The sequence below is a fragment of the Delphinus delphis genome, chromosome 4 (genome assembly GCF_949987515.2).
Source record: "Delphinus delphis chromosome 4, mDelDel1.2, whole genome shotgun sequence".
Lineage (NCBI taxonomy): Eukaryota > Metazoa > Chordata > Mammalia > Artiodactyla > Delphinidae > Delphinus > Delphinus delphis.
In genome coordinates this window covers 9,798,608-9,870,696 of record NC_082686.1, presented here as the reverse complement: position 1 = coordinate 9,870,696, position 72,089 = coordinate 9,798,608, and the positions used below count along the sequence as shown (strand labels likewise).

The 72,089-nt window shown below is 40.4% G+C and overlaps 1 pseudogene; it reads left to right on the top strand.

Moving 5' to 3' along the window:
- The first annotated feature begins 37,388 nt into the window (after positions 1-37,388).
- LOC132424193 (DCN1-like protein 2 pseudogene) lies at positions 37,389-42,574 on the top strand (annotated as a pseudogene).
- Positions 42,575-72,089: the final 29,515 nt, after the last annotated feature.

Sequence of the window (72,089 nt, the reverse complement as noted above, 5' to 3'; positions counted from 1 at the left end):
CGGAAAATGTTTGAAAGTGTCATGAAGACCTTTTAATAAATTAAAAAGAATAGGGGCTTCCCTGGTGGCGCAGTGGTTGAGAGTCTGCCTGCCAATGCAGGGGACATGGGTTCGAGCCCTGGTCTGGGAAGATCCCACATGCCGCAGAGCAGCTAGGCCCGTGAGCCACAACTACTGAGCCTGCATGTCTGGAGCCTGTGCCCCGCAACAAGAGAGGCCGCGACAGTGAGAGGCCCGCACACCGCGATGAAGAGTGGCTCCCGCTCGCCGCAGCTGGAGAAAGCCCTTGCACAGAAACGAAGACCCAACACAGGAAACATAAATAAATAAATAAATAAATTTAAAAGTCATCTTCTTAATAAATAAATAAACAAATAAAAAAGAATCACTTTCAGACTAAATTATTCAGGGGAATATGAAAATTATTAATCAGAAAACAATCAGAATAATCCAATTAAACTGTGGTTTTTTCTGAGTCAGAAATGAATTTCAGCTACTGCCCCAAGGGCTAGCAGGTTATCATGGGATTAAGATTGAAGTAACAGGCACCTCGGAAAAGGCTTTCTCAGGAAAGGTGGAAAGTTTATTTCTGGTTAAAGCTTCTCTTTACCTAAGCCTCTAGAGCCTTCTATGTCATCTGTTGTGATTAGGACTAGAAATGAGAAAGAAAAGAGTTGGTCAGAGAGTCAAAAAGCTGAACACTTTTGAACTATATTCTTATCTGCAGCTAACGTCTTTTATATTCTGGGCTGCTCGGAGAATGTAGGTACAAGACACCCATTTTATCCAGGGGTCCCAATTCCATTCCACCTACATTGTGGTAGAGAAGTAACACAGCGTGCACATTTGGATTTCTTTTCATTTTCTTTTCATTCATTTCTTTTCATTTCATTTTCCTTTCCCTCTGAACAAGGCAGGGAACTCACGGCTAAAGCAGGAGGGAGAGAAGGGTGAGTAATGCAGAGCATGGGCAGGGAGACACCAATTTATACCAAGAGGATTTCTAGACCCGGGTCAGAGCATGGGCACTTCTTTTCCCAGCTTATCAGCTTCTCTGTTTCACCATGGCAAGCGTTTTTCCATGCAGATAAGCCCATAACAGAGGGGATAACCCATTCCAGCCTCTGGACCCCTCACCTCAAAGGCAGTGTTTCTGAGCATCTCAGAGGCAGAAGAGCTGGGCCCTTTCCTTTTAATCTCATCCATCTTTCGGGCTCTCCATCCCTTGATTTCAAAGCCTTTCTCAAACAAATGTGAAGTTGAAAGGATAGACTTCAATTATTTCATTTTGTGAAGGTTAAAAAGGTTCTTGTAAATGACTGATGCAAATCCTGGAAACCCGGTTAAAACAACTGGATACCAGATGGGGAAGGAAAGTGGTTTACTGTAAAGTGCTGCAGAGAGTAGGAGCTCATTTACAAGAAGCAATTACACAAACAGCCCTGAGAATCCAAGATCCCATGAAAGGATGGCTGGGGTGGAAGCACACAAGAAGCTGTGCTTGTGTGAGTTCTACCCTCACACAAAAAATGCTAACAGTGCAATCGGTCACCTTCCCTGTTCCCTGGCACCTTTTACCTTCCTTGTGATACTAAGTCTAGGCTGACCTGCCAATAAGCAAAGAGCTACCGCCCCACATAGAGACTTCCACTTTCTCCATTACTCAGCTACCTGGGGGAGTCTCCCAATAAGAGAAATTGAACAATATAAGGAAGTATTCAGCTGTCATCATCGATGTTTAAGTCTGGGGAACTTGGTTTGTGTATCAAGTCAAAGAAACGGGAGAAAATTCCTTTACAATCCAGATGCCTTTTTACCCCCAATCTCTCTTTAGATTGAAAGTGAGCATAATACACTTTATTACTTATGTTCATATATAGGTATATTCTTGCATGTTGATTGATATAGTAAGCAGGTTATAAATGTGCAAATGTGGGTTATAAAGTTATAGGTGAGAACGGGACATTGTGTTGAAGTTTCTTGCTCTGCACTCCTGGCCAGTCTGAGCTGACCTGTCTGCCTTCCTCTACACAGAGCCTCCTGTGCCCAATTCCGTTGCCCTGAGACTGAGTCTCTGCCTCCATGTGTCATACCTTTCCCAAGATCAATTCTCTGTCTGATCCCACTTTGGCCAGACTGGCCAGGCCTTCCCACATGGTCATCAACTTGACTGTAATCTGTGCTGGGGAGAGACCAGGAGCCCATCCAGCACTCAGTCCTTTTGCAAATGAGAACATACATTTTCATGGAGGCCTTCTGTAAACCCATATACATCTCAGGCGTTACTCTCCATCAGAACCTTCCTCTGGAGTTAATACAGCCAGGCAAGAATGTAGGTGGTACCTTGCCAAGGCAGTGAGAGAAATGCTTTTGTGCAAGTGGACATATCCAGGGCCCTGTAATCTCAGTATCCATCCTCACAGTTATGCAGCATGTGTGCCTGTGAACTGTGAACCTTCATCCTGGATTAGAAACCAGTCCGCCATGCTGGTACTTGTACCCCACGATCTCCTACAGATGGAGCTTGACAGAGGGGGCTTCCAGAGTCCCCAAGACACAGTGAAATGGACCTGGCATGTCAGAGCCATATGGAATATGCCTGATAAAATCATCTGATTTCCAAATGTCCGTCAGTTAATGAATGGATAACAAAATGTAGTTGCTTACGTTTGTTAGAGCTACTATAGCAAAATTCCACAAACTGAGTGGCTTAAACAGAAATTGATTTTCTTCCAGTTTTGGAGGCCAGAAGTCCAAGATGAAGGTGTTGGTAGGTTTAGTTTCTTCACAGGCCTCTCTCCTTGACTTGCAGACAGCCGCCTTCTCCCTGTGTCCTAAACATGGTCTCTCCTTTGTACGTGTACATGTCTGTGTCCAAATTTCCTCCTCTTATAAGGACACAAGTCATATGGAATTACAGCCCAAAATAAAGATCTCCTTTTAACTTCATTACCTCTTTAAAGACCTTATCTCCAAATACAATGACATTCAAAGGTACTGGGAGTTAGAACTTCAACATATGAATTTGGGGGAAACAACCAGTCCATAGCGGTGTACATCTATTTCATGGCATATTATTTGACAATGAAAAGGAATGGAGTACCGATGTATGCTACAACATGGATAAAACTTGGAAATATTAAGCCAAATGAAATAAGCCAGGCAAAAAGACCACATATTGTATGATACCATTTACGTGACATGTCCAGAATAAGCAAATCTATAGACACAGAAAATAAATGAAAGGATTCCAGGGGCTTGGGGGAGGGGAGAATGGGGTGTGACTACTGACTGGTATGGGTTGCTTTCTGGAACAAAAATATTCTAGAATTAGATGTGATGGTAGCCCAACTTTGAATATATACTAAAAACTGCTGAATTGGATCCTTTAAAAGAGTGAACTTATGCAGTGTGAAATACATCTTAAACCAAAAAATATGTGATGCGGCTTCCCTGGTGGTGCAGTGGTTGAGAGTCCGCCTGCCAATGCAGGGGACACGGGTTCGTGCCCCGGTCCGGGAAGATCCCACATGCGGCCAAGCGGCTGGGCCCGTGAGCCATGGCCGCTGAGCCTGCGCATCCGGAGCCTGTGCTCCACAGCAGGAGAGGCCACAACAGTGAGAGGCCTGTGTACTGCAAAAAACAACAACAACAACAACAAAAATGTGATGTTTCTGCTTCACAGGGTTAGTGGTCCCTATACCCATTTGGGGGCTATCACAGTGGAACACTGTGTTTACGTTTCACAAGAAAACTTCTTAAGCATTTTTATAACAGATTTAGCACTCAAATTAAAGCAGTTTTACACGAATATCTTTTTCCTGAGGGTGAACCACTTGGGTATTGCAAAGCCGGATTCAAATTCCTGCTCTGCTTTCATTGGGGTTTGGGGAGGTTGGAGAGACACCAGGGACTGTCATCCGAAGACAGTCACAGTTTACTTATGCTCTTGAGCTTCATCAGAACTGAGACCTACAGTCTAACTCCAGGTGGGTCACTGTATGATCCTTGATCACTGTATGATCACCATATGATCCTTCTCAAACTTCCCAGTCCGCTTCCATCCTCTCTGAACTCCAGTCTTTTAAGACCTCTGGACTCATGAAAGTCATTGCTGCTTCCTTACTTTGCCCCCACCCTGCCCTCCACAGTTCACTCCATCCACAAGAGTAGCCGTTACTTAGGATCTGCCTCTCCTCCCTGCTATGTGCACATCTCCCAGGCCTGTAAAGTTGCTCACCTCCTTAGACTGAGATCCATCCATTCCTTCACCCCACCAGTGTTTACTGAGCACTTACTACATGCCAAGCACTGTTCCAGAAGCAGGGAGTACAGTGCTGAACAAGATAGTCAAGGTAAAGTGTGGACAGTACAAATAAACAAACACCAGTAGAGCCCCAAGTCAGAATTTCCACCACTCAGTCCTCAGTGGGCTCAACCTGCCAGCTCCCCCTCCTCTACTCTCTCCCCCCCTGCATTCTTCTTTCTCAGTGCATGTCTGCCATCTCTTCTTTGAGGCCACACACAGTGCTGTATATACCTTTCCCTTTTCTATTTCATAATATTATCCTCTGTCCTTTGCACACAATAAGTACTGAAGAAGTGTTTATTGTATAAATCTAAAAACATGGCACACACTCCGTGTTTTGGGAAGTCTGCTTGTATTGTTTTATATCTCAAGTGGTTCTCAGCATGGTGCCTCTTTGTAATGTGATAGTGTATCAAGTGTTTGATTGGGCCACTCCACGCTCAGAGCCTCCACATAAACCCCATGGGTTCTCTGCTGTGAATAAAAGAAGGTCTCCCTAAAGCCACAAAGAAATTAAAGACCATAATTCCACTGCACATTAGTATGTATTTTGTGGTGTGTTAATATATTGAAATATTTGGATGAGTGTGTTGGTTTTCATTTATGTATGTGTGTACACTTTATACACACACACACTCATACCTAGGTGAAGTGATCATGACTCTTGGGATGAACCTACCCCATAATATCCACCAAGCATGATTGCATTATCTGTGGATGTGTTTGTTTCATTCTTGGTCCCTGGGTGTGGTTGCTGTGTCTTGCTCATCTCCATGTGGCTCGTGCCTAAGGTGCTTAGAGCATGGCAGGTGCTCGGGGGATGCCTGCAAGTTTGTCTAATGAATAAGTGACATCACCAGCACCTCTTAAAGTTTATGTTTTAGGTGTATGGGAATTCTGCTTTTGTGGGACCCAATGTCTGTAATTTTTTATTTATAAATCTTAAAATATATGAGGGATGAAAATAAATTGCTTAAGAAATGGAAAAACTTAAACCACAAAGAGTCTGCCTACAATGAGACACCTAAGTTCACAACCTTGAACTTAAGGTTAAGGGTTCTCAAACTTAACACTATGGACATTGTGAGCTGGATTATTCTGTGTTGGTCGAGCTGTCCTGTGACTTGTCAGTGATGCCAGTAACACCCCGCTCCCAGTTATGACAGTGAAAAATGTCCCCAGACATTACCACAGCTTTCCTGAGAAAATTGTCCTCAGTTTTAGAATTATATGGGAGAGGCTTCTTGGATATTTTTTTCCTCTACCTATATAAATTTGGTTTCTCATTGAAAGAGTTCTAGTTTTGAATATCTTTGCAAACCTCATACTCAATCAATGAACAAAAACAGTAAGAATATAAACATCTAAATCGGCTACTTTCTGTGTTCTAGTTACACTACTCACACATCCTCATGGTCAACCTTTACGCATTACCCAGACACAAGACCACTTAAAATTCATTTTCAGATCAGAAGAATACCTACCACCGTCACACTGCCCTCTTTATACAATTCATCTCTCTCAAACTCTCTCTCTCTCTCTTTCTCTCTCTGTCTCACAATCACACACATGCACACACACAGACACACACACAAATACTCACAACTTCCTATCTAAAGGTGAATAATTAGATTGTTTCCTTTTCCCCACTGTGGTAAGACTTCTAGGGATCCATCTTCATTCTGCTTTCCTGTCCTTCCAGCCACATGGCACTTCTCCTTTCCTGACATATCCAAGTTTCTGGACCAATGTGGACTAGTCCTGCTCAATGGATTACAAGACAAGTGCTGTGTCCCTCTAACCACCCATTGTAGCAGCTATGGAAGAGGCCTTGTGTTGACATGGTCAGGCCTCAGGATGGAAGCAATCTGGGTTGTCAGGTTGCTGCATGGGGGACAGTTGCCTTGAGGAGTTTCCCAAAGCCATGGTGGATTTTGCCTGACTGAGAAATAAACCTTGGTGGTATCAAGCCACTGAGACTGTGGGATTGTTTGTTACACAGCCTAACCAGGCTTATGGTGCACTAGTAACTGACTGGTACACCCACAAATGAACAAGGTCAAAAGCTGCATGTGAGCTCTCTGGAACATTTTCTGGACACTTCTGACAGAAGAGCAGATCACAGACTACAGTAGGGTCTGCCCGACTGAGAAATAAAAGAGAACAGACTGATTATATTTCATATTCAATTGTACTTAAATTATATGAGCTATCAGTTACATTAAAAAATCACAATTACAAATAGTTTTGATAATCAAAATTGATGGTGCAGAGCATTCAAATGTGCTCCTGTTTCTTTAAGTACTAGAGGGAAACCTGATGGATTCAGGGAGCTACTTGGAGTGGCTTCTCATCCCAAAGATATATTTGTATCTATATTTTGGGCCTCCAGCCATTCACATTCGATATAAACAACCCAAGAATAGCTTCTGATACTGATAAATGGTGTGACCTTGGGCTGACAATTTATTTAGATATCAGTGAGGCCAGGCTGTCCTGTGTCTTTTTAAGCCACTCTCTGCATTGATTCCGGTCAATAGCCTGTTTTAAGAAAAGCTTAGGCCAGATTAAAAAAAAAGAAAATCTGCCTTCCCTTGAGTAAACATGGTAACCTGACAGCTCCAGTGGGTAAATAATGCACTTTTTAAAAGCCTTTCCAAGTAAGTCTTTATCCAGCAAGCTGCTTTTATAAGTGACCACTCTTCCTAATATCCACTTATTCAAAACGCCTTAAAAAATATCATGGGTCAAAAATGATAGACATCCTACTAGATCTTCGTTTTCTGGATTTTTTTTTTTTTAAGAAAAAATTTATTTTTTCCCTTTGGTTAGGAAAAGAGCCTTTCTTGAAATATGATCCTCTCAGATAAATAATGGCAATAAAAGTAAATGGAAAGTGGGAAAGAACATGGTTTCTTAGTGCAGTGTGCAGCACTTTCTAATTGGAAAATGCTAAAAGGGAGTTTTCCTTGGAGGCCTACCATTTGACTTGAGACCAAACAAAACAGTGATTTGCTTATGAGCATTGAGGTCTCTGTTTTCCTTGTTAAAGGAGAAGCTAAGAATGGAAGAAAAGAACAAAGTTATAAAACTGTATTATAGTCATGATTTGGTTTGATATTTCATACATTAGGGTGGAATGGAGCAATTCCAGAACATATGGAGCAGAAAAGAGCTTTGGGGTCATCTGGTCAACCCCAAGAGGAAACAAAGATTGTCACCATGAAGAGTGTTGATGAAGAGCTCCATACATTTTTTATTCTTGCTAGCATAGTGCTTCTGCTCATATGGAAGTATTCCATTTTTGCACATAAAAGAAATCTACCTATTTAGCTGAGTTTTTCTGGAATTTGGTGAGGCATTTATTCATTTGTCTCAGAATAGGCCTTTGGTTTGCTGGTGGCTGAAAGCCAGAACTTTTTTTAGTTCAGGACCTCTTGCCTCCTCTGGTCCTGCTACCTAATTGACTGTCAAAAATGGATAATGTCAGTCTTTTTCAAAGTCTCCTCATTTCCTTAACTAAAAATAGTAGATTTGTAATGTTTGCATAATTAGTATTAAAATATTGTAGAGTAGAAAAAAACAAGTGGTGTGACTGGCCTATGATTTGACAATATATTCAGTGCTTCTGCCTTCATATTTCTCTCCTTTTTTCCCACCCTCACTCTCATTTGCTTGCCACTTGTGTTATTTTAATTTATATTTTTATTCATGCACAATATACATACAGATAAGTGTATACATCATAAATATAGCTGGAGTTTTTCTAACAGAACCTACTCATGTATCCAGCAATCAGCTCAAGAAAAGAACATAACCATCACCCCAAAGCCCCCCTGGGTAGCCACCATCCTGACTCCTCACACCATAGATGGATTTTGCCTGTGTTTATTTGATAGGAATGGAATCTTTTAGCATATAGCTTTTGCTTCCAGCTTCTTTCACTCAAGATTATGTTGGTGAGATTCATATGTTGTAGTATGTTTCTTCTTTCCACTTTAAAACCTATTCTCCCCATTTCCCACCCACCTCCAGTTAGGGGTACATTGTCGTACATCTCTCTAGCTGCTATTTCCCCTCTTCTCTTCCAAATTTCGTGTTAGATTCACTGCCATCTTCTGATTTCTTCCCTCTGTCCAGTCAGACATGTTACTCAGACTAGAGCAGCAAAGGCCCAGCACGCAGCCCTTGGGATGTGCAGGTTGAGCCTTTTCTCCCAGGGTCCACCCAATGGGTATAGATCGTGTTGACCACACATGCAGGTGAAGTACGGTACCATCAATGGTCCAGTCTAAAGTGCTTTCACTAGAGAGGTGGCAGGCACCTGTGCTGGTATATTTTATGTATCTACTTGGCCAGGCCATGGTACCCAAATATTTGGTCAAACATTATTCTAGATGGACACCTTCTTCCTAGTACAATCTAGCCCACAAAATATTCATCTGAGTCAGCAGTCTCCTGACCAAGTGGAACATCCTACAGATCCTGGGAAAGAGATTGAAGGAAATTAATAAATGGCACCTTCCTTCACTTGGCCATCAACAATAACAAAACATCAAAAGAGCAGAATTCAGTAGTCAATATGGATTTTCTCATTCCTGGCAACTAAAGGTCTTTCTAACAGGAGAGATTCGCCCAGCTTAGTGTTCACCATTGGTTTGGGCATCAGCCCAGGAGGTCTTTCTAAATATGTTAAACATTTAACACTTGATACAGGAGGCCCTGACTATGAACTTGCTAGAAGAGGGCTCTATACTCTCAAGGGTATAGGATCAGTAGGAATTTGCATAAGAACTTTTGTCTGTTATATTCTCTAAGGCACAGCACGATACTAATACAACACTAATGTGGTAGTATGTAATTTACTGGATTTTTTAAAAGCAAATTCTTCTAAGTAGAGTGCAAGTTATAGTAATTTAAGATGCTTGTAGCATAGGACATGTGATATGTATGGGGAAAAAGTGTAAGTTAGAGAAGATGTAAACCTGATGTTTTATTGACATGGGATTTCACTGTGTTTTAGAGTATAATATTAATTCCCAACAACCAGGGTAGAAAGAAATGAGTGACTCTTTTTATAGTGAACAAAGTTCATAAGAAAACTATGTGAATATTCTCTGGAGACCCTAAAGACAGAAAGAAATCAAATAAACATAAATCAGCTTAGAAATCCATGAATGTTTCTGTAGAATATCAGAAAATCAGCACTTGGGAAACTGACACATTCAAATTATTATTACTGCTTTGTATTAGAGCAGTTATCTAATTGTGTCACCCATGAGAAGAAAGTGGTATATTTTTCAGTTTGGTACTTTCAGCACTGCTGGAGATTAGCTGAGTAAATAAATATGTAAGCAAATTATTTTTATCTCCTTCTGTCATAGCTAAGTAGCTGGTCAATCGTCTTTAATAGATTTTATTTCTACAAGCCACACATAAGAAAGGAAGGTCAACAGATGAAAAGGATCCAGCACTTTAGCTTGGATTTCAAGACATTGATGGCAATATTCCAGATGTCATTAAGCTTTGGATATCTTATAAATGCCGTACTGTTATGAGGCTCAGAACTCTTAGTTCTGAATCGCAATTGCATTGTACATGGTCCACTGAAAAAATTTAAAACATCATGCCTTATTTCCAGCATAGGTCTAAGCATGTTCCAAAACTGGGCAACTGATTTGTGCTCCAATAAAAATTACAATAATTGTTGGTGAAACAAAACATAGCTAGGAAGATAGGATAAGGTTGAAGAGATAGAATAATTATCTATATTTTGAATTATACGTGGACTCAGTTGATGCATAGATTAAGGAGCAAGAAGGAGGTGCACAAAGGGTCTTATCAGATACACATGTGTTGTACTAAAGGTAAGGAAGGAATCTGGGTCTACAGCAGTTGTAGCTGAGTAGGGTTGGCTGTGCAGTCAGTCATCTAGTTGACTTCTGCTTTTTATCATGCAACACTATGGCTTGACCTAAACTATCCTTACATCTTTTGAAGTGGGTCTGATGAAACTTGCTTATTGGTAAATTGGCACAGGCTGGCCTGCTCCTGTTGTATCACCATCTCTGAGAACTCAAAAGGAAAGCCATCGGATTTTGTCTTGCAGGGCCGTGAGTATATTTCCCCACATTGGCCAAGATTGGTTCCCCATACTGACTGCTGTCGTGAACCACTGGTAGCAATGTCATTTGTAGCACTGAGTGATCCATCCTTCAGACTGCTATAGCACTCCCTTGACAGCAGCCTAATTTCTTACAAGTCCACCCCAAATGCATCAAGCAAGTTAATGCTGTGGCCAAGACCTGACTCAGACTCCAAAGGAAGACAGATCTGGGTTCAGCTTCTGCTTCTGCCACCTAGCACCTCTGTCTTCCTACTCAAGCTACCTTACTCTAAGTCTGGTTTTCTCATTTGAAAAAGGGGCACCATACTAGCTAGTATTTATTGATTGCCTATAATGTGCCAGACTCTGTTCCCACTGAAGGCAATGCCATTTAATTGTCATAATAAAAACCCTACAAGGCAGGTACCATTATCATGCCATTTTACAGATGAGGAAACAAAGGCCCAGCACCCACATGGAAACTGACAGAGAGGTGTTGGTACCCAAAGACTGCATAGACAAGTGTCTCGTACTGCCTCTCTAACTTCTGAACTGCTATGCTTCTCATCAGGGAACTACTCTGACTCACTTCAGCATCCGTGTTGAAGTATTGTTCCCAGGAGGAAATAAATCAGTACAAATGGCACCCAGCAAAGGAATTCACACGTGCACTCCTTCATCCACTCAACAAATATTGATTGATGGCCCTTATGTGTCAGGCACTGTTCTAGGACTCGGGCATACAAGATGATCAAAGACCCTGCCTTCTTGGAGCTTGTGATGTACAAAGGAAACAAGTCTCAGCCAAAGCAATATATCTTCAATGAAACATCACTATTGCCATGAAGAAAGATAAAGCAGGGGACAGAGAGCAACAATGTTAGTAGGCAGTGGTTCAGCATGGGCGGAGGGAGGTGGGGAGGATGCTTCAGATAGAGGAATGGGTTCTGTGAAGAAGTGACCTTTGATCCAAGCCCTGCTTGATGGGTAGAGAAGCCGTGCAAAGATCTGGTGAACATTATCATTGCTTTTATAATAAAATTAATTATGTGCTAATTTCTTAGCCTAACCAAAGAGAATTCTTGTCACCAGTGCCAACCAAAGGCATAATCTTTTACCCTTTCCTCAAACTCTAACAACAAAAGAATAAAATTGAAAGTGTGATGGAAAAAGAAAAAGAGAGAGACCAGAGAGAGTTTGGTTCACACAAACTCTGAAGGTATCCTGAATGAAAAGAGACCATTTCCATCTCCCAGGCTGTTGATAATTCACAAAGTCTCTCCAAGGCAAAACCACAGTTGGTCACAGTTTTATTGGTTTCACTTAATTCTCTGACCCTGACTCCTTGTGTAGCTAAAAGCATATCACAATCGCAGTAAATTCTGCCTCTCTTCATTCCATTAAAGGGAACCAAGCACCATCTTCCCCTCCAATCTTGATTTTACAATACTTTTCACTGAAGATTAGAGTTAATGCTTTTCTAAGAGGTTTATCACAAAAGGGAGCTTAATTGGGGCTCATTTTCTCCATCTACACATTTGTTCAAAAGCTTTACTTTTAGAGAGTGTGTCCGTCATGAATGATTCATGTTCTATGGGTACAGATTATGACTTTGGAGAACCAAATCATGCAGGAAGGGAAAAGCTCCCTGGCTTCCTGGAGATACAACCATTTCACTCTGTGTGGTGGACTAAATAGTGTCCCCCCACAAAAGAGAAGTCCATGGGCTGACATCCATACCTGTGAATGTGATTTTGTTTGGAAATAGGGTCTTTGTGGGTGTAATTTAGGATCTCAAGATGAGATCATCCTGGATTAGGATGGGCCCTAAATCCAATGACAAGTGTCCTTCAAAGAGAAAGGGGGGAGATTTGAGAGACAGGGACACAAGGGGAAGACCATGTGAAGACAGAGGCAGAGACGGAGACCAGCAACCTCAAGCCAGGGAATGCCAAGGGTGCCAGCAGGCTCCAGAAGCTAAGAGAGAGACATGGAACAGATTCTCCCTCGGAGTCTCCAGAGGAAGCCAACCCTGTTGACACCTTGATTTCAGATTTCTGGCCTCCATAATTGTGAGGGGATCAATTTCTGTTGTTTTAGCCCAATACTTTGGTGGGGTTTTGTTAAGGCAGCCCTAGAATTTCATACATTTGGTTTGAACCTTTAATATTGAATAGAAGACTCATTCTTAAGAGTCATTTAGTTCCTCAGAACAAAGGAGGATGTGACCCAAAGCAATGTCCCCTAGGGGATCTGAATCGCCCCTGGCTGAGAGCACTGGCAGTCCAAGTTAATATCTCTGGGCTAAGACAGCTTGATTCAGTTATGATCACAATAGAAATATATTTGCTGACAGCAAAACTAGAGCATTTAGAAGTCCATTAGCTATGAGCTAGTTTACCTCTATAAGCCTATGTTTATTTTTATTTTTTTAAATTGAGTGACCAACTGTCCTCTGATTGACCATTGTTTTCCATGTGTTCTCAATGTGCTACATTCAAGTATTTTACAGATGAAGCTCACCAGCTGGTGACCCAGTCCCTTTCCTTATGGTGACTTAGAAGATTTCTGTCTTCATCTCTTTTGTTTTGACTTATAGCTTAACTCTCAGAGAGTCATCTTACTTCTAATTCCTTGAGGATATCTAATTATTCTGGAGAGGGGGAAACACTGGGGGAAGGCAAGAGGTGGGCCTTAAAATGGAGCCAGAGCTCCATCACAGAGTTCCTGAGTTGGTCTTTACCCCAAAGGCCACGAGGCTCCAAGGAAATGTGCTCATCAGGGCTGACATGACCAGGCTTATGTGGCCATAAGAATATGGGATTGAAGCTGATAACGACCTGTCAGGGAGGAAGAGGTGATTGTGGGGACCTATGAGAACCGACCCAGGACAGGACCAAGGCAGTAGCAGCAGGAACAAAGAAGAGAGAAGAGAGAGAAATAGTAATGATAAAAAGTTATACTCAAGACACAGATGCCAACTGGATGCAGAGAATAAAGGGGGGGGAGATGTCAAGGGCTCCTCACTAAATTCGATTTTCAAGATCACTGAAAGTGGAATAGAGCCAAATTCTTTTGATGCTTTCAAGAGCTTTCCTCTAAACATTTTGGGTGTGTTTAAGGACAATAAAGGAAGTTAAGCAATTCAGGAATTTGGAGGCTCCAGCGATCAAATACTTTAGGGTAGCAGCTAAGAAGGAGTGCATTCTGGAAGTTTTATGTTCCATTACACTTACTTTTCCCCCAGGTGTGAAACTTTCTTAGAAATGATTTAAACAAATATCAATGTTCTTTCCTAAGGCAAAAGTTTAAAACAAAAGGGCTACAGAAGAAATGTAGCCCTTCACTAACTACATTACAGGTGAGCCTCCTTGGAGCTCAAAATGAGCAAAGCCACAGGAGACACAGTGCAGTTTGCTGTGGTTGAGGATAATGGGCAGAGGTGGGGGGCAGGGGCGGGAAAGAAGATGAGCATCTGTAAAGCACGCTGGTGAAATGCTGAATAAGGGACCTCACTTTAAGGTGCTTACACTGCAATATGTGCAACAGGAAAGGAGAGTGCCTGTTATGGGAAGAGTCTGCTTCTTCCCTAGGAGAGTTTAGAAGAAAGAGAAGCACAGGGCTTACCTTCTATACGAAACTTGATGCCAATAGCTCTGGAGTCTTAGAAAGTAAAAGCCAGAAAACTTTTGAACTTCTCTGTATTTTACATGCATCCATGCCTTGAATGTGGGTTTTAAGGCAGCTGCTTCCTGATTTGGGGGACTGTGGGCATGGGAGAGGGAAAAGTCCCTTCAAAGTACCACAAAGAAATTTGGGGTTATGCAAAAGTAAAGAAAGGCCCTGCTCCATAGAGATGGTGGGAGATTTAGTTCCAAGGAACTGAAAAAGAGGTCTTTAGGGAGATAACTTAGGGGGAGGGGGAGGGGAAGCCCATGGATGGCAGGACCTGGCCCCTTACTGGGTGCAGCACTCCTACCCTGGAGGGCTGAGCTGAATTCAGTGGCCGATGTGTTCTCTTTGCCCTTCGGTATGAAAATATGTTGTATAACTTGTCAATGCTTATGAATATAGGTGTTTTACGTAGAGATATAGATTTCAGACACCTTTTGAGAACTCTGGCAACGCCAGGCTCTCATTCCCACAAGTCAACAATTGCAGGGGGGGAGGCGAGAAGCAGGTAACCTCTCCAACTGGCCTTGGTCTCACCTCCCCACTACCTCTCTGTGCTCACATCCAGCCTGCTCCACTCATGTTCACAGGCCTGGTCTGGTTTGTAATTGACCTTGGGACCCATGGGTTGCAGAAAAGTTGATTGGCTGTTGACAGACCAAAGAGACAGTCTCTGGATGTAGGCAGAACTGGAGGTGACCTCCAGGTTCACAGGTGCAATGCTCTTGCGGGGGGAGCATTCATCCCTCCACACAATGAGCTCCAATATGGAATCCAGTATGGATCAGGCACTCTGAGTATTGTAGCTTTGGAAGCTTCTGGAAACAGTATCCTAGAAATAGCAGTACCAACTCATAACAGGCACCTGCAGTGAAAGCAGAGTGAGCCTCTCAAAGTGGTGTCATGGAGTTGCATGCAGCTACATGGCAGCCAGATGGAGAGAAGAGCACGGAAGATAGCGCACATAAAGACCACAGAAAATACTTTGTGAATTGGGAATAGGGGTGGGAGTTTGAAAGCCATCATGTCGGTGGGTTGCTTAAGTTATAAAATTTAGATAATAAAATAAAAGTGATGCCAGGATATACCAGATGAATGTTAAAAGCTTTCTAAACTGTATATATCTTTAACCTAGAAATTCTACCTATAGAACTTTTATCTTTAAAAAAGTCATGGATGTGTACAAAGATTTCATTAAAATGATTGTTATTTTATATAATTTTACTGACAAAGAATTGCCAATGGGTTTTAAAACCTGTAACTGTTGGACATTAGTTGAATAAATCGTGTCATCCATACAATAAATGCCATGTAGACATTGAAATTCTTTCCATGAAGTTATTTAGGATATTTACAAGCATGTTACAAAAATAATATTCAAGGTATAATGCCATTTTTATTAAAAGTGTAAATATACATGGGGAAAATGTTTATACCTTATATTAGTTTACTGTGGCTGCTATAACAAATTACTAAAGACACTGTGGCTTTTAGGAGAACAGACATTTATTGGCTCACAGTCTGGGAGACCAGAAGTTCCGCAGTTTCAATGGGTTAAAACCAAGGAGTAGGCAGGGCTGAGCTCCCACTAAAGAGAGAGAGAAACAGAGAGAGAACTTGTGGTGGCTGCTGACATTCTTTGGCTTGTGGCCGCATAATTCCAATCTCTGCCTCTGTCTTTATATTGCTTTCTCATTTTCTGTGTGTTTAATCCCCCCCCCATCCTCTTTCTTATAAGGACCCTTGTGATTGCCTTTAGGGCCCACCCAGACAATTCAGAGTAATACCTCCATGTCAAATTCATTACCTTAACGGCCTGACCCCTTACCTGGTGCAGCACCCCTACCCTGTAGGAGTCCTGCAAAGTCCTGCAAAGTCCCTTTTTCCTTCTAAGGTAACATTACAGGTTCCAGGGGTTAGGACCTGACATCTTTGTCAAGGTCATTATTTCATCTGCTGTCCTCCCAAATATTAAAAGATATTTTCTTTCCTTGTGTTGTTTCCATTCTTTCTTAGAGTGAGCATCTGATAACTTCATTAAGAGGATTCATTTCTATTAGATTCAAATAAACCAAGTATTTATGAATTCTCACTTTGTATCTGACCTTGTGAGTAGAGTATTTCTGCCTAGGAGCCAAAAAATAAACAAAACAATAGTACCAACATAAAATCTGTCTGCCCCTTAGAGTATTAAAAAAAATGTTCAATATCCAAGACTTAAGATATATTAAAAAATACAAACATACGATATTTTTATTTTATCAAATACGACTTTGGATAGTATAGAAAAATATTACAAGTTAGAAAAATTCAAGAAAGGGAGAGGAGAAGATAGACTTAAGTAGTTACCATGAGCTCCTTGGGAAGCATGATTCAACATGGGCTTTAAATATGAATAGAGATTAGGATTTAATGAAATAACATAAATAAAGGCAGTGTTCATCATGATTTAGAAGAATTTCCAGCAGATGTTTCTAACTGCACAAAAAACAAGGGGATGTGTGTAATGTGAAAGAAAAAATAACTATGTCACAGGTAAGTGTGGGCCCAGATTCTGAACGAACTTTAATGTTAGGAAAAAGATTTGTTTCCAACAATAAGACATACCATTAAAAACAGGAACAAAAATAAGCATCATTTTCAATTCTGAAAGGTAAATGATGAAGAAAGCAACTCAGTGATTCATTTCAGGTGGGGAATCTGGTTATATCTCCAAAGAAGGAAAGAAGGCTCTAGGACAGAGAAAGGTACCAGAGAAAGTCCTCTCCTGCTTCTATACTTGTATGCTAGTTTCTGAATTATAGTGGGAGATACACACATGCTTTAAATAGGTGTCTTGTCCTCAAGAAGCTTATAGCCCAGTAAGAAGGATATGAATAAAGAGTACTGATACAAAATGTTATGCAGTCAATGTTCAGGAAAGGCACAAATCAATGCCTCCAGAATTAGAGGGAAGCCTTTGCCCTTGAGGGGCAGGGATTGCAGAGCAGAGGAAGCTGAGTGGAAAAGGCAGAATGTGAATGATAGGGTTTTTTTTTTAATTGGAAGGAATAATATATCCAAAAAAACCTCAAAACACTAATTCAAAAAGATGCATGCACCCCAGTGTTCATAGCAGCATTATTTACAATAGCCAAGGTATGGAAGCAGCCTAAGTGTCCATCAACAGATAAATGGATAAAGAAGATGTGATATATATACAATGGAATATTACTCAGCCATGAAAAAGAATGAGCTTATAATTTGCAGCAACATGGATGGACTTGTAGGGCATCATGCTAAGTGAAATAAATCAGACAGAGAAAGACGAATACTGTATGATATAATTTATATGTGGAATCTAAAAAATACAACAAACTAGTGAATATAACAAAAAAGCAGCAGACTCATAGATGTAGGAAACAAACTAGTGGTTGTCAGTGGGGAGAGGGAAGGGGGGAGGGGAAATATAAGTGTAGGGGAGTAAGAGGTACAAACTATTAGTTATAACATAAGCTATAGTGATATATTGTACAACATGGGGAATATAGTCAATATTTTTTAATAATTATAAATGGAATATAACCTTTAAAAATTGTGAATCACTATCTTGTACTCCTATAACATGTACTATTGTATAGCAACTGTACCCAATTTAAAAAAAAATATGAGGATGGAGATAAGGGATTTAGTTTTTCATGTATATATATTTTCAGTTATCTATGCTAAGGTTGTTATAAAGAAAAATACATCAATATGCTTGGGAAAATTTCAGCTTTACAGATATCATCTTACTTTACATAAATTCAAACTTGCCTAACAGCAGAGTGAAGGAGAAGGAATATAACTACTATTAATTTAAGAAATTGGATAGTACATGATTTTTTCTAAGACCTTTTGAACATAACTATTATTTCCTCTAAAGTGTATAGCCCATAGTATTTAATAAATTGTTTTGTAAAAAAAAAAGGAAGAAATAAAGGTAGAAAAATGATAATGGTGATATCCAAATTTATCTACTCAAATGCCAGACACTGGGATAAGATTTTTTTTAATCAGTTGGGAAGAAAAATATTTTTCTCCACCTTCTTAGGATCTTTCTCTAGGGGTATGTGAGTTAAACTAAGAAAAGTTGGATTAACAAGAGAAAGAGCACACAATTTTTATTAATATTTATGTTTATGAGAGTTCACAGAATAGAAGTGAAACTCAAGTAAGTGGTTAGACCTGGTACCCTTTCAACAAAGAAAAGAGGGTTTGGGCTTCAAGGAATGATAAATTGGGGGGAAGTAACTAGGAAATATATGGGGAAACCAATGGAAGATATGGGCTATTTAAGTAAGGTCTGTTTATGCAAACTCATCTTAGTCTTGACTCCCTGTTTTCAGTGATAAGAGTTGTTCTTTTCTTCCTAGCAGAGTTGGGGCAGGGGGGCACCTTTCTCAAAGGGAAATTTATGCCCTACTTTTGGACAGATAAAGGGAGGGCAAAAAACTCTTTTTCTATCATTGATTCTCAATTGCCTTTAACTCAAAATAATACTTAGACCAAAGTGTCAAAACTTTGGTTGGCATATTTTGTTTTCTTTCACGACAAATATATGTAATCCTGATACTACTGTGATGTAGGCACAATTGTTGCCTCTTTTTATAGGTGGAAAAATTGAGGAACAGGGAGGTTATTCTAAGAGACGTGCCTGAGAGAAAGGCACGTATTCATTTTGCTGGAGCGTAGAGTAAGTGGTGTAGGTAATACCCAGGTTTCAATACAAGAGACTGAAAAATTTCTAAATGTACTGCCTTCATTTGCTTCATTTCTCAGAAGAACGAGGTGGCTTCACCACTCTTTAACTGGTTCCTTTCCTCCTCTCCAATGGAAAACCATTCAAGGAACATTTTAATAAATAAAGTGAATAGAGCAGGTGAGGAACAGCAAGAAATAAGAGAAAAACTCAATGAGAAGGAATTAGAGAAAGTCCATTCTGATGCTTTCGCGTACTGCAATTGTAAGAAAGAAAAAAATGCATAAAGTTGTATGAAAATAGAGCAGCGATATAATAATAGCTCAGGCGACAGTTCTTTTTGCTGTGCAAATTTTGACAAACGTGATTCAACAGCTTAAGAGGTAAGGGGAAAAATGTGTTTGCTTAAAGCAAATGTGCACACACAAACACACACACACAACACATGCACACACTCAGATGCACACATATAGTCCCCTAACTGCTGAACTTCATAGACCTGAAAAGTCTTAAGGAAGAAAGCATAGAGCAGCAGAAAGCTCGTTAGATGAGAAACCTGACTGATGCTCTGGTGCTGACCAGAAACAGCCGACCAGGGCAGCTCATAAAGAGCCCAAGTTCAGGGACCTAGTCCCCTCAGTTGCTCCATTTGGTTTTGCACAGCTCATGACCAAAGGTGACGCTCAGAAACACTGGTCCTGGCACCAGCACCTCCTGTCTGTCTTGATGGAAGCTTGGTGATAAATTGTGACACCAGAGAAGCCTAAATCTGCCACTGCTTGGGGGGAAAAAAATCAAACTGTGTGATGCTTTCACCTGACTAGTTCAAGATGTTTATTATTTGAGTACCTAGAAGCCACCGGGTTGACTCTGGGAAGATCTAACATTTTAGATGTCATAGTTCTTGCCTTGAGGAGCATTGTACTAGTAGTTTTCTATTGCTCTGTAACAAATTTCCACAAACTTAGCTGTTTTAAACAATACCCATTTATTGGCTCACAGTTCTGTAAGTCAGAAGTCTGTGACTGGGCTCTCTGCTCTGGGTCTTATGAGGCTAGATCAAGGTGTTGGGTGGCTATGCTCTCATCTGGAGACCCTGGGGGGAAAGTCTATTTCCACACTCATTCAGGTTGCTGGCAGAAGTCACTTCTTTGAGTTTGTAGGACTGAGGTCCCCATTTCCTTTCTGGCTATGTACATCTAGAGACCGCCCACATTCCCTCCATTTCCAAAGCTGACAATGAAGAATCTCCCTCACATTGAATCCCTCTCATTCTTGGTTCTCTCTCACCAGAAAGAGCCCTGTCTCTCTTAATGGTTCACCTGATTAGGCCAGGCCCACCAAGAATAATTTCCCTTTCTTAAAGCCAACTGATTTTGAATCTTCATTGCACCTGCAAAATCCCTTCACTAGAGGACTTAGATTAGTGCTTGACTGTACACAGCAGGCAGAAATCTCCAGGGTAATCTTAGAATTCTGCCTACAAGTATCTGAAAAATATTTATTGAATATTGAATGAATGAGAAAACAAATGAAAAATTTCTGGCATTTCAGTGGAATTATCCATAAGTGAAAGACAGCGCAGCTTTTTAATAATCTCATCTCACGTCCACTTAGTGTTTCATTGTTTACAAAGAGCCTACCCTCACATTAAGTGTTCGTTTGCTATTAACAGCAACTCTACAGGGCATGCTCATGGGACAAAGTTTATCATTCCTCTTCCCCAACTCTGTGTGCTTCTGCCTTCGGGTCCAGTGCTCCTTTCACTATGAGAATTTACAGTTTCCTTAGGACTGATCGCAGACAAAGTTTTTAGTGACATTGAAACAATGTGATGGAGAGAGAGAGGAGAACATGGGACCCCATAGGAGACCCATGAGCCAGGGCAGGTTAGGGATGGCACCCTTGTCTGCAGAAGCCAACTCTCTAGGTATAAGCGGAAGTGTGTGCCCAGGACCTACCTCTGTGATCTAGCATGGGGCAAGAGACCTCAGCAGGGTATTCAAAACCAGATTAATCATATTGTCAGTGTAGGGCCAGTGGGCAGTTTTCACCAGGTTATTCCTTAGGTGGTGACACCTTGATTAGCTGTTGAATATGGCTGTTATGTCTGTAATCCCAGGCTGAGGAGTAGCATTACTGAAGCAAGAAGTAGAAAGTCATCTGCCGTTTTTCCATTACTTAGAGCCAACCAAGAAAAGTGCTGGGTGAGAAGAAGGATGGAAAAGCTGAGGCTTCCAAGGACCAGGTCTGAGGATTGATAGGGGAGGTTGGGACTGTGTGACAGAATCTTGATACCCCTTAGTATCACCAAGGGTGGGGCTGAGGCTGTTGAGTCTGCTTCAATCAGATTCTTCACCAAACGGGGCCAGCAGAGATTGGAGGTGGGGCGTCTGTGGTTCCAGGGGTGAGAAACAAGGCAGAAGCGGAGAGGAGAGATAGGAATGGATGCAAAATTGATGGGGACTCTCCTAGTGGGTTTCACTGCCCCAAGTACCCAGGGTTTCTGGACATTCCATTGACTCCTGAAAGACAAGACCAGTGTATCTCCATTTTCATAGGAGAGAAAGAAGGGAAATAGACTGCACGATGGAAAGACCACCAGCCAGCCGTCCATTCACCTGGGTTCTAGTCTGCATGCTCTTGGCTCGGCCACTTAACACGATGGGTCTCCTTTTCCTCACTGTTTAAAGCCTGTGGTTGAGATCTTTGATTTACGTAATCCCTTCTTGCTATAAATTCTATGTCTTATGACGAGTTTTGGTTATCTGGACTAGATTAAAAATCCTCACCCTGGGATTAATAAGAGTACATGGCAGCCGTCTCATTTTCCTTCCTTTTTTTAATAGTTGCTCCCCAATCAGCACTATAAAGTATTCAAATCTTAAAAAATAATTCACTGAATGTGTCTCTTTTTTAGCACCAGCTGGAACAAACATCCATATATCAGTGGTTAATTCCCAGCATGTGGAGCAACAGCTACGCGCCCACGGAAGTAAGCTACAAAGTCTTATTTTAATAGGAGGCTGTTTGCCCAAACACACTTGATTTGAAATCTGGCACCAAACTTGCAGTCTGCCTCCTTCAAAAACCTTCCACAATCACCCTGCATGATAAACAAGAACCTCCAAAAAAAGTTCAAGAAATAGTCAACATGGGAAGACAAAAAGTGACGGTGGAATTTTATGAACTGTGCTCTGTTGGAGGCGTCCAATGGCTCACAGTTAACTGCAAATTCTTTGGAAAACGAATCTTTGCCATGAGATGTGTCTCCGTCATTTGGGAAGAGCCGATTCTACAGCCGATTCTACAAGCCATAATTTCCTGGGATGTAAATTTAATGAATGGCATTTTTTCAGTTTAATAAAAATCTTGGAGTCATCTTTGACTCTTTTCTTCAACTGACTGCGCTCTTCCTGGCTCTCCCTTCCAGAAATATCCAGAACCCAACCACCTCTCACCACCCTCTACCACTTCCGTATTCGGAGCCAACAGTGCCCCTCTGGAGTGACCCCAATTAGCCTCCTAACAGATCTCACAGTTTTCAACTTTTCTCCCCACGGTCTGTTCTTAACACATCAGTTAGCGTGTTTATCACTGAAGTCAGCTCGTGTCGCTCTTCTGCCCAGACCCTTCAGTGGTTCTCCATTTCACAGAAAATAACAGCCAAATTTCAGAGTGCCAAGAGGCTCCCCGGTTCCTCTGCAATCTCCTCTCTTCCTCCTGCCCCCCTTCACCCACTCAGCACCATCACATTGGCCTCTGTGTTAATCCTGTGGCTTCCAGTCAACCTCCTTGAGGTATGAATGTTTCCTCTACCCAGAATATTCATCTCTCAGACATCTTGTCCAATTACCTCTCCCCCCTTCAGGCTTTGCTCCAATTTCCTCTCAGTGAGGCTTAACTTAATCTTCCTTTGTAATATTGCAACTTGCCCCCAGCAATCCTGACCCCCCTTACCCTGCTCTGCTTTCTTTCATAGCATTAAGCACCTTTGATAGAATGTATTTATTTATAATCAATGTTGTTTAATTTCCATCTCCTTCTGCTAGAGTGTCAGCTCCATGAGGGCAGGAATCATTATTGTGTTTTCTGATATATCCTGAACACCTAGAACAGTGCTGGGCAAATAAGAGCTTTCAAATGAAATTTAATGTTCGTGTGGGTTAAACATCAAATTAAACAATACATTTTAACTGAATATAATCAGCTGAAATGTGTTCATTTAGATAATGTTTTCTATGATCCTTCTTGTAAATTGTCTTTAGCAATTATCTGGGAATATACCCAGTCAAGAAAAGAGGATTCTAGCTGATCTCTAGAATATAGTCGCACTGATTACATCAAAGAACCATAATAACTACCTCCCACATTAAAAAAAAAAAAAACAGTAGCTTCTTACCATCAAGTGAGTACTTTATAGAACACTACAATCCCTTATCTCCTCCTTATAAACTTTAATTGATATATAAAACTATTTTGGATAAAGCCTATACACAACTATAATTTAAAGCTACTCCATTGTATTTTTCCCAATTCCAGGAGAGACAGAAGGCAGACCTAAATTAGAATGAGCTGAGGATATGGTAGGGTGGGCAGGGTGTCTTTCCTCACTGAGACCCCACGAAATGCAAGCTGGGGAAATGAAGGCTGACTTGACCAGTCTATTTTCCCTTCATGCCTTGCTGGGCTTCCTGTTAGCTGAACCCAATGGGGACCAGAGTCAAGAGGGGTCACTGAGGCAGTCCTCAGTGGAGAAGGATGGAGGGCAAGGGGAGTTAACCAACACACTGAAAAAGAGGCTTGATCCACAGTAAAGAGATTAGAGTATCAACTCTGCCAGTGCATTTCAGAATTCAGAATATATTTTACATCATAATATAGCAAGCGTATGCCTAAACACATAAGTGTTTTTTAATAACATGCTTCTTGAAACCAGGACTTACACTTAACCACCTGCAATAAAACAACAAAAACTCATTCATTCTCTTCTGTTCCCTGTTTCGGTGCCGGTTGCAACCCATGAAATCGATTTCATAAGTCATAGTTTGAAAACCTCTGTCCAAAGACAATCCCTCCATTTAAAAATTATAGCTTCTAGGACCTTGCAAGGTGAAGGGCCTTGTCCAAATGTATAGTATATGTGTTTAGAGTGATGTGGGCGTATACACTTGTTAGAAAAAAAAAAAAACTCAGCTAATTTCACCTATCCAAATGTTCTCTTCCAAACCACATGCAATCAGCTTGTTTTGAAAGAAGGTTTTTAGTGAAGCAGGTGTCAGGTGACACCTCAAGCTAATGACCAGTAAAATAAACAGTCTTCCTTGAGCTGTGAAAGGGCAGAGCTTGGGGAACCAGAGGAGTGAGGTCATGATACTTGTTGCAGGGGGAGCTACTTGGGATCCAGTACCCACATCTTTAGGAGGGATGGCTGTTAGCAGGTTCACATCCTCTACCTGCAGGTAAAGCAAGGTGTCCCTGCTGTCTTGAGGAGGACACTTACTGGACAGTAGGAGGGTGGCCAATGACAGCTTCTCGTGCACTGGCGTAGAGGGCTGTGAGGCCAGCAGAGGTCACAGCCTGGCATGTAGGCTAGGTACATATCGCTGACAGTTGTACAGGAAGTCTTCCTGTTCTGAAATATTTCATCCCAGAGAAGCTCGCTTTGGTGACTTTGAAAAGTAGCAGAACTTGTTCCCTCCTTGGCAGGTGTTTGTGCATTTCACTCATTTCAAGTCAGGACTAATAGTCCTAATGATTTTGAAGGGCCCTAAATGATTCCTTTATGCTTGGCCAGGATAGGCCAGGGTTCCACTTACAACCCACAACATACACACACGTTCCCCAGAAAAATAAATACTGGCGTAACCATGTTGGTGCCATGCCACTTAAAATGGCCATTTTCTTAAGTACTCATTTTAAAAGCAACTTTGTTATTTCAGCATCTGCCTTTGAAAGCTGGCTTTCTGTATCTCTGGTGGTATGTTTTCATCACAGGGGGAAAAATAAAACACTAATTCTTTCAACAGTTTGAGAGCTGACTTGTGTTTAAGAAAAGAATTAAGTCTGGAGAAAATGTATCACTCCCTGCTTTCTTGGTTCTGTATCAGAGTTTCCACAAAGCATCCTGCCCAAACTCCTGGACAGTCATCAAATGAAGAGCTCTGCCTTGCTCTATCTCCCCCACAATGATGTCTTTTGCCCGTGATCCCAGAGTTTATGAGGGTTTCTGAGCCTGCTAGGTGCTGTGTGTGTGTAGGAAACGTGTGTGTGTGTGTGTGTGTGTGTGTGTGTGTGCATACATGTACTCATGTGGGTACGTGCCTATAGTCTATGGAAGATGGGGAGTGGGCAAGATGAATCAAATACAGTCAGTCCTTTAAGGGATTTATCATTCCAATGCTGAATTGTGACAGAACAGATGAAAAGTGAAATCACTATCCAAGGAAGTTATGATTGAATGAATCCAGAGGGCGGGCATTGTGCAAGACAGTCCCACGTGTTCCCATTCCAAACATCAAGCCCTTCTACCTTCTGTTGACTTTTATTCATCAATGTCAGATTGACATGATAAATGCTTACAACTCTGCTTCCTGACCACCAGAGCAATGGCCAAGGTTGTTAACAATAGCTGCTGTTTGTGCAGGGCTGGCCTCTCCCAGGGCTGACAACACCCAAGGCACACACACCCCTTCCTTGACCCGAAGGGTGCTTTCACCACCCTACGTCACCCAATTGTAATTAGAGATTTTTCCCATGTCATTCTTGTGATAACTGATGTAGTCACTTTAAAAAAAAAATCAGCAATTTTTAAATTTTGAGATAGTTTTAGATTTATAGAAAAATGGAAATGCTAAAATAGAGTTTCTGTTACACCCTACCCAGTTTCCCCCGTTGTTAACATCCTACATTACTACGTATATTTGTCACAACTAGTGAACCAGTATTGAAACATTGTTATAAATTAAAGTTGATATTTTATTCACACTTCCCTAGTGTTTCCCTAATGTCCTTTTTCTGTCCCAGGATACCACCCAGGATATCACAATACATGGAGTCATCATGTCTCTTCAGGTTCCTCCTGGTCTTGACAGTTTCTCAGGCTCTCCTTGTTTTGATAACCTTGACAATTTGGGGGAGTATTGGTCAAGTAGTTTGTAGGCTCTCCCTCCATTTGGCTTTGTCTTATCTTCTTTCCTCATTTTTAGACTGGGTGTCGTATTGCCCTTTGGGGATGTAAGCATAAACGTTGTATTGAAAGATATGTGTGTTCTATGAAGTTTGGGTATTGAAAACCAATAGAGGCTCTGCTGGGAACATGTTAATACATGGGTTATATCCATGCGAAGAGTGACTCACAGTGAACTACAGTGGATGCAGTTCCTTAAACTCATATGAAACATAGGCTTCAGCTGCCTTAGGTACATCTGAGAATTTCCTTATTTCAGCACACAAATAGCTCAGGCATACACATCATTCAGTGTGGGCTATCTGCTATAACAAACAAGCCAAATTCTTAGTGACTTAAAATCAAACTCTAGTTCTCATTTATGCCATAGATAAAGGCAAGACTTCTGAGTGGCACTGGGCTTTTTCCAGTAGTGACTTGCACTGAGGCTTCTTTTTTCCTGAATGTGTCCTCCCCTAGGGCTTTGAAGCTCTTATCCACATTAGTTAGTGGTCAAGAGAAGAGAGAGATCTTGGTGAATTAGGTGGCAGGTTTTAAGGGCCAGACTTAGAAGTGCTATGCGTTAATTCTGCCCACATTTCATTGGCTAGAATTCAATCACATGACACCACCCAATAGCAAAGGAGACTGGGAAATGTGGTCTTGCTATTATAGCAGGAGGATAAAGAATTGGGAATTTGGGAACACACAGTAGCCTCTGCCATCCTTTGAATTTATGCCATATAAATTTCCTGTAGATAAAAGGGGATACAATGCCTGGAAAGATGCAAGCTGTTGTTTTCTTACAGATATCCCTGTTTAGATTGTGCCAAAGATGTTGGGGGTCATGGTGTCTTACGCATCAGGACTTCCGTTATAACACTGATATTTTCTTAAATGCTGAAATCTATCCTTTAAAGAAATATAGAGGGAGAAGAATGAAGACATACAAACTGGAGTTAATTATCGCACCAAACAAATGTGTTTTGCACTAAATATATATAAAATTATTAAACCAGATGATTGGAAGAAATACCTGTCATTATCTACATTTATGGAAACAGGGGCCAAGCAGAGACTCATGAAAGGAAGCTGTACTTCAAAGCATATCTCAATCCAAAGTTAAATTCCAATGTATACCTTTCTAGAAAAAGAATGAACTGAGTCTTTCTTTCCCAAAGAGGCCAATTCTCTCTTTCATTTTTTAATGACCTTCCTCAATCTGAGCTATAGTATGTCTGGATGTTAATTGTCCAGTAGTCTAGACAGTGATGATATTATGACCAAGTTATGCACAGATAATCACTGTGTCACTGTTTCCAATGCTGCCTACACACATTGCTTCACTGAACACACTTGGCATGTGTGATTATTCTCTTGATATTTATTTTCACCATTTAAGTAGAGAAGGCCGCTTACTTAATCAAACCATCTGGTGAACCAAGCTTTTTTTTTTTTTTTAATAATTCAAGTGAAATATGAGATTCTTGAAGCTAAAAGGAAAAATAATATTAATGTGCCTCATATCTTTCTGGAAATGCTGGGGCAATCCACCCTATACTTTTCTTGCTTCACTCACCAGGGATAGATCTTACACAGGTCCTTCAAATACTTTTACTACAAATCATTCCCTCCTAGATAGGTTGGCTTACCCAAAGCCATTCTTATAAAAAAAAGACCCAGGAATTTCTGGAGATATCTTTTATTTACCCAGAATTGGGCTTTGTAATCTAGTTTCATGTGCCTACATGGCCCGCCTGGCCCAATGCACAGGTGGCAGGAAAATGGATCATGGCTTGACTCTTGGGTGCATTCAAAATAAAACAATGTGTTTTTAAAAACCACCATCTTAATGAAGAATAAGGGTCATAGGCTCCCCTGGTGGCGCAGTGGTTGAGAGTCCGCCTGCCGATGCAGGGGGCACGGGTTCGTGCCCCGGTCCGGGAGGATCCCACATGCCGCGGAGCGGCTGGGTCCGTGAGCCATGGCCGCTGAGCCTGCGCATCCAGAGCCTGTGCTCCACAACGGGAGAGGCCACAACAGTGAGAGGCCCACATACCGCAAAAAAAAAAAAAAAAAAAAAAAAGAATAAGGGTCGTGATGTCATGACATCACTTAAACCCACCTGAAGGAAGAAGATTTTGAAATCAATGCAGAAATGAAAAACAATATGGTTTGGAAAGTGGGAGGATGTTCCAGACACAGCAGATAACAATGTTTATTTTTGGCATGGAAAGGGAAAATGATCTAAGGGACCTGGAAGAAGTTTGTTTGGCCAAGGAAAAGGCATAGCCTGAGAGTAACAAGCAGACACACAGACTTGGCAGGGGGATGGTGTTGATACGGCAAGACTTGGGGGCAGTATAAAGGCTCCACTGTTTTACATGCTTGTTTCCACCAGTGTAATCACCTCCGGAGTCAGTGTATTACCTAAAGAAGATCCCATTACATGAACATATAGGGCTGGATGGGGTAAAATGGAACCTTCCCCCACTCCTGTGGTATCAGCCTGCTTGCTCTCTCATGTAAAATGGAAACAAGACATTTAAGGTAAATTTAAAATTCATCTGTGCAGGTACTGAGCTTAGGCGTCTGGCAGGACAGGTGGGGTGGACCTTATGGGAGGGCGATAAAATGGGGTGCAACGGACAGCCAGGGATAAGGGACAGTCAGGAATAAGTTTCTGTAGCCTACTGGAAGGGATAGGGGCAGCTCACTGACAAGTTTGCTTTACTTCGTAATTCTGAGTGAAGCTAGCTTTTTCCAAATGTACTGGGTCACGTTGTGTACTGCCCCCCCAAAAAGGATATGTCCACTCAGAACCTGCAGATGTGACCTTACGTGGAAAAAGGGACTTTGCAGATGTAATTAAGTTAGGGATATCAAGATAAGAGCATCCTGGATTCAGTATGAAACAAGTCCTATGATAGGTGGCTTTATAAGAGAAAGGCAGAGGGAGATTCAAGATCCAGAGACACAGGGCCATGTGAAGAGGGAGGTGAATTGAAGTCATGCACCTACAAGCCAAAGAACAGCACACACACACACACACATGCACACACACCACATTTTGTTCATCCATTCATCTGCTGATGAACACTTGGTTGCTTCCACCTTTTGGCTATTGTGAAGAGGCAGGAACAGAGTCTTCTTCAGGGTCTCCGCAAGAAACCAACCTTGCTGGCACCTTGATTTCAGACTCCTGGCCTCCAGAACTGTGAGAAAATAACTTTCTGTTGTTTCAAGCCACAAGTTTGTAGCAATTTGTTACAGCCGCCCTGGGAAACTAATACACCAAACAAGAAACACTGAATAATGCTTATTTCCCTGCCCTAACCCATTCCATCCTCAGACTACTTGAATTTTGGCAAAATACATATAACATGAAGTTTACACCTTAGCCATTTTGAGTGTACAATTCAGCAGCTTTAAGTACATGCCCAAGGTTGCACAGCCGTCACCACCATCCATCTCCAGAATTTTTCATCTTCCCAAACAGGAACTCTTTACCCTTCCTGGTAACCAATATTCTACTTTCTCTTAGGATGAATACTTCTACTCTAGGTACTGCATATAATTGGGATCATACAATATTCGTCCTCTTGTGTCTGGCTTCTTTCACTTAGCATAATTTCCTCAAGGTCCATTCTTGTCACAGCACGTATCAATACTTTATTCCCTTCTAATATGGGCTTCCCTGGTGGCGCAGTGATTGGGAGTCCACCTGCCGATGCAGGGGACGCGGGTTTTGTGGCCCGGTCCGGGAAGATTCCATCATGTCGCGGAGCGGCTGGGCCCGTGAGCCATGGCCGCTGAGCCTGCGTGTCCGGAGCCGGTGCTCCGCAACGGGAGGGGCCGCGGCGGTGAAAGGCCCGCGTACCGCAAAATAAATAAATAAATAAATAAAACTGAATAATAATCCATTACATATGCTATATACATTTTATATATGCATTTCATATATATATGCACACACACACATATATACCACATTTTATTTATCCGTTCATCTGCTGATGGACACTTGGGTTGCTTCCACCTTTTGGCTATTGTGAATAATGCTGCTGTGAAGATGGATGAACACGTATCTCCTCATCCTCAAATTCTTTTACTTCCCCTTTGTCACCTCTCTTGAACTCCTTCATCTCTCACTTTCTTCTAACTGGACTCATCCCTAGACCAGGCTCCTTCTTCCTCAGTAATGCCCTTTGCAGTGAAGGCAGTGAAGACGTAGGGTTTCTATAAAGATATTTAAGTGAGATTTAGGGGTGGAACCCAATGGCTGTTGGAGCTTGGGGGTAGGGGTAGGAAGCAGCAACTGAGGGATATCTTGATGTTGTATTTGCATAGCAAGCACAATGTTTTGACTTATAAGCTACAGATCAATAAAAATAGTTAGATGCCAGCAATAAAAATAGTTAAGTCTGATAAAAAAGGCTACTATTTACATTTTATACAAGATCAAGAAAACATCAGTCATCCATGTCAAGGATTATTAATACTGCCTTTCTTTGAGGTGACTTGAGAGATGTTATGGAGGCTTAAACTGGGTGTCTCCCCACCATCCTCGATACTTAACCAAAGTTAATGGTAACCGTAAAATTTACCATCCAATAAAGTGGAGTGAAAGGTGAGATATGAGCAGTTACCCCCAAAGACAACTGGCCCCAACTGGGGTTCATCCAGGCAAAGGGCTGTGTGGGCACCCTGCTGAAACTCACCTCCTCCAGCCCACACCCTCTGCCCTCAGGACCCACAGTACCCTCGTTATTCCCATACAGGTGTCACAGATAGAGCATAACGTCTTCAAACATATCTTCTGTGATATAGAATCCCAAGCTACCTAATAACATGAGATATACACTATGCCCAAGCCAAAGACGTATGATGTGAAATTTACTCTGCTTCCTCATTCTTCCTGCTTGCTTTATTTCTTCCCTGAAAATGAGAGATAGCTAATGACAGCCAAAGTAACTCCAAAACATAAAAATGATTATTCGCCATACCACTTGCAAAGAGTCAAAATTTTGTGTTATTAGCCTATTGTATGTCCTCCTACTTGTGAAGTTTTTATTTTGGGGGAAACTAGTGTTTTCATGGCCTGGAGAACAATCTCACACAAATAGCACAAGTATTCTGTGCTAGGAATAGCAAAAGCTTACCTCTGATGGGGGAAAATTCTAGCTTCTATTTATTTATACTGCTTTTTTTCCCTCAACAGTTGCTGCTCTCTATAATTTCAATGTTTGCAAAAATAGCAGTTATGTAAACATTAATGTATAAAAAACTATCATTTCGATGTAGCCTGCAAATCCTGGAAGCTAAATATTAAGGAATCATGAGATTTTTTCCCTCTAAACAAGAGAAGGGAGTTCACTATTTTTTATCCCTAAAACGTACCCTTCACAGCTTTTCAAGTTCCAATTGTTAAGCAAGCCTGAATTACCATTAGTATTGCAGTTTAGTAAATGTTCGTTTTCCCTCTCTGCCTCCGATCAGACGAATCTGTCTTTGCCCATAGCGGATTTGTATATTTTGTTTCTTTATTTGCTGATTTTCCAGTGTTAAGCATGGACGCTTCCTTTCTCTGTCAACATGAATGTTCCTTTTCTAACCATAATATAATAAATATATGCATCCAAGTTAGGCTAGCTTTGAAAAACATAGTATCAAATAAATTCAATGATCCCTTTGGCTTTCATAAATTCACAGGCACGTGCCAACAGTGGGAGGAAAAAACCTTATATTCTGAGTAAAAATTCATTCCCAGGAGAGCTCACAAATTTGTGATAAGACTGATGTAATTCTAGAAGGTGTTGGACCAACAGAAAAAAAAAAGAGGGGGGGAGTGGTAGAGAAATTTACAAAAGCCAAAGCACAGGTGAGCTGTTTATCTGTGGGTATTAGGACCCCCAGGCTGGAGCAGAGATCTCTCACTATGTCTGCCCATCGGTTGGCCTTACATCACCACAGGCTTGCCTCCTCGAAATCCGTGGGCTTACCTAGAGCTACAAATTCTTAGGATGGGCTCCTCTGAAAACTCCAGCAGCCCTCAGTCCCCACTACCGATAGTCACAATGAACTTAAGGAATCTTTACTTTTTATATGATGGACACTTGAACCCATATGGCTGAGTCCATGGTGTCCAGCAGCTATAACAATTATAGTAACCATTCATTCCATCTGCCTTCATTGAGTTTCTACCATGTGTAAGACACTATGCTAAAATCCTTTGCCTAAAAAGAGTGGATAGTCTAATAGGTCTAGCGATAGAGGGGATAGTGAAACCACATGTAGAGGAAGTCAGGAAGGGCTAGTTTTCCCTGGAGAAGTGGAGAGAGCTTCATAGAAGAGGTGCTCTTTAAGTTGAGCCTTAAAAGATGAGCAAGAAGGCAGCTGATATAGAAGGCAAGTGGGGTAGAGGAATGAAGAAGAAAAACCAGGAAGTTTAATGCTTAGACTCCTAGAAGAAGAGTAAATAAGCTTCTTTGACTATAGCTAAGGATGCAATGAGTAGAAGGAAAGACAATGTATTTCAAGAGAGGTAGACTGGAGCCAGATAGTAACTTGCTAATTATTTCTTAAATAAATGAATGTATGAATAAATAATTTTTTTTAAAAAAAGATACTTTCCTCCTGGAAGTATTTAGAAAGCAATGGTTAATGACATTAAAAGAGATAGCTCATTGGTTTTGGGGGGTGTTATGGACTGAATGTATATGTCCCTCCCCAAATTCCTACTTGAAACTCTGATGGTATCTGGAGATGGGGCCTTGGGAGGAAATTGGAGTTTGATGAGGTCATGAGGATGGGACCCTCATGATAGGATTAGTGTCCTTATGAGGAGAGACACCAGAGTGTTTACATTTGATTCCTCCCCTCCTCCCCACCGAAATGTGAGGACACAAAATGAAGGCAGCTGTCTACAAGCCAGGAAAAGGAACCTCATCAAGAATTGAATTGGCTGGTACTTCCAGCCTCTAGAATTGTGAGATATAAATTTCTGTTGTTTAAGTCACCCGGTCTATGATATTTCATTATGACAACCCAAGCTGAAAAAGACAGGCTATATTTTAAAATAATATTTTGAAATCGATGTCAGTTTTACACTGAGGATTTGGGAAGCAGAGTTGCTAAACAGCTAAAATATCTCAAATTCGGGATATTTAGGAGAATATACATTTAATATATGGGAGAACAAATTTGTTAAAAGAGAACATCAGTGTTTGTTGAATTATAAAGTAGGTGCCTGAGAAATGTGTCTAAGTAAATGAAAATATATAAGGAAACAGTGGCCCATGTTTTTAGACCACAGATTATTTTCCAGTAGACGGTAAAGGGGAAGTGATGAGACTCCAGCAAGTATTGGCATGAACCAGATAAAAATGACATTTTAGAAGACAAAGCTGATCTCATAAGAGCAGTTTCATGTTCACAGACTTAGAAAACAAACTTCTGGTTACCAGGGGGAAGAGTGTGGGGGGGAAATAGTTAGTGAGTTTGGGATTGACATGTACACACTGCTGTATTTAAAATAGATAACCAACAAGGACCTATTCTGCAATGGCCTATATGGGAGAATCTAAAAGAGAGTGGAAATATGTATATGTATAACTGAATCACTTTGCTGTACACCTGAAACCGACATGACATTGTTAATCAACTATACTCCAATATAAAATAAAAAGTTTAAAAAGAAAAGGCAGTTTCGTGTTGTAGAGGAAAAACTCACTCCTCCTGTGTCTCCCTTACTCATACTGTGACCACACCTCACTTCACTTTTGACACCATATGTATGGGTTTTATACACATCAAGCTGGGACACGAGCTGGGTGCCCTACAATTCAACTCAGTCCTGATGCTGTCTACCTAGAGATAGGATCAGGTTCCACAGGCTAAGGACTCAGTGCTACAAGACTGACTCCAACCTCCCTGCACACTTCAGATGCCAATCTCAAGCCCAGGTGGTCACCTGTCCTTCCGCCCTACTGAATACAAATCAGAAATTCCCACAATCCCCTTCTCAGGCTAAATCAATTTGCTAGAGAGGCTCACAAAACTCAGGAAACCAGTTTCCTTATTAGATTACTGGTTTATTACAAAGGATATTAAAGGATAAGAATAAACACCCAGATGAAGAAGTACATAGGGTGAAGTCCAGAAGGATCCTAAACAGAAAAATTTTTGTTCCAGTGGAGTTTGGGGAGCACCACCCTCCTGGCACATGGGTGTTCACGAAGCTGGAAACTCTCTGAATTCTGTAGTTCAGGATTTTTATGGAAGTTTCTTTCCATAGGCCTGATTGGCTAACTCAATGGCCATTGGTGATTGAACTCAGTTTCCAGCTCCTCTCCCCTCCCCAGAGTTTGGGTGTGGGGAGGAGATTGGGCTGAAAGTTCCAATCCTCTAATTACAAGGTTGGGTCCCCCAGCATCCAGCCCCCATCAGGAGGTTACCCAATGGCTTTCCAAAAGTCACTTCATTAACATACACTCAAGTGTGGTTGAAAGTTGCTTTTCATGAACAACGAAAGATGTTCCTTTCACCCTTATTGTTTTAATCACATAGGAAATTCCAAAGGTTTTAGGAGCTCTGTGCCAGGAAAAGGGATGAAGACCAAATATATATTTCTTACTATACATCACAATATCACACATACGTTTTAAGCTAATTCTAAAAGATGATGTTGCTGTAATTAGTGTCTTAACGAATGAGTTTTATGTCATTTATCACATTTCATAGTGTTTGAAAAATAAGCTGTTAACTGAGCACAAATTAGTCTTGAGAGTAGCTTTTTAGAAATTAATTTTTTTTAAGACTGTGATAAACCAGATGATTAGTAATAAAACTGATAATTGTGAAATTTGCAGAATTTGATCTTTTGGCTATAATTCATAGAATAATTCCTCATAAAAGAAAATTAAATGTTAGTAAAGTGTTTAATTTTAAAGATTATTGCCTGACAATTGATTTTTTAAGAAGGAAAAAAACTGAATTTATATTAAAAGCAAACAATTGTATTATAATATCAGTGGAAAAAAATTGTTGTTTTAAATGACCACAGGATCATTAAGTTACATCCTTTGTGGAAGATGGGTCCCAAGCCAGAGTTTTAAACTCTATTAACTGTCTTCCTCTTAATACAGGATATTTTGGGAATGTGTTTTAGTTTTCCCTACAAAAAAATTATTCCACTCTGTAAATGAAACTTACTTTCTTTAACATATGGGAGAGTAAAGCCCTAAGCCAATCAGATTTAACTCTGTCCTTAAGAAAAATTGTCAAATACACACATACCCACTTGCACACATACACGCACATACACACACTAGCGGAAAGAAATAGCATGCATTGATAGTTGTTTCTCTGGACAGTAAAGAAAAAAAATTCTCCAAAACCCTCCAAGGTTCTGACCAACAATAACAGTAATTTGTAGACTTTTCTTTAAGAATTTGCTTTATTTTAATTTTTATTATTTTAAAATTTATTTAGCTTTTAAGTAGGTAATATATGCCTGTGGAAAAAATATAAAAAACACAAGAGAACACCCTAAAAGTTGAGTCTCCCTCTACACCTCCTCAAGTCACCCGATTCCCTGCTTCAGAGTTAACTATTGTGAGTGGTTTTTAAGAATCATCTCAGATATATTCTATAACAACTTAACAGCAATTATTGTGCTGTCCAGTAGAAATATTGATAGAATGTGACCCCCAAGTGCAATTGAAAATTTTCTAGCAGCTAGGTTTAAAAAGTAAAAAGAAACTGGTGAAATTTATTAATATATTATTTTTATTTGGCCCAATATAGGCAACATGTTATTTCAACATATAAACAGTATAGAAGTATGAATGAGATATTTTATATTCTTTTTTTTTCTCCCAAGACTTTGAAATCCAGTGTATGTGTACACTCACAACACATCTCAATTCGGACCACCCACACTTCACTTTAAAAGTGGGTACTATGTTGAACAGCACAGTTCTATCAAGTTCCATAATGTCTAAGCATCTTTTTTTTTAAGGAATGAAGAAGAATTCTTTTTAATGCTCACATACAATATACATCGTTCTTCATTTTCTTACTCTTTTAGACATAGGTACAGAGTTACATACATATAAGTAAACACATTACATAAAAACTAGAAAATACACAGAAGAAAAATTTTAAATCATCTATAATGCTGTTTTAGTGTTTTAGTACAGGTACAAGGATAATTCTGACGCTTCTGGAACAAGTGTAGAATATAAACAAAATTTAGTCAAAGCCTTATAGGTCTTAGAAGGCTGCCCAAAATGTCAATCAGTTAAAATTTTGTATTGTGAGGTGAGGGGATTCACTAACCAATAGTAAATATATATTTTTTGTTTGAAATGTGAAGTCTCTCTTTCTGTCTCTCTCTCCTTTCCTACCAGTCAAATGGAGAGCCAATGTGGAACATTGTTAACAACTGGATTTTTTTTTTTTTTAGCTTCAGTTTTATTGTTTGTTCTGTAGCTGGGGAGGGGACCACGCAGTACACTTCATTGTATACCATGCATTGCCTTTGAAAACCAGGGTAAAAGGGCTTCTTCTTTGCCTGAAGCCAATTTCTGCCTTCATACAGCTGTGTTTGGATATGCAGATGTGGCACAGAAATTTGGAAAATTACCACGTGAAATTATTGTTTATCTTTTCTTCTCAGGGGAACAAAGTTTTAAAGAAGCTTTTCACTGAAGAATAAAAATCTCAGTGTCTAGCTAACTATGAAGTATGCATTTTAAAATCATGATATTCGGTGCCATGGAAAGAACACCAGGCCAGGAGTCAGAAACAGTCCTCCAGCTTGTAGTGTGACCTGGAAGCGTTCACATCGCCTGCTGCTCCACGGGTTAGGAGGGGGGGACTCGGAATTTTTAGGCCTCTAACAATCCCACAATTCTTCTTGCCATGCATCAGGGCAATGTTCTTTTAAAACCTTCCTGTCAAAATATCTATTTTTAATCTTTAATCTTAATTTACAAGAAAATGTGTTATTCACAAAAGAACTACTGGCTACAATTTTTCTAACGTATCCTTATGATTTATAGCAGGGGTTGGCAAACTGTGACTTCCAAAGCCAACTGTTTTTGTATGGCCCCTGAACTAAGAATAGTTTTTATATGTTTCAATGGTTGGAAAAAAAAAAAAACCCACAGAAGAAGAAGATTTCATAGCATACAAAAATTATATGAAATTCAGCCCACGGCCCCAGGCGGCGCAGTGCACGCCGGGAATTGGAGTCCCGCTGGCCCGACCTGTCGCTGCCTCCCTGGGCGGGTGTCCCGGGGCCCGGGGGTGGGGGGGGGGCTGAGGACAGGGACGGGGACGACACAGCTGGGCCGGGGCGCCTGCGCAGACGGCCAGGGCTGGCGACAAGCTGAGGAGCGCGGGGAGAATGCATAAGCTTAAATCATCTTAGAAGGACAAGGTCCACCAGTTCATGGCATTTGCTCAGGCTGGTGAGAGAACTGCCATCCACTGCTTAGCACAAAGTGAGTGGAAACTGGACGTGCCACGGACAGCTTCTTCCAGAACCCGGACTCGTTCCACAAGGACTCCATGAGAACCTACGTGGACAAGAAGCTGGAGCAGCTGTATAACAGATCCACAAGATAAGAATAAAATTGGAATTGATGGAATTCAACAGTTTTGTGATGATTTAAGCCTAGATCCTGCCAGTATCACTGTTTTGGTTATAGCGCGGAAATTCAGGGCTGCGACTCAATGTGAATTTAACAAAAAGGAATTTGTAGATGGCATGACAGAGCCTGGGGTTGGAATAAAACTTCATTCCTACCTTAAGATGTTTCTTACTTGCTGGATGAGTCGGAGAGGGTGGGTCTGCTTCCACTTCTTAAGGCCCTGGAATTCTGTGTTCCTTGTCATATTCAGCTGTGGATGCACATCCCGTGAGTTCTCAGTTCCCCCAACTCCAGCCCAAGGCAGGCAGAGCAGGATGGTATTTAGCAACTGGTGTCACAATTCCAGAAGACCTCACAAGATGTCTCAACTAGAGACATTTTGACAAAGAGGAACCAAACAGTATATACATGGAGGGGACAACAAGGAGGGGAAGGTTATGTATTAATGAATTAAAGAGCAGAGGAAAGGGGGAAGGAAGGAAGGGAGGAGGGAAGGAAGGGAGGGAAGGAAAGGAGGAGGGAGGGAGAGAAGGGAAAGAAGGGAGGAGGGAAGGAAGGAAGGAGGGAGGGAAGGAAGGAAGGAGGGAAAAAGAGGAAGGAGAGGAAGGGAGGGGGAATCTGAAGGACATTTCTTAATGATAAAAGTTTTATTTCATGAGGAGGGTACTAGTTTATTTAAAGCAGAAGTTAACACTGTAAAGAGAAAGATACAAATCTACAAGCAAAGTGGGGAATTCTCACATACATCTTACCAACTGGTAGAATAAGTGGATGAAAAATCAGTAAGGAAATAGAAGATTTGGAAAAGGAAATAGAACACTGCCCTTGATGTTGAAGAATACATATTCTTTTCAAAAAGACATAGAACATTTATAAATATTGACCATAAACTGGGCCATAAAGTAAGCTGCAACAAATTTCAAAGACTTGAAATGAAACAGAGCATGTTTTCTGAGCACAATACAATCAAGCGAGGAATATAACAAAAAGATAGATAGGTTGAAATATGTGTGGCTATTATACCTCTGAATAACACTTGTGTTGAGAAAGAAGGTACAATGGAAATTAGAAAGTATTTTGAATGATAAAACACTACTTATGAAAACTTGCAGGATTCAGCTTCTTAAATGCGTATTTTAAAAAGAAAAGTTGAAAATCAGTAAGGAAAGCATCCATCCATTTCTCTCAAAGCAGAGAAAAGAGGAAGAAGTTAAACTCAAAGAGTATAGACAGAAGGAATTAATTTTTTTAAACAGGCAGTAACTTAATGAAATTTTTTAAAAGTTGTAAGTAGAAAGGATTTGTAAAGCTAAAAGCTTGTTATCTGAAGACTTATAAAGTAATGAATAACAAATAACCAATATAGAATGAAGGGGGGACATCACTATAGACCCTACAGATTAAAGGATGAAAGTATTATGAACAACTTTATGTTAGTAAATTTGAAAACCTAAATGAAATAGACAAGTTCTTTAAAAAATGACAACTTACTGAAATGGGCATGTGAAGAAATAGTTCCGTAACTCTTAAAGAATCTGAACCCATAATTTAAAATCTTTTCAAAGAGAAACCTCTTGGCCAGGATTGGTTCACTGGCACATCCTACCAAGCTTTTAATAAAGAGAATAACACCAATTTCACACCACCTCTTCCAGAGAATAGTACAGGAGGAAGCACTCCCCAATATGTTTTGAGGCCAGCACAACCTAGATAATAAGACCTAGAAAGGACGTTTTGAGAATGGAAAATTACAGGCTGCTCTCAGTCACAAGAATCACAAGATGCCTATGATGAACATAAGGTGCAAATATCCTAAACAAATTTTTAGCAAAATAAATCGAGCCCCCAAAACAAATCAACCAAAAACCAGGATAATTTGTCATGACAAAGTTTGTTGTAGTCCAGGAATGCAAGATTTTTTTAACATTACAAAGTTGGTCAATGTAATTTGTCACAGTAACAGAAAAGTGAGGGGGTGGATATTATCTCAGTGCATAACATGGGACTTTTAAAGCTACAGTAATTAGGAGTACATGGAATTGGGGGCCAGAATAGATGAAAAGGCCAGTGGAGCAGAATGGAGAGCCCAGAAACAAATCCATGTTTACAGGAACACTTGATTTATGGGAAAGGTGGCCCTTTAGAGGAGTGGAGAAGGGACAGCTTTTCAGTAAATGGTCCTGAGAGAATTGGCTAGTCGTATGGAAAAAAAATGCATCTTGATCTCTACCTCACACCGTACATGAAAGTCAGTTCAAGTGGGTTGTAGATCTCGGTGTGAAAGGCTGAAGGCAGAAACCTTTAGAAAATAATGGAGGAGAATATCCTTACGGCCATGCCATAGGGCAGGTTGTAAAACGTCATCAAAAATCACTGTAGAGGTATGGTACTGGCACAAAAACAGAAATATACATCAATGGAACAGGATAGAAAGCCCAGAGATAAACCCACGCACATATGGTCACCTTGTCTTTGATAAAGGAGGCAAGAATATACAACAGATAAAAGACAGCCCCTTCAATAAGTGGTGCTGGGAAAACTGGACAGCTACATGTAAAAGAATGAAATTAGAACACTCCCTAACACCATACACAAAAATAAACTCAAGATGGATTAAAGACCTAAAAGTAAGGCCAGACCCTATAAAACTCTTAGAGGAAAACATAGGCAGAACGCTGTACAACACATATCACAGCAAGATCCTTTTTGACCCACCTCCTAGAGAAATGGAAATAAAAACAAAAATAAACAAATGGGACCTAATGAAACTTAAAAGCTCTTGCACAGTAAGGGAAACCATAAACAAGACAAAAAGACAGAATGGCAGGAAATATTTGCAAATGAAGCAACTGACAAAGGATTAATCTCCAAAATTTACAATCAGCTCATGCAGCTCAACATCAAAAAATCAAACAACCTAATCCAAAAATGGGCAGAAGACCTGAATAAACATTGCCCCAAAGAAGATATACAGATTGCCAACAAACACATGAAAGGATGCTTAACATCACTAATTGTTAGAGAAATGCCAATCAAAACTACAATGAGGTATCACCTCACACCGGTCAGAATGGCCATCATCAAAAAATCTACGAACAATAAATGCTGGAGAGGGTGTGGAGAAAAGGGAACCCTCCTGACTGTTGGTGGGAATGTAAACTGATACAGCCACTATGGAGAACAGTATGGAGGTTCCTTAAAAAACTAAAAATAGAACTACCATATGCCCAGCAATCCCATCATGTACCCTGAGAAAACCATAATTCAAAAAGAGACATGTACCACAATGTTCATTGAAGCTCTATTTACAATAGGCAGGACATGGAAGCAACCTAAGTGTCCATCAACAGATGAATGGATAAAGAAGATGTGGCACATATATACAGTGGAATATTACTCAGCCATAAAAAAAGAAACTGAATTATTTGTAGTGAGGTGGATGGACCTAGAGTCTGTCATACAGAGCGAAGTAAGTCAGAAAGAGAAAAACAAATACCATATGCTAACACATATATATGGAATCTAAAAAAAAAATTGGTTCTGAAGAACCTAGGGGCAGGACAGTAATAAAGACACAGATGTAGAGAATGGACTTGAGGATACAGGGAGGGGGAAGGGTAAGGTGGGACGAAGTGAGAGAGTGGCATGGACATATACACACTAGCAAATGTAAAATAGATAGCTAGTGGGAAGCAGCCGCGTAGCACAGGGAGAGCAGGTTGGTGCTTTGTGACCACCTAGGGGGTGGGATAGGGAGAGTGGGAGGGAGGGAGACGCAAGAGGGAGGAAATATGGGGATGTATGTATATGTATGACTGATTCACTTTGTTATAAAGCAGAAACTAACACACCATTGTAGACCAATTATACTCCAATAAAGATGTTAAAAAAATAATCACTGTAGAGAAGACTGATAGAGTGTAGTACACTAAAATAAGAACTTCTGACCAAGAAACAGCATTGAGAGGTGAAGAGGCATCCACGTGAGGGGTTGGGGCCATGAGATACACAACTGACAAAGGCCTGTGTCCCTGATGCGTAGAGAATTCCCACAGAACAACAAGAATAAGATAACCTAATTGAGAATGGGCAAGAGACTTGACCAAGCCCTTCACCAAAGATGCTTTCCACATGGCCAGTGAAAATACAAGCAAGCGTTCAGCCTCATTTGTGGCAGCGTGCAAATTAGAATACAACGAAATAGGACCTCACACTCACTCTTCCAGGACGGCTCCGGAGCAGTGCTGGTGGGCAGTCAGCTTGGAGAACCGTTTAACAAGACTTATGAAATCATGGGAGGGTGTCTGCCTCAACACATTCACTTGTGTGCCAGGATACATGTACAGAAACCATTTAACAACATTCTTTGTGACCAGAAAACTAGAAACAGCCAAAATATTTACCATCAGTAGCGCATAGAAGTTATAAAATATGAATACGGTGGAGTGCGGCGTGACAGTGGAAACGAGCCAGCCAGAGCCCCACGGTCACACACACAATGTTGGTGCAGAAATCCAGACGCCAAATAGCACACCGGGGGTTCCCACTTGTAAACTTCGAAGCAGGGGTGCAACAGCGCAGAGAAGCCGAAAGCTCTTCTGCCGAGACTGGAGCTGGAGCTTAAGGACACACTGAAGTTCAAGGACTTTTACCAGCTCACCTTCACCTTTGCTAAGGGCCCCGGGGCAGAAGGGACTAGGTGTGCGTGCAATGGACGTTCTTACCTTCTGTGTCGGTCATCCTACGTTTTCACCTCTAAGCAGCACATCGAGAGGGTCCGACTGAGGCAGCAGGCCCTCCGGGGTCAGATCAGGGAGGGGGGCCCAGGCCCTCTGGAGCACCATTTCCTTGTTCCCATGGCCGGGATTGCCCCCCTTTTTTTTGTTTTCTCCAGGTTTGTGGGTCTGTGTTGTCATTTGGGCGCTTTGCCCTGCGATGAGCATCTTGTCACACTCTGTGACACTGCCTCTCTCCGGGGTGGCCCGCCCTGTGGACGGGTTTCTTGCCCTGCATGCTACCCACTCATCATGTACCGCCAGGGCCCCGTCAGGAACTTACTGGGACGGATCTGCTTGTAACTCCTTGACCCACTGGAGACTATGGGGCGTCTGCTGCCGTCGAGGGGAGCTGGGGGCAGAGGAGGCACCCGGGGCTGTGAAGGCGCAAGGGCTCTGCGCGTCCCACCCCCCCCCAGCCCCCACCCCCGTCGCGTGAAGGTCTGTGGGCCCCAGGAGGAGAATGGTCCACACACGAAGGCTTCCGACCAGGAGGGTCATTTTCCATTTGTCCTGACGTTGGTGAGGATTTGGCCTCAGCGCGGAGCATGGACGAGAAGGATAGGTGAGTCCCCAGTAGCGCGGCCAGGAGAACAGCAAGGGCAGGCTGCCGGGCCTGTGTGTCCCACCCCGGGGGTGGCAGGGGCAGAGCCGCCGGGACAGGAGTGCGCCCAGTGCGCCCAGAGGGCCGGTGAGGGGGCGGGCCGGAGGCGCCAGCCAGGGGCCCTGGCGCCCAGCGAATTTCAGGCGCTGTTGATGGGGTGGGTGCGTAGTGGAGCGCTGGCCTCACGTTCCAGGGAAAGGGCCGCGCTTGGCCTGCTCTCGGAAGAAACCGTGGCCTGGCGCCCAGCCCGTCCCCGCCGCTACCTCTGCCCTGGACGCCGCCTCCCTCCCTGTCTTCTGTGCCCGCCTCCTGCACACACACATCCAGACTCAGGACTGGCCGCAGCGGGCAGTCTCACTGTCGTCCGCATCTCTTACCTCGTTCCTGGAGAGAAAGGTAGAAACAGGCGTTGATCAAGCAGGTTTAGAGCCCACCCTCCCCTGTCCCGTGTGGTCACAGCTCCTGGCCCGGCCGCCTGCCGTGACCTGAGAGCCCAGGGACGGTGCCCGGGGCGCAGCGGCCCAGAACTCCAGCTCAGTCTCACTGTTGCAGCCGGTGGGGACGGGTCTGTCTGGGCCCGTTCGTCCACTAGGGTCACCCTGCTGGCCTCGGGCCACCTTCTCCTCCTCGGCTTTCTCCTCCGAGCCCTGGGGTCTGTCCTCAACAGCCTTCCCGTCTCAGGACCCACCTGTAGCCAGCGTTGGGGCCGGGGTGCTCCGCCCTGCATGCATCTTGCATTTTACGGTGTTACGTCTTGGTTTACGTGCTTTGTACCACGCGGGTACCTTGTACGAGGTAAGTTCACCGCAATTTGGACACCCATAAAAGACGCACGGCTCGATTTCAGCACACATGACTTCAGCTCCGGTTTGAAAAGCAGCAAACGTTGGCCAGAAAGGGTAGCGGCTCCTCATGCAGCGTTGCTTCGTCTGGTTCCGCCGAGGTTGGAGCCGTCGAGGACGTTCGCTCCCGCGTGGACGCGAGAGGCTTCTTGCCCAGGAAGCAACTGTGGCGCATCTTGCAGGGTCACCAGGCTCGAGTGTGGCTTCGTCCAGGCCACTGGCACGGTCATCGAGGGTGTTGGGACGTTGGGAAGACCTCAGGCCGTGAGCTTTGCTCTCACGGTGATAGGACAGGCGCCGAGTTCAGCTCCTGCGCCTGCGCCCCCCGCCCCCCAGAATCACTCTGCCCTCCGCCGACGCGTTCCATGCAGCCTTGATTCTGTGTTCGAGGTATCATAGCAACACCCCCTTCAGCCTGAAGATGTCTGCTCTTCGGGAACCTCGCGCACACCCGGAGGAGGTACAACTGCACTGTCACCTCCGCTGTGCCAGCATCCGGGGGCTGCCAGTTGAAGCAGGATAGCGGCGGGATTGGCGTTTGGGGGCTGCAGCGACACCCCCCCCCCAGTGGGGAGCGGACACCTGGGGAGGGGGGAGTGCCGGGAGCCTCATCTTGTCCTGGGCCCGTTCCCTTCCCCCGTCACCTGCTGTGCCATCTGGGGTGGCAGCTCTTGGGGGCTGCCGGTGTCTATACAGTCTGAGTGATGGTTTCTACTTCAATAGTGTTAGGAGGGCGAAGAAAATATATAAATGTCACTGGAGCTGTGCCACCCGGAAAGGTGATGGGTGGATGCCCCACTGTGCTCCTGGACGCAGTGGGGGGGGGGGGCATGGCTCACCGTCTTTTCTTCTTAACTTTTTCCCATTACCTGATTTTCCCTCAATAATAGTCACCTGAACAAGAAATACAGCTTCCCATGCTTTTCTAAAGTTTGGCTGGGAGAGGGAAAGGTAAGCTGGGACAAAGTGAGAGAGTGGCATGGACATACACACACTACCAAATGTAAAATAGATAGCTAGTGGGAAGCAGCCGCATAGCCCAGGAAGATCAGCTCGGTGCTTTGTGACCACCTAGAGGGGTGCGGTAGGGAGGGTGGGAGGGAGATGCAAGAGGGAGGAGATATGGGGATATATGAATATGTATAGCTGATTCACTTTGTGATACAGCAGAAACTGACACACCATTGTAAAGAAATTATACTCCAATAAAGGTGTTAAAAATAAAATAAAATAAAATTTGGCTTAAAAGAATTATATGAAATTCAAATTTCAGGGTTTATAAATAAAGTTGCGTTGGAATACAGCTACACTCTGGTTTCCTATTGACTGTGGTTGCTGTCATGTGATAAGGGTCAAGTTGGATACTTGTGACAGAGACCACAGGGCCCACAGAACCTGAAATATTTATTATCTAACCCTATAGGGAAAATGTTTGCCACCCCTTGATTTAGAGCATTTGAAAACAAGTAGAAGTTTGCAGAAAGACTAGGTACAGTTTATTAAAGCATTTAGAATATGCCAGGCAATGCAGTAAGTGATTTGGTTGATTTTTGAAAAATACAGCAACCTCATAAAGTAGGTAGTAGTATCAGCCCCAATTTTTGAGATAAGGAAACTCAGGCTTGCCCAGGACATGGCCCTCAGGCTTGCCACACCACAGAAAAGTGGTAGAAGCAGGATTTGATTCCAGGGTTCTCTGATACAGAGCCTGTGCCTTTAACCTCTGCTCCAGAGCACTAACCTTCCCCCATACTTCACTTAAAAGACGGGGATCCTTTCTGCAAAGCAGAAAGGTTCAATCTGCCTTAGGAATTACCAACAGAGTGATTTATGACTTCAGGACTATGAACAGTAACTCAGATTGACCTATTCAGCTTGAATCCACCCATCTACAGAATGTGTAACACAAAAGGGAAAAGTTAAAGAAAGTTATATATTTAAAGTAGCAAACAATATATCACCACACTGCAGACACAGAATGGTTCCACAAAGCACCCACCGATGGGTCTCCATTCATGACCAAATTGTCACCAGTACAGAGTAAAATTAAAAATAATGAAGACAACAAACTGAGTTTGACATGGAACTAAATTATTCAGCTTAAAGCTAATCCTTTATTGTGAGATTATATCCTCTCAAATTTTTAGTGTAAAATATATTCTCTGTTATGAATAATCATGCTATACCATAAGGTTTTTTTTTACTTAATGTACTTACTTGACAAAAAAAAATGTAGACAACTCTATTTTGGTCCTTCATCTATTTTTTTAATGTCTTGGTCTGTGGAAATCTTAGTCTGGGAATCTCTGGTTTACATGTCCTTTGACCCAGTAATTCAACTTCTAGGAAATGATCTTCCAGAAATAATGTATGCCATAAGAAAAAAAAATGTAAGCAAAAACATACAGTGCAGCATTATTTGTAGAAAGCAAAATCTCAAAATAAAATTATGGAATACTTAAATTATCATAGGACAGTACAGTCATATGATGAAATAGAATGTGACCATCAAAAATCCCTTGTGTAATTTATCTAATGATGTGGAAAATGCTCATATATAATGTTAAGAGGAAAAGAAAGAAATAACACACATATATAATATGATCGCAACTTCATGAAAATTAAATGTACAATCATAATATATGAAAACAAAACCTAAATGTATTTACAGTTAGGTATTTTTTTAGATCAAGAATATTTTCTTCAACTATTTTCTTTTCTAATTAGCCTGACCTTTTTTCATAAATACCCATAATTGCATGTGAAATCTGTTTTTTGGCCCTTTGCCTTTCACTTTCTCTTCCATCCTTCTTATCCTTGTGTCCTTAACGTCTGTATTCTAGAACTCACTGCTATTCTTGGCAGTGTCAATTCTGCAGTGAACAGTGGGTAATTAAGCTTTTGATCCTACTTGATGTTTTCTTTCTTTCCAATACTTCCTGTTCCATCTAGGTATCTATTTAGGTCACTATCATCTCAGCACAGCTTTTAGCTGCTGCCTTGGAGAGACCATATATTTTTGCATCCCAATTGCTAAATTATTTTCTTCTGGTTACCTTGGTAAACAGTGTTTAGAAGGCTTCCTCGGAATACATTCCTCAGAATGACACGCCTTTCCTCTGGACCTAGAGTAATTATTGTAGGTTGTGTTTTATCCAGTTTATTCCAAACTGAAGAGAGATCTCAGCAGACCCAGTGTTTGCTGATGGGAATAGGTGGCCCTCGCCCCGTGCTTCTCTCACCGTCCACGTGATCAGCCCCTTCTCCGATCCACGGCCGGAGGACTGGGTGACCTCGGACCCTGTTCCCAGTGTGCGGCTGTGTTCCCTTATTAGGAACTGAAGTGAGATCTACCCTATTGGGGTCTCTGCCACCAAGAACCAATGATGAGAGCAGATTTCCTGGGCTGAAGGCCACCAGGCCTCTTAGGGTGCCCACTTAAACTTTTTCATCCATCTTCACTGTAACAAGTTGAGTTGCATCCTCCAGAAACCCCTATGTTGACATCCTAACCCCCAGTAGCTTAAAATGTGGCCTTCTTTGGAAATGTGACCTTCTTTGGAAATAGGGTCATTGCAGATATAATTAGTTAAAATAAGATAAGGTCCTTAGGGAGGCCTAAATCCATTATGGCTGGTATCATTATAAAAAGGGGACATTTGGAAACACACACACACACACACACACACGGAGAACACCATGTGAAGATGAAAGCAGAGATCAGTGTGATGATCTTCTACAAGCCAAGGACTCCAAGACTGCCAGCAACCTTCAGACCAGAGGAGAGGGATGGAACAGACTCCCCCTTACAGCCTCAGAAGGAATCAACCCTGCTGATACCTTGATCTAGGACTTCTGGTCTCCAGAACCACAAGACAATAAATTTCTGTTGTTTAAGCCACCCATTGTGTGGTGCTACGTTCCAGCAGCCCTAGCAAGCTACGCACTTACCTAATCCCCTCTACCCTCTGTGATCAGGCCTTGGTCAACTGAGGCCAGATCACAGCTGAGGCCTTTCCCCAGCTCCATTCCCACCAACTAACAATTCCTTACATACACTGTACTGCTTCTCTACTCCCACAGGCTCTCCTCTGCCTGGAATCCACCCGCAATCCTCACCCCGACCCTTTACACCCTTGCCGTGCTTGTCCCTTCCTGACTGGAAGATTCAGCCCAGAAGTCCAGGACCACCTCCTCCAGAAAGCCTTAGCTGGGTTAGATGCCTTTTCTAAGATGACCAACCGCCTTCATTTGTCTGAGGCTGAAGAGGTTTCTGTACTTTCAGTGCTAAAAACAAGAAGGTCTTGGGCAAACCAGGACAAGTTGGTGACCGTACCTTTCTCAGGGTTCCCATAATTCCCTGCACAAAACTTTCTACATTTTTTTCTTCCCAAACTTATATTAGGATGATCTGATCTGATCAGACCCACACTAGATCACATGCTCCTTCTGAGCAGTGTTTTCTGACACCCGTATCCCCAGCACTTCAACATAGCAGGTGCTCTGTTAAGGTTTCTAAATGAATGAAAGATTAAAAACTTGCCAAATCGCCTCAGGGTTACCCTGGCACAAATGCAGTTATCCATTCATTTACTCAACATGCATCCATGAACCGCTATGCTCCAGGAACCATTCTCCACTTGTAGCTTTTACATCCTCCTTGACTAAGGAACCAAAGACCTCATAGTAACATGACTCTAGAAATGTCCTATGAAATACCTACTTTGTTTAATAGATATGCCAAAAGTAAACCATGACTGCTTAGTACACTAACAAAGTCATTTTCCAACAGTCAAAATCCAAAATTGATAAGTTCCTTGGAAGACTGAACTTCATCTAATTGTTGTTTAATTGTTACAAGTTTTGTTAATTAAGTCTAGCCTTCACACCAGAAGTTGCTCTAAATCCCCCTTTTTAATTGATAGCATACAAATAGAAAAATGATTAATAAGAATACTTTCCTGAGAAATGATTATGTAGCATTGTGGAATACCTCTGTTTTAAGTCAATAGTGAACATCTTTACAATGTAACTGTAGTCCTCCAAAGGCATTGTGAATATCTATTAGCATTTTACTGAATGAAAAGACCTTTTTCTGTTATAAAAAATTCTGCAAGGAATATCATTTTAAGAATATGTTTTTGTACATCCTGATTGATTCCTTTAGAATAAGTTCTTAAGAGTGGGATTTTTCAGGTCAAAATACATTTTGGAATTCCTTGGATTTAATTATTCCATATATTTTTCTAGCCTTGGAAGACAATAAAAATATTGACTGACAATAATGGTCTTCTTGTATGAACTTGTATGGATACTTTTCATTCTTTAAGTTTCACAGTTCACAGTTTCATTTAATTTGAAAGGTAATTTCATTGCAGGTCAAGAATCTTTTTGATGACAAGATGTTTATTTTTACCTAAAAGAGGATTACAGTGAAGATGTTCCTTCTTAAGTTAAGTACAAAAGTTCTCTCTCTATTTACATTGTTTAGCAGAAAAATAGTTTGAAAATGTAGGGTGGAGACAAGTTGAATGAGCTAAAAGTACCAACGGTATTTGAGCTGTCTCACTGAAGAGACATTCCAAAATCTTGCAGCACAAGAAATACTTTGAAAGTCGGCCTTAAACTTAATCCCATAGGAGGGAGACTTGGCAAGCAAGTCAGCATCTTTCTTGTAACCCTAACAAGTTCACAGATTCCAGTAAGCTTCCATGCATTTTGCAATCCAGATTCTACCCCATGAATCTTTCTTTCTTTAGAGTTTATGCAATTTTCTAATTTTCCTAAAACATCATACAAATCCTCTAACTGGTATATATCTTTCAATCATAAAAGTGCCATTTCGATTTATAGTCTCCGAAATCAATAAAGTCTCCCCTCCCCAAGTAAAAGGGAGAAGGATCTGGAATCACTTAATGAAATGTACCTAATAATAATATGACAACAACATGCCACGTTATCATAGCTCAAACTAAGCTGACACAGCCTGGTCAGGACTTGGCTATCTTTGAAACAAAATCACATTCTTCAGGAAGTGGTGTTGGTAACTCAATAAGCAGCAGCTGTTCCTGGATCTTTGAAAAAAATGTTTCATCATTTGAACGGTGTTCTGTATCCAGCTCTATGCCCCATTATAACTGAGGGCCAACATGGAAAACTCTAGTTTTTCTAATGATTGGAAAACCTCTGGGCTAATAAATACACGAAAAAGTTTTTTTGCTCTTAATCTGAGGAGCCTATCTCAATTTCGATATACTTTGTTCAAATCAATTTCTCTGTAATGTTAATTTGCACTTATTACCCAGAAATTCCATGCACATAAAATGATTGCTCCATTCCCTCCAATCTTAATAATGAGTGATCCATTCCTGCACCATTTTAAAAGCTTTCTAAAGACCCTTTTAAAATGAAAGGTGATATCACTGAATGTAATGTTTATTTACAAGATATTATGATCCAAGGCTTCCAGAATGCTCAGTATAAATGCACTGCATTTAATAGAAATTTGATCCCATCAATTTTACATGATCCCAACAAGGAGAGTGTAGAATTCTAATAATGCTAATGAGAATTTGATATTGACAGAAGATTCATTTATAAATAAAAATGGCCAGAAAGATGATTAAATCAGACGATGGTTTGTCGATACCCATCTAACGTTAGGTCTCACTATCAAGATGAACAACCACACTTTCAGTAACATCAGTAAATAGCAATTATGATTCCTATGCTGTACTTATGTAGCACTTTCATCGGTGGACCTATAAAGAGATGTATTAAAATATCTTCAGACTCTTTGATAGCCTGGGCTTGAAGTATCTACTTCCAGGAGAAATCTAAATCAACATCACATCATTGTGCTGAAATGGCTTTAGTCGTGTTTGCTCAAATGTCCGAAGATCTCATGCTGTGTCCACACAGATGACCTGGCCGTGAGACTGTGTGGCACAGACCGGATCATGCTTCTAGTCTGATTCTCTCTTATGCCCTATTTCTCCCAAGGTATCTATAGAGCTGAGAGGTTTAGATCAATCCAAACATTTGTTGAAATGCATATGCTTTATCCCTTAATTGAAATCGCTGGAGTTTTCTACCCATCTCTAAGGAAAAAGGCAGAACAGCAAACTCATTCTAAAATAATCTAGCTTTGGAAGTAGAAATACAAATGGAGTGACAATTTATACATGACTGTATGTTCTCATCAATTTTGACAGGATATGCCTGTCACAGACAATATTGTAAAACTTTGTATCAGCCTGCCATTATTATGCCTCTTCCACTGGCATCTGATAGAATGACTAGCAGCCCCCCTCACCCCCCAGCACCAAGGGTTTAACTACTTAGTAATAGATGAGGAAACTCACCCATAAGTCTGTCCAGGTCTGATTTTCGCCATTCTCCCATAAGAGAGACAGAATTTTGAACAAGCTGATAGAACAGCTAATAATATTCCGGCAGGAAAACAAACGAAGAAATGTGTGATGAATGAAAATGAAACAAATTGGCCAAAGGGGACTCAGAGAACACACAAGTGTGGAGAGGGCCATGATGTAGAAAAGGGTGAAATTCAATTCTTCCCGAGGAGGCAGAGCTAGAGCCAGGACAAGGACACGAGCTGGGGGACATTTCCGTTCCCAGTGACAAAACAAAAGTCATGACTGTCCAACGGACTCACCTGGGTGGGAATGAGAAAGGAGAGAAGGGATGGGGGTAATGACTATGTAATTCATGAATTCCATCAGTGGTTCTTAAGTACGTATTCTGCCTTGGGCACGATGCAAGATGCTGGAGATCCAATGCTGAGAAAAGGTAGACATGGTATATGCCCTGCGAGGCAGATAGGGCTCTGGTCATCACACTCATAAATGGAACCACATCTGTACTTTGAAAAAGTCACGGGCTGTCAAATGGAGAGTGGATTGGATGGGACCAGAGAGTATTCAAGGAGATCGGAAGGGTGCTTCCCTAATAGGATGTCAGATTACTACTAAGCCTATAATTTTAATGTCTTGAGACTTCTGTATCTGGAATCCATGAACTTTCCTTTATTTGCTTATGTAATTTAGTCAATATTCAATGTGCGAAATGGCATTTTGAAAGTAGACATTCTGTTTGTTATTGTTATTATCAATTCCAACTTTTCAGTGCCTCTCATATCACTGTTTTTGTTGTCAATGATATTTCCTTTCTACTTCAGGAATATTGTTCTATATTCTTAGCTATGTGAGGATAATATAATTGAACTTTGTGACAAGTTAGTCTATCAATTATCAAAATAATCGTCAGAGAAGATAATATTTATTTATTTATACTAATTGTTGTTTTTAATATTCTAGCTGCAAGCCAGATTTCACAAAATCACAAAATAAAGGTAACCTGGAAAAAAAAAGCTGTTTGGAAAGCCTGCAAAACTTATGAAGAACTTAAATTTTCTCAGCTCCATATTTACATCATTTCTTGAATACATTAATTAAGCCAGGCCACAGTAGCTTTCCCATAATGTCATCTTAAAAATAAATGTGGGGGCTTCCCTGGTGGCGCAGTGGTTGAGGGTCCGCCTGCCGATGCAGGGGACGCGGGTTCGTGCCCCGATCCGGGAGGATCCCACATGACGCGGAGCATCTGGGCCCGTGAGCCATGGCCGCTGAGCCTGTGCGTCCGGAGCCTCTGCTCCGCAACGGGGGAGGCCACAGCAGTGAGAGGCCCGCGTACCGCAAAAAAAAAAAAAAAAAAAATGTGTTTAGAAAGCCTTTCAGGAAGAGTTTGGAGAAGTAAAACAGGAGTTTCTATAATTCAAAGATATTTTCTATAAGTGTCCAGATAACAACGTCAGTAATTTTCTGGGGCTAGCTGTTAAACCCTGTGAGTGAATTTTATGACTCCCTGTTAATGATTGGTCTTTTTTCTTCTACAGAAGATATATATGTAAAGCTATTAGTATTTCTTCGTTTTTTTTTCTACAGTGATTTATTTTGCGGTTTAACTCAGTCACTTACAACAAGCAAAACAATCTAAAGTGGGCTTTTTGTTTTATATGTACACATGTGTCTATAGGTACATTAAGCCTTTGTTGGGGTGGAAGGCAGGAAGAAATAGGAGGAAACTTTAAAGTAAAGGAACAGGATGAATCCCACTATAGCATCAGGAGAAAGGGATGGAAACTTCTTCAGGAAGAGTATGGTAGAACCAAGTAGTTCTGTTTTTGTATGAGCTTCCCCACGGTATGAGTCTAATTTGACATTTGACATTTTGACAATCAAAAACAAAAAAAAGATTAGCCAACAAAAACAAAAACATACACATATACTACTGGGATTACTCTGTGAGGGGTTAGAGCTGTCAGTTGTGCAAGTCTGATCTAGTACTTAAAAAAAGCAGACATGCAGTGCTTGGGCAAGTCTCCCACCTTCCAGCCACACTGTGGGAACTTAGATATAAACAAAAGCTGGGAGCCTCTGTAGTTGCAGGGGGACCTGTGAAAAGATGATGCCCTTTTCCTTGGAGATAATGCTCGTTGTGCAGGTACATTCATTCACCTTCATTCATTCTTCAAATCTCTCTTGAGTACTTCCGATGTGCCAGGCACTGCGTCAGTAACTCTGCCGTATTTCTATGGGGTGAATGAAGCGAATTACATTGACCCCATTTCACAGCTGTGGAAAGGGGGCAATGAAAGGCGGAAGGATTTGATTTGCGAAGAAGCAACAAAGGCAAAACTAAAGTCAGCTTCCTGGATTTCTTGTCCAGTTTTTGTTTGGTTTGGTTTGGCTTAGAGTAGTGGTTCCCCAGCAGGGGAACAGCGGTTGCCAGTGCGGGGCACAGTGGGCAATGTCTGTGTACATTTGCGATTGTCATAAGGAGGGGAAGGGAGGACCACTGCGTCTGGTGGATAGAAGCCAGGGATACTGCTCAGCATCTTACAGCGCACCAGACACCCCGTAGCAAGGAACGATTGGGATCAAAATGTCAACAGTGCTGCAGTTTAGAAACCCTGGTTCAGAAGGAGCATTTGGAAATTTTAGCTGATGAACCAGAATTTATTTACCCTATCTGGGTAACAGGAAACATTAAGAAAAACAAAAGGTGAATTTCTTCCAAGCTGAAGTTGATACAACTGTTTATTCTCATAAATGAGTCTAAATCCAAGTTCCCTTTTTTAAAAAGAAGTGCTTATTTTGCAGACAGAATTTTTTTTTAAAATTCCACAGTGTGGCTACCCACTGTCACCACAAGCAGTACCATTCTTATCTGTCAGTGATGGCCTCTTGGTATGCAGTTACAAAATGTACAGACAACTTTTCTCACTGTTATGTTAGTACATTCAATCCACTTGTGGTTTTCCAAATGAAACTCTGCTGCTATGAAAGTCACCCATTTAATGAAGTGTATTTACTGTATATTAGTAAGAGTCTGTAGCTCAAGAAGACTGCACTGGGAGCGAAATCAACACCCTCACATTCAAGTACCCCCTCTTCCTTACTCAGTGAGATGTTTGTGTAAGAAGCCAACTGGAAATTCCTAGTGGTAGGGCCACTACCTTGATGATATTAAAAGATCTGGGGAACATTCACTGTGTTTGCCTTGCATCTTTCGTTCTTAAATGCTTGTATTCTAACCTCTTGTGGGAGGTAAGCTGGGGCAAGACTTGACATCACTATTTGCTGAACCTGTCACAGGGCAAGGCACTCAAGTACAAAGATCAAATGGCTTACTTCTACAGGTTTCCTGGCTGGGACAATATTGACTTCATTGTTTACTTCACCGTCAAAGTCACAGTAACATCATTAGGTCATGATTATAAGCAGTTCCCCAGTATGAATGTTTCGAAGTGCTATTGTCACATAATTTTGAAAATAAATTATAGACATGATTTGCACCTCAAATCTCCATCATCATTTAAGTAAACGCTCAACTGAGGCACTTTACATGTCTGCTAAAAAGTCATGTCCAAGAACAATTTTCTTATTAATAATCATGATATAAAGAAAAATGTAAACAAGAATATCATAATTTCTTTCAAGCATGCCGTATAGTTTTCTCTAAATGACAGAATGAAAAACCTTAGTCTTCAAGAATCTCATGAATTCATCTCACTCTTTGCACCAACACACTGGTCTTTGTCTTCTCCAGTGTCTAACTGGATCTAACAATTGTGTTTATTTGGGACAAAAAGTGAGTATGTTTGAGTTTCTAAGTTTGTTCTCCCGCAGGGGCATGGACATATGTATCTTTCCTTCTCAAAGATAGCAGTTGCGTACAATGTACACAAATATTTTTAAGTGTTTCACAGCACAGTGACGTTATTTTATGGAACTAACCGTGGTGTGTAGGGGTGAGTGAGACTCTGTAAAAAGTATGTGTGATGAAGCAACAGAGGAGAAAAGTAGAGCAGAAGCCACTTTGTTGACATTAAAATAGTTTCTATTTCAGGGCCATCAGTCAACTTCATCATGTCTAGAGGGGGTTCAACATCAAACAAACCAAACGGAGCCTGGACCACATCCTGAGAGCTTGGCGTGGATTCTTGGGCTCATCCCATACAGGGGGTAAGCGGGGAGCGCTGGCATCCACTGGAGACAGCTAAAACTTTGAGGAAGTTCAGATATGGCTCCAGGTCCTTTATAACTAAGAGTTGATTTAGACTCTAAAAGAAGATGATGGGAATACCCTGAGAAAACCATAATTCAAAAAGAGTCATGTACCTCAATGTTCATTGCAGCTCTATTTACAATAGCCAGGACATGGAAGCAACCTAAGCGTCCATCAACAGACAAATGGATAAAGAAGATGTGGCACATATATACAATGGAATATTACTCAGCCATAAAAAAATAAACTGAATTATTTGTAGTGAGGTGGATGGACCTAGAGTCTGTCATACAGAGTGAAGTAAGTCAGAAAGAGAAAAACAAATACCATATGTTAACACATATATATGGAATTCAAAAAAAAAACCCCAAAACTGGTTCTGAAGAACCTAGGGGCAGGACAGGAATAAAGACGCAAACGTAGAGAATGGACTTGAGGACACGGGGAGGGGGAAGGTTAAGCTGGGACGAAGTGAGAGAGTGGCGTGGACATATATACACTACCAACTGTAAAATAGATAGCTAGTGGGAAGCAGCCGCATAACACAGGGAGATCAGCTGGGTGCTTTGTGACAGCCTAGAGGGGTGGGATAGGGAGGGTGGGAGGGAGGGAGATGCAAGAGGGAGGAGATATGGGAACATATGTATATGTATAGCTGATTCACTTTGTTATACAACAGAAACTAACACAACATTGTAAAGCAATTATACTACAATAAAGATGTTAAAAAAAAGATGATAGGATTACAGAAGTGATATTGATATGAAATTTAATCTCTTAAGCATTCACTAAGGACTACAAACATTGGTTGCGTACCTGCAAGCAGTTATTGAGCACCCAATCTCTTCCTGGCACCATTTTATGCACTACAGATGCAGAGAGGAAAATGTACAGCTCCTGTTGTCCTCTCACAGGAGCTCACAGTCCACTGGGGAGACTAAGATGTAAACAAGTAACTACAAGACGTTGTGAGCCAGAGGGGAGAGCTGTACACAGAACGGGAGCGAGCAGAAGATGAGGAACTGCAAACTCAGCCTAGAAAAGGTGATGTTTAAAGTTCTCAAGGATGACAAAGAGTGCAATACTTGGATAGAGAGGGTGCTCAGAGAGAGCAGAGATAACAGGGTATAAAGTACCTAAGTCAATTTCACAACAGTTTATGGAGGACTCTTCACTAAGAAGACTGTGCAAAGGAACAAAGGAAGGGAGGTGCTGTCTCCAGGGAACTTTCTATCTCCTACTTCAAAGTATATATGTTTGTAACTCCTTGAGATTACAAGCATGTGAAATGTACACTAATTACCCTTGCTTTCAATTCATTGCATTTTATCTTCTATTATGCTTGTAGACGTGCTTACAAATCCTGCCAAATGTGAAAGAAATCTCCCAAAAAAGATAAAGCAGTGATCCCAATAGATACATAACCAAATGATATGCAGAAGTACAAGATGAAATTCAGCTGATGATCACAGACATGGGAAAAAGTTCAATCTCATTAGTAATTAAAATATACATTAAAATGACGTAACTTTCTGTTTATTGTATTACCGTACATTTTACAAAGCATTAATATCTTAACCTGAGGAGACTCTGGTGAACTTGCATGCTCACATGTGGCACTTGGACTATATATCTTTAGATTCTTGACCCCCAAAGAAAGAGGGGGCAGGGGAACCTCTATGCACAGAATTATTCATCATTAATTATTTAATAAAATACAGAAGCAAACTGAATTTCCAAAATTAATGGGAAAGTTAAATCATGCTTCATTATTTAAATAGGTTATGGCATTATAATTAAAGTTAATAATTATAAAACCTCTTGCCACAGGGAAACATTTTCAATATGATTACTCTAAAAAGGGTTAGAAAATGGCATATACAGCATGATTTCAACCACATAAAATATTTATGTATCTAGAGAAGAATCAGAAGGGAATACGCAAAAATAACAGCTAATATTAAGTAAAGGGTTTTTGGTATCTTGAGTCCTCAGACTTTCTGTTAATTTTTTTTTTTAGCAATGCTAGCAAAATGGTAGAATTTGAATCGTTTAATAAACTCCACAATAATGGGACAATACACAGCACTATGAAAAAACAGTCTTGGTAACTTGAAGAGCCTCACATTAACATGAAAAATATACAAGCATATAAGATTAAAAAGCAAATTGTAATAGGGAAGAACAAATCTGACTCCATATTGGATCTGTTTCTTTCACTTTAACCTTTGTATTCTCTTGTTTTTGCTACAAGTTAAGAATGTCGCCTACAGCCTAAAAGATACAGGATAGCCCATTCTCAAGACTCTGACTTTTAAAGGTATAACACTTTTTCCTCTCATATAGACATAAAAAGTTACAGAACAGAGAATAACATTTGTCTTGTTGGAGGTTCACAGGAACATTATGATTTGAGCTAGGTGGACAAATTCAAGAACAAAGGATTCTGACACCAAGAAGTCTGCAACAACCAACCACTCCCCTCCCCTTTTAGTATAAAAGAAGCTTGAATTTAACTCAGATAAGGTGGTTCTTTGGGACACTAGTCCACCATCTTCTCAGTCTGCTGGCTTTCCAAATAAAGTCACTATTCCTTGCCTCAACAACTCGTCTCTTGATTTATTGACCTTTTGTGTGGCAAGCAGTCCGAGCTTGGACTCAGTAACAAAATTATCATTTTGTGGGGAGGGCATATTCATTCCACATTCTGCCTTGAGTAAAGTTGCAAACTGTCATTACAGTACCTCATCCTACTTATTAGTTTGAACATGATGGCAGAACATGGTCATCTAAATTACCCATTTACTTTGTAACTGGAATTAAAAGCTCTTTTTTAGGGAACTCAAGATGTCATGAGGCAGAGTCAGGCTGTGGATTGATTCTGTAGCTTAGAACATTTCCACTGAAACGTTTGGCCTGTGAGACGTCTAAGTAGATTAGTTGAATGTAGAAATGCATTATTTATTATTTAACACTTAGTGAAATCAATCAGTGAGCTAGGTTTAATAATGATTTCTTTTAGACACTCACCGATGAATAAGAATTAGGTAAGCATAAGCCAATCATTATTTGGAAGGTTTATCAAGTTTCAAAATCAGAACATTTTTTTTTTGAAGAGGCAATTATGATCTTCCCTTTGAACATTGGAAAAGATAAGCCTTATGTTATGTATGGAAACTCTGAGAATTAGACCTGTTTAGACAAGGAATGGGAGGGGATCCCACGATGTCAATGGAGGTCTTTTCTAATCAGGGCTCTGCTTCTGATTCCTGCAGATAAATCTAGGGGACAGATCATAGGAACACATTAGCTGACCTCAGAACTCCGGATGGTGACTGCTAATTACTTTAGAATTGAAGGAAGGTCCTTCCTATTTCAGATGTCTGGATTGCTGGAAAAGCTAAATTTACAAAATCTGATCTATATCCAGGTAAGGGAAAGCTGATCTTCTGTGTGGACAGGAAGAGTATTATCACTTCCTGGGTGCCTCCTGGTCCTTCTGCAGGTGCTTCCCTGGTGCACAAGTTGCACCCTATTTCTGCAGTTACTTCACCCAGTGTAGACTGATCTAAAAGCCTTCTTTTCCAATGGGGGTGGAATGCAACCTGTGACTGGGGAACCACTAATCTTGGCTTCTGGCTTTCATAGTTTTGGTAGAAGATGCAAATGATTAACTGTCCCTCCACCCTTCCCTTCCAAAGTTGGCCTCATCATGACCTCACCATGACATCATGATGAAGTCTAACGCTTCTAGTTTTGTGATTTGGGGCAAAGTACTTAACCTTTCTGGAGTTCACCCTCTTTATTGTAAGTGGCATCCATCACAGGGAAATATTGTTGTTCTTTCTCCAGTGGCTTATGTATAACCAGTGCATGATATGTGATGGGCACTCCATACCTCTCTTTCTTTCTTTCTTTTTCTTTTTTTAATTTATTATGGTAAGAACACTTATCATGAGATCTACCCTCTTAACAAACTTTTAAGTGCACGGTACAGTACTGTTGTCAACAGGCACTGTGTTGTACAGCAGCTCTCTAGAGCCTATTCATCTAGCATAACTGAAACTTTAGACCCACATTTAACAACAACTTCCCATTTCCCTGTCCCACAGTCCCTGGCAACTACCATTCTACTCTCTGCTTCTATGAGTTTGACTATTTTAGATACTGTCATATAAACAGAATCATGCAGTACCTGTCCTTCTGTGGCTGGCTTATTTCATTTAGAATGTCTCAAGGTTCCTCCAAGTTATTGCATACGGCCGGATTTCCTTCCTTTTGAAGGCTAAATAATATTCCATTGTACGTATATAACACATTTTCTTTTTCCATTTGTTTGTCAATGGACATTTAGGTTGTTTCCACATCCTGGCTATTGTGAGTGGTGTTGCAATAATCATGAGAATGCAGATATCGCTTTGATATCCTGATTTCCACTCTTTTGAATTAATACCCAGAAGTGGGATTTTTGAATCATATGATAGTTCTAGTTTTATTTTTTGTGTTTATCCCCACAGACTTCCCCAACACTTGCTTCTAACTTCAAATTTCTTTACACATAGCATGGATTCCAGCACCCACCCACCCACTCCTTATTTCCAATGCCACCCAATTTCTGTTTCTTGCTGACAATTTCTCAGTACTTTGTGAATTAGCTTGTGTTTTTTGTTCTTTTGAGGTTTCTTGTGCTGTGTGTGTGTGTGTGTGTGTGTGTGTGTGTGTGGTTGTTCTTGCTGCTGAAGGGTGGAATTGAAATTATTATGTAACTGTCAGCAGTAACTTCAATGGGAAAGACAGCAGCTGAACTCTGAAAGGTTAACACTGAAGTTCAGAGTGGCTTAATAGACTACAGTTTATAAACAACAGATTTCCTAACAGACTAGAGCAACAAGAAAGTCAAGTTTGGGATTCCCATGCTTTCAGTGTTTATTTATTTGATTGTTTTGGTTTTATTATTATTAAATAGTAAGTTGTACACGCTCATTTTATATGTAGGGATATGAATATTTAACTTTTTGGAAGATTTATTCTTTAGTAAAATCACAAGATTTAGCACAATGTGACAACTATATCTATGTAAGCACATTGAAGGCAACGTCAGAAGGAATATTTACTTATGATTATAATCTGTGGCTTAAACTATAGTTGAGTTCCGAAGATATTAAATTTAAAATATAATTGCCTCATATGAAATAGTTTGATTGTTGTGAAATTCAGTCATTAATTCCTCACTTTCTTGTGATGCTGTCTAATAAATATGCTCTTGAAAGAGTCTCCTTCTCTGCGACACACATTTTTAATGTCTACTTCCTGATATTTTTATATGAACTAAACATTTATCTTGGCATTATTTGCAAATGAGATAGAGTTCATTCAGATATACAACTCAGTGGAAATAGAGAGCACACATTTCTGCAAAGTTAGGACAGCACAGACCTGGGAAAGCAGAATGCCAGGTCTGATTCCAGCTTCCCTGGCCCTCTCTAGCCTACTGTGTCACATTAGCTGTTGGTGACATTCCTCAGTTCCTCCTTTGAGATGCAGTGTGCAGCCTGATTGACCTCTGAGCTTCCTCTAAGTCTTTCTCACATCCCTGGTATTTCTGTGATGTGGATGCTTGCATTTGTCACTACTCTGACAATTGATGCCAAAAAAGAAAATTATACAACCTTTGACAGTGAATTTCTTACCTCTTTATCCTGTACAAAATCACTGAGTTAGGTTCAAAAATAAAGGATTCCTAAAACATCTGTGGTAGACTGGTCTTGCCTCACGGGGTGAAAATATTTGAGAGCGGTACTCTATGTGAAACAGAGGGTTTGTCTAAGAGCCCATGCAAAGTAAATTGAAAAGAAATGGCTCTCTAATCACTGGGCTTCCTCTCATTGTCATATGTTGTAAATATCAAAAGGTGATGAATTTATAGGACTTTGGTTACACATTTTTCCCGTAGGCTCCAAATGCTGTGTTCTCACTCAAATCCACAAAACTGGACCATCCCTGGGACCAGGTTGCAGATATGGGTTTTGGAAGTCCTTTTTTCTGGAAGAAAATGATGGCAGGGCAGTGGAATAACTGAAGGCAGGTGAGCAAAAAAAACCAACCATGAAAAAAGGCAATGTCTTTAAAAGTTGATCACTTTTATGTTTTATTATATTTAAGAACCCCCTAGAACTTCTTCCAGAAGACAACATTTACCTAAAATTAGATTTGTGTGTGTGTTATCAAATTGCCTTCTTCTCTTCTCAAAGAACAAATGAATGAAAACATAAGAATTTCTCTGACAGTGGGAATCAGTGCATGAGGGAATTTCCATGAAAATTTAAAACTGTAGTTGGTATATTGAAAGCCAGTTTAGTTGAGGTGATATTATGGAAGCTGCTCGTCTACTATTAGCAATTGTATTTTATGACAGAGACTTGATTCCTAGGAACTCCTGGAAGTTCACTCTCTAAAGAGTGGGTATCACAGCAGACACTGTTTCCTTACTGGATGTCTTGCATGGAGGAAGACAGCACAAGAGAGGACACATAGGTGAGAAAAGATGGTGGTGAGTTAATGTCAGTGGGCAAGAAAGAACTCATCACAGGGACAGAGGACTAGGCAATGCACAGCAGTGACATTGCCCTTGACCTCATTTATTCTCCTTTACCAAGGCCCTGGTCATAGACTGGAGTCATGGAAAAGACCAGGATCTTACACACTCCTTCTCTTTCCCTTGGGGGCAGACACCAGCCCATCAGCACACAATGTGACCTCTCCGCTTGCTGCTGCAGCCCCTGATCATCTTCCGTGAGATTTTTAGTTGTCACAAAGAGGCATAGAGAACCTGCTGGGTTGTCTCACTTGGGCATCAGTCTTTTGATGCAAAGCTTTTCCCCAATGAAAAGCCAATACGTGATCATTTGCGCACTCAGAGTAGCCCCAAGCTGTGACCACCACCTCCCATTCACTGTGTGATTCCATTCCTGGTTACAACATATCTAGTATCATATTTTATTGGAGACCTAGTGATATGACAGGCTGGATTGTGCCATTCTGGAAGGAACCGGGAGAGTAGAAGCCATTGATTAGCAAAAGGAGATCTTTCAGTAATTAAACCAACAGTGCTTTCAGTAACAGAAAGAGAGAAAAGGATTGAATTGTATGTTTGTCTCTTCAATGTTTAACATAGGCTAATTTTTTTTTAATTTACTAAACATCCACAACAAAATGTAGAAATGAAACCATAAGCATTCTTAAAGGACTGAAAGACTAGATAGGATCTAAGACCAATGCAAGTGGGGAAATGTTTGACTGAATGCTTAATTATCTTAATATGCAAAACTCAAGGATGACTGAGGCTTAACAATTATTAAGTAACCACCAAATTGTTTTCCATTTACTTCAAAGGTTGTTTAAACATATGTTAAGAATGCTGAGCATTCTCTGATCCTCAAAGTTGCTGAGGTTAATCCTATTATCAAGGGTTGCTGGATTTAGCAAATAAAAATATAAGTTGCTCAGTTAAACGATGAACTTCAGATAAACAATGAGTAATATTTTAGTGTAAGTATGTCCCACGCTATATTTGAGATACAGCTATACAAAAACATTATTTGCTATTTATCTAAAATACACAGATGACTAATTTGGTGGCTATAATCTTGCGCAGACACTTCTTAGGCATTATTTGCTTGTACTCTTTGAGTACATACATACAACTGGTTTACGTATGAGTATATATATACATAACTGGAATAAGCCCAGCTTCATGGAAGCATTGGGACCTTTCTAAGGAGGCTTGTATGCTTAGGAATCTTTGTCATTCCTTGTCTTCCTAACTCCCAAAGTTATGCTGAATGGACACTTGGAGAGACTCTTCCCAGTTTGCTCAAGACTTGTGCTAAACTGCCTTACACAGTTGAAAGTGAAATGCGACAGACTGGTCTGGGTTTAATACATCAAGAGTGAGACCCAAGCCTCTGGCTTAAAATAAAACTGTCAGCACAAGAAACATGGCATAACCGAGACATGGTTTAAAATGTTGACACCTGGAAAACTTTTAAGAAGTCAACATCAACCCCAGACCCCCAATCTTAATTTTCTCAAGCCTCTCAAAAAAGATAACTTTTTAAAGTTCAACTGATATTCATATTGCATTAACATGGTAGGCATGGCTCTGTATCTCTTGTTCTTTAAATCCGCATAAAACCTCATGATAGAGATCATATTATTATTTCAGTGCTACCGAGGAGGAAACTGAGGAGCAGAGGGCTTAAATGCCATCCCAAGGTCACACAACTAGTAAGTGATGAAGCGAGGATTCAAACCCACGCACGCTGGCCCCAGAACCCACATTCTGAACCACTAAGCAGTGGCGCCTCCCCACTTCCACCTGCTGTACAATTTTGGAAACAGATCAAGAATTCTCTGTACACATGAGAAAGCATGTGATAGGTTCATTACTTCCAAGACTATTTTACAAACATAATCTCATTCGGATTTTAGGGCAACTGAATGTGGTAGAAAGGGCAAGTATTAAGTATTATTATTGCCATTTTGTAGATGAAAAGATTAAGGATAGAGAGGTGACACATCACTGGCCCAACATTAGTGAGTTAGTAAATGCTATTTCTCCTAATCCAAGCACCGTTCTCTTTCCACTCTACCTATGTTCACTATGGAAATTAAAATGGAATCTAGAAAATGTTGAGATCAATTATTTTGCTCTAATTTAAAATCTGGATGTTTGAATGTAGGCATGTCCTTAAGTCTGGGGTTGCAGGAGAGAGAGGCAGGGCTCTGCTTGGTAAAGCAATATCCAAGGAAAGGGAAACCAGCACTCTGACTTCTCTCAGTGATTTGAGGGTGGCTTAGAGGTTATGCCAGAATGGGAAGCTTGAGTATCATTACAGGGGAAATCCCTAATTTGGAAACTGTGATACCAAGTGCAATAATAAACAAATTACTGAGACCATGCTTCTGCCAACTGGAGGACTTGTACTCCCAGAACTCTGCTCTTTTTTAGGGTGCTAATCAGTAGTGAAAAAGGCGATTATAATTGAATGCACCGAAATTTAGAATGCTGGACACCTCATCTCCCAAAATTAGTTTTCTAAGCACCAGGTTTTATTGCTGGGAAATTACTATCGGTACTCAGTATTAAGTACCAAGATGATGACGGGTCTAGATCTAAAACAAAAATTAGAGAGCTTGTCAGTAGAAAAAAGACATTGGTATTCACAATGCATGTTCTAGAGAAACAGTAGTAATGAATGACTTTTCAGGGTGAAAGTAGAAATAGGCAGTGAAAATAGCTACCTTTGTTTAACTCCAAGTGAGTCACTGTCTGTAGAACCCTTCCGAAAGGAAATGTGGGCAGCCAGGCCAGTCTCCGCTGTGATCTTTGGAGATGTCGGCACAGGCAACACGCCTGCTAATGAGACCTCAGAAGTGTCTGATCATCTCCTCTAATTGCTCTGAATAATTGGAGAACTGCATGACCTGGCCTCTCCTTCCCAAAGACGGTCCATTCAAATATGCAAATCTAAAATTATTTGAATACTGCTCTAATTGAAGTCTGGGCTACCCATTATTTGCTGAAGAACAAAACAATATGACTAAAAAAACAAAAAGAAACCCCACACTGACTATCAAATCCTTCATTCTAAGCTTCACTGAACTCCCCAAATTACCCACAGGCAATCTTGACAGGGACCACTTTACAAAAGAGTTGATGACCTCTAATTAAGACACAAGGAATTTCTAGTTATGTTAATATTTGAAATTGAAATTGGTTTGACCTATGCAATTCCATAACACACCACGGAGCTAATCTCGACTCCAGGCACCTTTTAGTTGACAAAATGTCTAAAAAATATATTGCAAAGATACACGTTCCAGCTCGCTCCTCCCTGCATAGATTACATTATGGAATGGCAAGTCTAGAATGTCATACCTGATAATATGGTTTTCTGTAGAAACTTTACCCAACAAAGGATGTTGAACAGGTGTTACTAGTCCTTTATCCCATCAGGAGTTGGGGTCCGCAGTGCACACTTCCCTTCAGCCTCTCTTAACTGGAGTCACCTCTGTCTCTCTCTGCTTATGCTTTCAACATACTCTTCCCTTTTGAAATGCATCTCATCTTCTCTCCCTTCCCTACCCTACTCTCCATCCTTTACTGTGCTCCAAGACACCTTTCCTTCACTAACCTCCCTGATAGTGACTTTGAGGTTTATATTTACATTTTTAGCCTGTTGCTGTATCCACCTTGGTAACACCCAGACCCATTTTACCATAACTTTCTGCACAAAGTTACAAAACCCTGATTCCCTTTTACTGTCTGTTGATGCCAGCTCTTCACCTATATCTTGTATTCCCCAGTCTCAGAAAAAAAAGTAAAACTATAAATTCTTCTCAGCCATACTTTTATTCTCTCTCTCCCCTTCTTATCCCTGCCAAATTCTTAAAAGTGTAGTTGACACCCCCTGCCATCACTTCCCTTTCACCCAAAGGTGCCTTGACATTTACAATTTGTTCTTCAGCTCTAGACGAGAGATAAATTTTCTGTAGAAATTAAATGTTAAGGAACTCCTGCTTTAGAATCAGACACCGAGAGTTGGAACCCCAATTTTTCCAAAGGCTAATGATGTTGAATCTGTTTAACCTATCTACTTAATTTCTTTTCCTCATCTTAAAATATAGTTATAATAAATACCAATGTTTTATTGACATTTATTACAATAATATGATGAGTTCTTACAATGATTAAGTAACACAGTCCTGAATGCCATAGTGGTCTCATCCTGAGTGATCAGTAGTGCTAGATGCTGTGTGTTTTTTTTGTTGTTATCATGATGAGGGGCCAAACCCAGCAATTATCCTCAATTTTCGTCTTCTTTAACTTCTCTGAACCACCTGTTTCAAAATGGTTTAAATGGTTTAAATGTTCTCCTTTCTTCTCTCTCATGGCTCATCTAATGCTGCTCTTATCTCTGATGGCTTCTCTTCTGTCTGCAGGGACTCCAACTCCTCCCCCATCAGGATGTAGATGGTCTTTCAGAGTCTGTTGTCAGCTGATTCCCACCTTTCCTACACTCTTGTGATTTCCCCATGACCAGGACTCACATCATCCCTGTTTCGTCCATGAGTCACTCCCAAATGTGGAGGCTAGTATCAGCCTTCCCACAAATTATCTGCTGAACAGATCCTGATACACCAGCATATCCCACAAACACATTAAATCTCACACATTAAAAACCAAATCTCCTTTCCCTCCCATCCCGACAAAGCCTACTGCACTCTCCCTTATTTCTGTGAAAATCATTACCTATTTCCAGGCCCCAGGCTATGAAAATGAGAGCCATCTCCAATGCCTTCTTATTTACTCTCAAAGCTAATTTCACCTCTCAGAGAGACACAGAGAACTGTTACCCTGAATCCAAGCAGATGGTTTGAATAAGAAGAAAGGAAATCTCGAAAATGCTATTTTAGAGGCTGTAATGGCTGCAAAAGAATTAAGGGAAACAGAAGTTTCATTTGGCATCTACCATGTTCCAAAGACTATACTAGGTATTATATATATATATATATATATATACACACACACACACACAAAGGAAAAAGTATTATTTCAAGAACGAAAATAATCTTTTAGAAGTAAAGTTCTGATGATAAACTGGGAATATCCTTGATTAGGAAAAATGAGGAGCAGTGTCTACAAGGATGAGAAGGACAGTCCAAGTGGTCATCCAGTGAGCTGGAGCTACTCCAAGACATGGACAGTGGAAGGGACTCATGACCAGTAGCACCAGCTTGTAATAAGATTATTGGAAATTCTGAAGTCCAGGAGACTAAGCCTTTTAAAAAGTCCCAAGGACAAAAAGGAAGGGGTGGATTTTATTGTTGTACTGCACTGAGAAATAGGTCAATGTATGTTGCAGACAATGGAAGGAAATTGAAACTACTTCAGTTCCTATTTGGCATCCAACTCTTCTGTTGAGAATCCACTTTGGCCTGAAAAGATTTTGTTCAGTGTTAAAACTGATGCCTGAACTAGTAATGGGGATAGTAGACATTTATTGGGTACTTCCTGTGTGACGTATGCATTCTCATTTTATCCTCACAACCACTCTCTAAATTAGAAAGATGGGTTTACAGATGCAGGACCTGACACTCTACAGGAAGCTCATAGCACTTAGCTAAACAGCTGAGCCAAGATTTCTATACTGCGTACTCTGAAAGTCAAGTTCACCACTATGTTATGGCACTGCTTGAGTTCGTAATCCTTATGATTCCAATTTCAAGACTGGAACATTTGGCAGGCATGACCACTTATCGTTACCAATCTCTAAGGAACTATAAGAAATGGGGGAGGGGGAACCTGACACTGATAAAGGATACAAGTCTCAATTTTCAAAAAGGCAGACAAGTTCAATTCCACAAAATGATAATTGTAATATGATTGAAGAATCAATTGTTATGTAGATGGTTGTGAGGACTTAAACAGGAGGCAGCATGGGTTCTTCAAAACCAGAGAAGTCAGAACAACTGCCTTTTCATTTTTTCTGCCATAAGTTTACAAGATAGGGAATCAGGAGTCTGCAGCAGATGCACAGCATCTCAGATTGGAGAGGAACTTCAGGGCTGGTAAGGCAATATTTAAGTTCACATATAACATCCTCACCAAGGGATCACCTTGCCTTTATTTGTCATCCCTAGTGCATGGAACTCACCGACTCATAATGACACCTTTCATTTATGAAGGGTTGAGACTATTTTGGAAAGGTTGGATAAGTCAGCAAGTGTTTTCTTATAATGAGCTGAAATCTACCATCATGAAGGCTCCCCTCACTTGGTACCGCTTCATGCACTTGGAGGAATTCAGCTCAAATCTGGTCCTCCTTTCCACCTGAGAGTGGTTCATATGTGAACACAGACATTAGGCTTCTCACTCACACTTCCTAGCCCTGTTTCTTCAATGAATCTTCCTTGAAGAGGAGTTTTGTCATTGACATCAACATTCTCCAACTTGCTACACAGTGCCAAAACCAAGTAGGGAGCTTCTTAAAATTTTAAAGACCTTTTGAAAGTGTGAAATTATTCCATTGTTCAGACAAGACTACAAAATATTATATCTGACATTCAACTGTATCAATTTGTATCATTCTATCATATTTGCTTCAAATCTTTCAAAATATCATTACAGACACATAAGACCCACATTTATTGTTGTCAGATGCCCCCCGTTATGAGTTGAATTCTGTCCCCCCGCCAAATTCATATGTTGACGTTCTAATCCCCAGACCTCAGACCTTCTTGGAAATACAGTCATTGCAGATGTAATTAGTTAAGATGAGGTCATACTAGAGTAAGAACTTCTGACCCCCAGAACTGTGAGACAATTAATTTGTGTTGTTTAAGCCTCCCAGTGTATGGAACTTAGTTAGGGCAGCCCTAGCAAACTAATACACTCCTCTAAGATGACCCCATCATGGATTATTTACTACTCATAGAGATATATGGTAATATATATCTATAAGTATTTGAAAGTATTGGTTTTCATCTTACACATTTTATATACATGTTGTAAAATATATTTTCAAAACAGAGAAAATGTAAGTTGTTGAAGAATATATACATGTTGTTTTTCTAGATTGTTGAGTATTCTATATCCTTTTCATTGCCATGTGAATTTTAAAATCCCCTTGAAAGTTCTATCAAAAGGACTGGTGACATTTTTAATTAGGATTGCTTTGAATCTGTAGATCACTTTGGGGAGAAAAGACATTGTAACAAGTCAAGTCATACATCAATCTATTTATTTCACTTAAGTCTTCTTTAACTTCCCTCAGCAACATTTAGAGTATAGGGATCTTCCATGGATCTTTATGCCACTGTAAACGGTATCGGTTAAATTTTATTTTCCACTTATTGTTGTTACTATATAGAAATACAATGGATTTTTTTCAGTGTTGACCTTGTAAGCCACAACCTTGCTAAATTCATTTTTGGTTCTAGTAGTTAGATTATAGTTTATGTAGGATCTTTTACTACACAATCACATTATCTTTGACTACAGCCTAACATTTTCTTTTCTAGCTCTATGTCATAAGCTAGAAAGTTGATTCAGGACAAAGCTGATTTGAAATGGTAAGGGTGAACATAATTTCCTCATTTTTAGTCTTAAGAGGAAAAGCATTTATTCTTTACCAATAAGTATTATGTAGGTTATAGATTTTTGTAGATGCCCTGTATCAGTCTGAGAAAATTTTGTTTTATTCTTACTTACCAAATGTTTTTGTTTCACCTATTGAAATGAAGAGTTGAATTTTGTCCTTCATTCTCTGAATTTCTATTTCTTCTGGGGTATATTTTGATAATTTGTATTTTTTTAAGAATTTTTAAATTTTCCCCTAATTTGCTTAATTTATTGGTATAAAAATTTTTCCTAGTATTTCCTTATTTTTCTTTCTAATGTCCAAAAAATCTGTAGTGTTGTTTCCTCTTTTATTCTGTATATAGTAATTTCATTTCTTTGTTTTCTTGATACTTCTGTTTAAGGGTTTATCAATTTTATTAATCTTTTCAAAGAAATATAAATTATATTTATTTTCTCTATTTTTATAAATTTTCAGTTTAATTTGTGTCTATTCTTATCTTTATTATTTCATTCCCCTACTTCATTTGATTTCAATTTGCTCTTCTTTTTCTAGTTTCTTATGATAGAGGCTTATATCATTAATTTTAAACCTTTTTTTTTTCTTTACTAATACAAGTATTTAAAGTCATAAATTTCCCCCTAAGCACTACTTTAGCTGTATCCATACATTTTGATGTGTTGTGTTTTCAATATCATTTAGTTCAAAATAGGTTCCAAATTCCCAAATTTGACCCATGAGTAATTTATTAGTGTGTGCTCTAATTTCCAAATATGTGGGGATTTTTCAGATATCTTTTTATGTTAATGGTATCTAATTTAAATCTAATGTTATCAGAGAGCATACTCCGTATAATTTCAATTCTTTGAAATATATTGAGACTTAGTTTATGACCCAGAATTTGGTCTATCTTGTTCCTATAAAACAATATGTTTCTGTGGCTGTTGGTTGGTCATTCTGTAAATGTAAATTTGGTTAATAGTGTTGTTCAAATCTTTGCAAACTTACTGATTTTCTTATAGTTTCATAAGTTCCTGAGAGAGTGGTGCTAAGATCTCCAACTATAAATGTGGCTTTATTTCTCCTTTTATTTCTAAAAGTTTGCTTCATGCATTTTGATGTTTTGTCATTAAGCATATGTACATTTAGGATTATTATGTCTTCTTGACAATTTCATCATTGTAAAATATTCTCTATACCTCTGGTAATTCTTGTTATCTTAAAACTATTTGGTTGATATGAATACAGCCACTTCTGTTTTCTTGTGACTAATATTTGCATGTTTTAGCTTGTCAATCTTGTTTGTTTTAACCTATCTATGTCTTTATGTTTAAAGCACATCTCTTGCAAATAACATACAGTTGAGTTGTGTGATTTTTAATAGAGGAATCTTATCATCTTTGCCATTTAATTAGCATGTGTAATCCATTTATATTTAATATAATGATTGAGTGGTTGGGTTCAAGTCTACCATCTTGCTATTTGTTTTCTTTTGTCCCAGAAGTTCATTGTTCCTTTTCTTCTTTCTTTCACACCTCGCTTTGGATTTTAATATTCCATCTTATCATCTCCATTGGATTTTTAGAACACATTTTAATTTTTTTCAGTAGTTACTCTAGGGATTACTATATATATCCTTAACACAAGACAGTCTATCTTGAATTAATATTTTAAAATCTTACATATAACATGAGAAACTCACAAAAGTATAATTCCATTTACCTCATCTCATCCTCTGTGTTACTGTTGTCATGCATTTTTTCTACTTATGTTACAAATCCTATGATATATTTTTTATTATTTTTGCTTAAAGAGAAAATTAAGAACTCAGAAAAGAAAGTCTTTTACATTTTCTCACATATTTACCAGTTATGGCATTCTTCATTCCTTCCTGAATATCCGGGTTTCCATCCAGTAACATTTTCCTTCAGTCTAAATAATTACCTTTAACATTATTTATAGTGTTGTTCTACTGGTGATACATTCTCTCAGTTTTTGGTTACCTGAAAGATGTCTTTACCAAGTTTGCACTTTCAAAAGATATTCTGATGGACATAGAATCCTAGGTTGAATTTTTTGTTTTTGTTTTGGCAGTGTAAAGATATTATTCTATTGTCTTCAAGTTTGTATTATTTTTGATAAGATGTCTAAAGTAATTCCTATCAGTCCTTCTATGTATCTAATTTGTCTTCTTTCCTCTGGCTGCCTTAAATTTTCTCTTTGTTTTTTGTTTTAGCAAGTTGACTATGATGCTTCTAAGAGTGATTTTTCTTTGTATTTTTTCTGTTTGAAATTATTGAGCTTTGTTAATCTACAGGTTGCCATTTTTCATCAAATATGGAAAGAATTTGATCTCTCATTCTTTCTTTCCTCCTTTGTTTTTTCCTTTTTTACTTCTTTTTTCTTTCTTTCCTATATCATTTTTTCTTTATTTCTTCCTTCCTTCCTTCCATGCTTCCTCCCTCCCTCCCTTCCTTCCCTTTTTTACTTTTGCCCCTTC